The sequence below is a fragment of the Muscardinus avellanarius genome, assembly GCF_963383645.1.
Source record: "Muscardinus avellanarius genome assembly, chromosome: X".
Lineage (NCBI taxonomy): Eukaryota > Metazoa > Chordata > Mammalia > Rodentia > Gliridae > Muscardinus > Muscardinus avellanarius.
The window spans coordinates 55,741,572-55,813,660 of NC_137792.1; positions in this window are offsets into that span (position 1 = coordinate 55,741,572).

Below are 72,089 nucleotides of genomic sequence, written 5' to 3' on the forward strand. Positions count from 1 at the left end.
AGTGTAATTACTGAGAGATAATTTTTAATTCCTAACATGTTAAGATTTTGCTTCTGTTTGAGATACTGTTTATTCTTCTTAGTTGTCTGCTGGATGGAAAATCTTGTTTATTTGGTTCTGGCATGTATTACCTATTTCTACTTTGTAGTTAATCTCCTTGAGTATTTTCTCTAGCTCTTTATTTTATTTTATTTTATTTTATTTTATTTTATTTTATTTTATTTATGGGTCTGGGGATGGAACCCAGTGGCATTTGACCTCCAAGCTACACCCCCTGCCCGATTTTTTATTTTTTATTTTGAAACTTGGCCTCACTGAGTTGCATAGGGCCTTACTAAGTAGCTGAGGCTCTCCGTAAACCACGATCCTCTGGGTCTCAGGATCCTGAATGCTGGGATTTACAAGCATGCGCCACCATGCCCGGCTCTAGCGCTGGTTTTGAAGACATAATTCCTTCAGTTTCTGTTTGTCATGGAAGCCTCTTATTTCCCCATCTAATTTGGTAGATATTTTTTCTGGGTAGGAATTTTTTGGCTGAAAATTGTTTTCTTTCAGAGTTTAGAATATGTTACTCCAAGCCCTCTGGCTTTCATGACTTGGTTTGGGAAGTCTGGAGTGATTCTAATTGGTTTGCCTCTGAATGTCACTTGGCCTTTTGTTTTTGTTGCCTTTAAGATTCTCTCCTTGGCTTCCACATTGGTCATTTTGACAATTATGTTGGATGGGGAACCTCTTCTCTGAGCCTGTCTAAAGGGAGTTCTTAAGTTTCCTGGACCTGTGTATCAACCTTGCTTTATGTTTGGAATTTTTTCTGCTATTACTTCCTTGAAAAGATTATTGATCATTTTAGTTTCACCTTCTTTTTCCTCCTCCATTCCAATTATTGTTAGGTTAGCTGTTTTAAAATGGGCCCATATTTCTTCAATGTCAAATTCCTGCTGTTGGATTTTTTTTCTAAATTATAAACTATGCGTTCATTTTTGGAGTGATCCTCTTCTAGGAGCGTGATTCTATTCTCCATGTGGTCTAATCGATTGTTTATAGTTTGAATTGAGGACTTTACTTCAATTATTGCACCCTTTATTTCTTTTAGACTCTCTACAAATTCTTTTAGAAAGTCCTGTATTATTTCTACAGTTATATTCCTGATTTTATCTTCTGGAGATCTCTGAATTTCTGTGTCATCAGGATCTATTGTGGGGTTGTGGGTGTTCATTGCTCCATTGTTATTCCTCTTTTCCATGATTTCAGAAGTTTGTGCCTTCTCTAGGTTCTACCCTGGGTCACTGCGACTTCACTTAGCATGCTCTGGATCTCGAGTTTGTGGTAATCTCAGTCACCACTACTCCTTTACTAGGTTGTATAGCAAAGTCTCAGACCCAGAGAGTTAATCGAGGCTGCGCAAGACCATGGTGGTGCCAGGCTGGGTGTTTTCTTATGGGGAGCTGCGACTAGATGTGGTATCTTTGCCACTGTTACTCCTTCACTGGTTTGGACTACAAAATCTCAGACCTAGGGAGATTATCAAAGCTGCGCAAGTCCCTGAGGGTGCAGTACTGGGATTTCTCCTCTAGGGGCCACAATTTCACTCATGATTGTGAGTCTGCTATCTGGAGCTGTTGCAGATGCGGTTAACTCCACACCGTCCCTAGCAATATGGCGCCGCTGCCATGCCCTTGGCCGTGAGGCTGGCATATTTCTTTTCTGCTTTTGAGCTCCCTTCTGAGTCCCTGGAGGGCATGCTGAACTTGGCCACTGGGAGTTTTAGACGTTCTTTGCGCTTAAAATACTGCTAAATTTCACCTGAATGATCTGCAGCTGCTCACTTCAGCTCCTTGTTCACCTTTCCTCTCTGGAGCCTGGTGGGTTGTTGCGTGAGCTGATCTGGAGCTGTCGCAGGCACGGTGCACTTGCTGCCACTGCTGGGTATATGGCGCTGCTGCTGCACCCTTGGCCATGAGGCTGGCATATTTTTTTTCTGGTTTTGAGCTCCGTTCTGAGTCCCTTTCTTCTCTGGAGCTTGGTGCTACGAGGGAAGATGGCGCTGGTGTGGCTCTGCTGCTGCAGTTCCGTAAAAAATCTTTTCATGTATCTATTGGCCATTTGTGTTCCTTCTTTTGTGAAGCATCTATTCAGTTCAGTTGCCCATTTCTTGACTGGGTTATTTGTTTTGCTATTGTAGAGTCATTTGAGTACTTTGTACATACTTTTTTTAAACTTTTTATTGGTGTACTGTATTCATGCATCATAGTGGGATACAAACTTTTGTAGACATACATGCACACATCGCCCAGTCAGCCCCCACCTGATCCCCACCCCAATCCCTCCCCATCCCTCCTTCCCATGCTTGGCTTAGTGGTTGACATCTAGCATTATAGCAATTTATCCAAAATTAAAATGATAATCTCACATAACAGTTTCATTTGTCTGATACCAAACTTTTGATCACTTAAAGATAACATTTCAATATTTCTTTTTGCTTTCTTTCCTACCAGAGAATATTTTTTCTCTTTTTTTAGGTGAAACTATCATATATTTATATGTTTATTTTTCAGAAAAAAATCTATCCTAATATGGAATATGTACTCTAGATACCCAAAATGATCTTGAAAAAGAACAAAGCTAGAAGATATATATTTTCTGATTTCAAACCATATAAAGCTACAATAATTGAAACAGTGTAGTACTGTTCTAAAGGCAGATATATAAACCATTGGAGTTAAATAAAAGCCTAGAGTTAAATTCTTCCATATATTGTCAAGTTATTTTTGACAAGGTTTCCACAAACATTTGGTGGGGGAAATAATAATCTTTTAAATAATATTGTTGAAAAATAATAATTACATGAAAAAGAGTAAAATTGGACCCTTACCTAATCCCATATACAAATATTAACTCAAAATAGATAAAAGACCTAAATATAAATCTTAAGTCTATAAACTTTTAGAAGAAAATCTGGGTCATAAAACCTCACAACATTGAAATTGGCAGTGATTTCTTGGATAAGATTTCAATGGCACAGGCAACAGAAGAGTATACAAACTCCCTAAAAAAATATATATATTGTATATCCAAATACAATGTAATTCTTGATATTAGTCCTCAGAGTGGTGGCTTGTAAAGATCTTCTCCAATTCTGTAAGCTTCCTCTTTAGGTTCTTGATGGTTTCCTTTGATGAGAAGAAACTTTTTAGTTTTATGTCATCCCACTTGTTAATTCTTGTTTTAATTTCCTGAGCTTTGGTGGTCTTGTTGAGAAAGTTATTGCCCATGCCTATATGTTGTAGTCTTGAGCCTATCCCCTCCTCTAATAACTTCACAGTCTCTGGTCTAATTTCTAAGTCTTTAATCCATCTCGAGTTGATTACTGTGCATGGCAAGAGGTAAGGATTTAGTTCCATCTTTCTACAAATGGATAGTTCTCAGTCTTAAATGGTTTCAGGATACCAGAAATGAGAATAGATACATGCTAACTGAAACACCACATAGAGATGTATAAGGCAAAAATGTTAAGGGATTTCTTAAAGGGCTTCCCTCTTTCCAGTAGTCAAAATATTTTTGTGTCTATTTTTTCAGTATACAGAGACCTGGGCAGCATAATAATTTAGCCAGATATTCTTTTGAGAGGTGGGAGGTTTGTGGGTGGGAATTATTTACCCTGTTACTGAGGAAAATCAGCATTCTAAAACTCCTCAGGCATTGATTTTCTCCTCAATAAACAAAAACACAGGATTTCTCTGTCTTAGACAATACCAGGCACACATAGTAACAATGTGCCCCATTGATTAACACATTCTTTCTTTAAACAGTACCTGTTCCCTTGAGGCCTGGATCCTGTCTTTCTCTTCCAATTTAAAGGTAGCCACAGTCTTTTATTCATACATATGGGTGATCTATTATAACAGAGAATAGAACCAATCTGTAGCTTTCACTGAAACTAGTTGTACCTGGAGCGCACAAAAAAAGCAGAAGGTTCTTATGGATATTTGATGTTCATTGTGGCAGTCCTGTTTCTTTTGTGTCTACCTCAGCCCTACAGTAGAGCTATATGTGGATAGGAAGAGAAAGAAATGGTCAAAACTAAACCATTTATAAGTTTAATTTCCTCTTAAAGTCTTGTGTGGCCAGGGTGGCTGTGATTCATTATACCCCCAATGACTGATTAAGAGTATATAGGCATATATTAATGTTGTGTATTCATACTTCAAAACAAATTCCCAGCCACTTAGCCAAAAATCCATGTATATGATATATCCAGTTTGGTTTGTATATGGAGAGCTAAGATGGCTATCTGAATGAAATAGCTGGATGCCAACTCAGGTGGTCCATGAGCCTTCTGAAATATTGATATTTGGAGATTTTCTGACATCACAAAACATCTTCCTTTACTCATTAAAACTGCAAGTCCTTTCTGAACCCTAATGGGGCAAAGTTGCTTTGGAAGACAAAGGCACCTGTCAGATTCTGTACTATAGCAATGCTTGGGAAGGAAAACACACCCAGTCTAGGCTTTTATTCACCAGTATGTAAGTTAGACATCCAGAAGGATGATAAATATCTTAGAACAGATATTACCCCCCTATCAAAAGTGTATCAGTTGATCCTAGGTCTAATATTTCTAACAATAAGTGCAAAATGTTGCAAACTAATGATTGTTCCTGGAGAGAAGGGAGTGTCAATGGCACAGAACACATTTCCCCAGAGCACTGTCTCATATTTTCATTCTTTAGACTAGACTTACACTTCATAAATCTGCCAGTCTTTTCGAATAAAATTTCTGTTTTTGTTGGGCAAACCATTTCCAGCACTTTATATAAACTATCTGGCAAGGTAGTAGGAGAAATGTGTAACTGTAGTTAATCAACTTTTGAGAGGTGGGAGGTTTGTGGGTGGGAATTATTTACCCTGTTACTGAGGAAAATCAGCATTCTAAAACTCCTCAGGCGTTGATTTTCTCCTCAATAAACAAAAACACAGGATTTCTCTGTCTTAACTGTGTAAGTTAAGAACCTCAAGTATTCCAATTTTTCTCAATTTCCTCAATTTTATAGAATTAAGACATTCTTTTACATGCATTTCTGTGGTTTGTCAGAAACTTTTCTACTGCTATATGTAATGGTTCTTTAAACATTCAAGTACTGATATTTTCATGTCCCATATACTGCAATAATTGTTTTAAATTTGCTCTTTTAATTTTATTTGTGGTCTTGGTAAAATCAATACATTTATATTATCTATGTAGTCAAAATTAGTAGCCTTTTAAAAATAGTTCTACCTTATTTACGCCTAAAGAATTATGCTATCCTGATTTTATCATTTTACATTATACATGCATAATAAATTATCACACGGTGCCACAAATATATAAAATTAAAATGATACATTTTAAAATGCCTTTTTATTTTACTTAATTTTTATATATTTTTAATTGGTGCACTGTAGTCATACATCTTAATAGAGTTCAAGATGGTAGAGGCATACATACACACTCACTCATTTAGCCTTTCCTCAATTCCCTCCACATTCTCTCCCCCTTTCCCTCTTCTCATGTTTGGCTTAGTGATTGACATTGATATGTTTGTGAATGTACATCATGTACATTAGGGAATCTCTCTCTTCCTCCTCCAATCCCTCTAAGTTAGGTTGCTCATTGGTGGTTTCTCCTTCTTCATCTAGAGTTCCTCTTTTGACCATTTCCTTCCTAGTTTCTGCAAATTAGGGAGAGCATCCAATTTTTTTTAGTTTTTGTGACTGACTAATCTCACTTAGCATAATGTTCTCCAGTTCCATTCATTTCCCTGAAAATAACATAATTGTTTTTCTTTTTTTTTTTTTTTTTTTTTTTTGGCGTGTCTGGAGATGGAACCCAGAGGCATTTGACCTCTGAGCTATACCCCCTGACCTATTTTTTATTCTTTATTTTTGAAACAGGGTCTCACTAAGTTGTGAAGGGCCTCACTAAGTAGCTGAGCCTGTCCACGAACTATGATCCTCTTGGCTCAGCCTCCTGAATGATGGGATTACAAGTGTGTGCCACCACACCTGGCTTATAATTTTGTTTTTTTATGGCTTAGTAAAATTTCATTGTGCACATATCCCATATTTTTGTAATCCATTCATCTGTGATGGGCATCTTGGCTGGTTCCATAGTTTGGCAATTGTGAATTGTGCAGCTATTAACCTAGATACATATGCATTACTTTGGTAGTTTTGTTTCCATTCTTTTGGGTAGATACCCAGAAGTGGTATTGCTGGATCATAAGGTAATTTTATTCTCATTCTTCTGAGAATCCTCTATTCTGTTTTACAAAGTAGTTGCACTAATTTGCAACCCCACCAGAAATGTATTATAGTTTCTACTTCTCCACATCTTCACCAGCATTTGTTGTTGTTAGTGTTTTGAATGATTGTTATTCTAATTGGAGTAAGGTGAAATCTTAGGGTAGTTTTGATTTGCATCTTTCTGATTGCTATGATGCTGAACATTCTTTCATACATTTATTGGCCATTTTAATTTATTCTTTTGAGAGTTGTCTATTTAGTTCACTTGTTATTTGTTTTCTTAACATTGAGTTTCTTGAGTTCTCTGTATATTCTAGTTATTAGTCTTCTAGCTGAGGAATAGTTGGAAAACAATTTCTTCCATTTTGTTGGCTCTCTGTTGAGGTTCTTGGTAGTTTCCTTTACTGTACAGAACCTCTTCAGTTATATGTAATCCTATGTATTGATCCTCTATTTATTTATGTAGTTTTGAAACAGGGTCTCACTGACTTGTGAAGGGCCTTGCTAAGTAGTTGAGGCTGTCTGTGAACAATTCTGTATTGTTGTATTCTGTTATTGGAATGTGGGAGCTCATTGCTTCCTTGTTTTTCCTCTTTCTCATCACTTCAGGTCTCTTAAGTTTATGTCTTTGTTGCTTTTGATAGCTTTCTTTAACTCTGTAGGTGTCAGGTGTTATATACAGTGGCACATTTTGTGGTATTCAATGGTGAAGGTTGAATGAGGAGGAAGGTGCTGAAGTAGTAAGTGCAAGAATAGGGTAAATTACCAGATAGGACTGAGTTGAATGAGTGTTTGAGTGTAGTAAAGTAATGTAAAGGTTAGAGATAGTAAATATACAGGAGGATTCTTATAACCAGTGTAGAGCATTAAGATATAGTCATATGGACTGCTGACAATGTGCCCTCCAGAGATCCCTGGCAATAAAGCCAAGAACCTGAAGTGAAATATGCAGCTGCATCTCATTGGAATTGTAAGTGATCATTTCCTGTCCCACGCTCCACAGTGTTTCTACTGTCCAGACCCAGGGTAAATCCTGTGGCAGCAGTGGCTAAACTCACTGTGTCCTCCAGAGATACAGCGATCCAGAGTGATATTTAACAACATTGTATGTGAAATATCTGTTCCCACGGAAGGTGGCCCAGCAAGTTTGCAAGGATTTGTGTAGCAAGCGATAGGCTCAAAGTGTCTGAGACCTTGCGATCCACCCTGATGAAGGTGGGGGTAGAATCTGCTGTTGGACACAGCAAAGGCCTGGATTAGTAGACAGCCCCAGTACCAATATCCGAGAAAGAGGCCAACAGTCTGGAGGGCACAGTGCCCTAGTAGGGCCTCTGGAGATTGCTGCAGACCACCCAATTTTGGTAACCATGAAGAAGTCAGACCAACCCAGATCTATCTGTGATTAACATAGACTCCTATGTATACACTGGTTCTAGTTCCAGTGGCATCTACCATCTACATCTGCCGGGAGTGGCACATCCATGTAACTGCTTGTGTTACTCAGTACTTAGCCTAAGACTGCCCAGAGAAGCCATGGGACCTGGCGGGCTAGTCTAGTTAGAAACTCCAGAGACAAAGGAAAGGTACTCAAGGTATGGTACCTGCACATGGTCACAGGGGGTCGCTCCAAGACTACATTGGACACCCTCTGCCCCTGCAGGTAGGGAAGTGAAGGGGCAGTGCAAGTATGGAAGTGCAGGTCTGAGCCCGGGGTGGAGAGTGCCAAGGCCCAGGGTCCAAACCAGAGGCTGGAAAAACACATGATCCTGGACTTACATGGAACTCATTAATAGTGACACCTGACACCCTGACCCCTAAACACAAAGCGAGAGGGGTTGTAAACATGCAGAGAGTGGGTTCGATAGCTGAAAATAGGGTACAGAGCAAATAAGAGACATTGGAATATACTCCAAAATCTAGCACAGAGATGGGCCCAACTTTAAACTCATAAATTAGTAGGACTGTTGCTTTTTTTCTTTCTTTTATTTGGGTTTTTGTTTGTTTGTTTGTTTTGTTGTATCACACTGTCACTAGTTCACATTATTTTATTTTATTTTATTTTATTTTTGTCCTTTATTTTTTTCTCTCTTTCTTATTCTTTTTTCTTTTGGTTGTTTTTTTTTCTTTGATGTATAATTGTTAGCATTTGTATCTTGTTTTGTTACTTTATTCATGTTTGCTCCTTCCCCCATTCCTTTTACAAACATTCTCACTCTAGCCTATCTACTCACTTCTCTCAAAATTTTTTCTTACTGTATTTCTTTGAGTAATAGTCAATATATTTCATATATCCATACTTAAATATTCTACTAAATGCAAGAGTCCTACTATCTAACCTTCTCTCATTATCAAACATATACTACATTATTATAATTCAATTCTTACTCAACCTAATTATAACCTCTACCTTACCAGAATCCTGTACCCGTAGTCCCAGCTCCTACCCCAATACCCAACCTTCACCATTGGAAAAAGCACTGCTTACATGCTGACGCCTCAAAAATTCTACCATAAAGATTGGATTAGACATACTACTCAGAAAATATGCGAAGACATAAGAAAAACAAACCTGAGAACCTTGAAATATGAGAACTAGTAACCGTAGAGAAATAACAGAAATCACAGATACTCACCTATAAGAAATTCAAGAAGGAGAATTTTGAATCCTGATCTACAGTATGATGAAAGTCCTCAAAACAAGTGTAGAGGAAATAAAAAAGGAAATGGACACTAAGAAAGAATCAAAAAGAGGTTTGGAATGAAATTAAAAAGAGTCAATAAATAAAATGAAGACAGCAATAGAAAGAAATTTAGGAAGATTAGATGAAATAGAAAATAGAATATTACTATTAGAAGACAATTCATTCAAATTGAAAGCACAGTCAAGAGCATTCAGAAGTCATTATAGCAACAAAACCTAACATCCAACAACTATGGGACAATATAAAATGTCCTAACTTATGGATAAAAGGCATTAAAGAAGGGATAGAGGTACAGACCAAGGACATTCATAATCTTTTCAGAGAAATAATTTCAAAATATTTTCTAAACTTGGAAGGAGACTTGGACTTACACGTTCAAGAGACATACAGAACACAATTAAATCAAGATTAAAGAAGGACCTCTCCAAGCCATGTAATAATCAAAATGACCAACAGAGAGGCAAAGGAAAGAATCTTAAAAGTAGTGAGAATAAAAAAGAGTGGGTGACATATAGAGGGAAAACAATAAAAATCACCACAGACTATACAACCCAAGTCATAAATGTCAGGAGAGGCTGAAATGATGTGATACAGACTCTGGAAGAAAACAACTTTCAACAAAAACTGCTATATCCAGCAAAATTATTATTCAAAATTGATGGATAAACAAAAGTGTTTCAAGATAAGCAGACTCATCAATTCAAAGCCACCACTGGAGAAAATAATTAAAGAAATAAACCATAAAGAAGAAAAAAGAAACAATTTTCAGAACCAGAGAAGAGATGAAGTTGATAAGCAGGGCATCTAAGTAAAGAAGAAATAACATTATACCAAACAGAAGATAGAACACAAAATGATAGAAAACAAAAATAATGTTTAAAATGTTTAAAATGATAAGGAAACAAAGGGCTGAATATCAAAGGGCTTAATTCACCAATCAAAGATATAGACTGGAAATGTGGATTAAAAATCACAATCCAAATATATGCTATTTGCAAGAAACTCACCTTATAGTCAAAGACATTCACAGATTTAAAGTGAAAGTATAGAAAAAGATATATCTTGCTAATGAAGACAAAAAACCGGCAGGGATAGCAATGCTGATATAAAAAAAAAACAGACTTTAAGATAAAACGCATCAGAAGAGAAAAGGCAGGGCACTTCCTTTTATTAAAATGAACAATCCACCAAGAAATATGATAGTAAATGTTTATGCCCCAAATATTGGTACAGCCACACTTGTAAAACAAACCTTCCTGGACATCAGTTCTCAAATAGATCAAAATACCATAATATTGGGAAACACACCACTAGATCAAACTTCAAGGCAAAAGATGAGTAATGATTCTTCAGAATGAAAGAAAACTATGAACCAAATGGACTAATAGAAATATGCAGTATATTTTAGGAACAGCAGAATACATATTCTTCTCAGCTGTCCATGGATCCTTCCCCAAAATAGATCACATCCTGGGCCACAAGCAAGCACCAGCAAATTCAAAAGATGCAATATAATTCCGTGAATCATTTCAGACCAAAATGGAATGAAAATGGAAAAAAAAACCCAGGAAGATCAAAATAAACTATTTAAATACATGGAGATTGAACAATATACTATTGAATGAGGAGTAGGTAAGATCAGAAATAAGGGGAGAAATAAAGACATTCCTGGAATTAAATGAAAATAGAGACACAACATACCAAAGTCTATGGGACACTTTGAAGGCAGTGTTAAGAGGAAAGTTTATAGCACTTAGTGCCCTCATAAGAAGAACAGAGAGTTGCCAAGTAAACAACCTAATGACACATCTCAAGGACCAAGACAAATAGCAACAGTCTAATCCCAAAGCCAGCAGAAGGCAGAAAATAATTAAAATCAGAGCAGAAATAAAGGAAATAGAGAAAAAAATTCAGGGAATAAACAAAACAGAAAACTGGTTCTTTGTTTTTTTTAATTTTTATTGGTGCAATATTCATATATTATATTGGGTTAAAAAACTTGTGTGTACATACATGTACACATCACCGATTTAACCCCTACACAATTCCCACCTCATTCCCTCTCCATCCCTCCTTCCCTTGCTTGGCTTAGTGGTTGACTTTGATATGTTTAAGTATGTTGTGTGTTTTAGAGAATTTCCTTCTTCTCCCCTCCCATCCCCTCATTTAGTTTGTCTTGTTTTCTTCTCTATAGGATTTGCTTTTTCATTTAGAGTTCCTCCTGTGACTAATTTCTCCTTAGTTTTCGCATATTAGGGAAAGCTTCTGATTTCTTATTTTTTGTGACTGACTAACTTCACTTAGCATAATGTCCTCCAGTTACATCTGTTTCCCTGAAAATGATGTAATTGAGTTTTTTTAATGGCAGAGTAAAATTCCATTGTGTACATATCCCACAGTTTTGTAATCAATTCATCTCTTAATGGACATCTTGGCTGATTCCATAGTTTGGCTATAGTGAATTGTGCAGCTATGAACACAGATACACATGCATTAATTTGGTAGTTTGGTTTCCTTTCTTTTGGGAAGATACCAAGAAGTGGTATTGCTGGATCAAATGGTAGATTTGTTCCCATTCTTCTGAGGATTCTCCATACTGTTTTCCAAAGGGTTGTACTAATTTGCAATTCCACCAAAAATATTCTGGGTTCCCAATTCTCCACATTCTCGCCAGCATTTGTTGTTGTTTGTGTTTTGAATGATTGCCATTCTAGGTGAAATCTCAGGGTAGTTTTGATTTGCATCTCTCTGATTGTCAATGATGTTGAGCATTTTTTCATGCATTTATTGGCCATTTGATTTTCTTCTTTCATGAAGTGTCTATTTGGTTTGCTTGCTAATTTTGTTATTGGATGATTTGCTTTTTTAGTGTTGAGTTTCTTGAGTTTTCTGTATATTCTAGATATTAGTCCTCTATCGAAGGGGTTGGTGGAAAAATCTTCTCCCATTGTGTTGGCTCTCAGTTTAGGTTCTTGACAGTTTCTTTTGCTGAACAGAAGCTCTTTAGTTTCATACAAGCCCACATATTGATTCACCTTTTAATTTGTTTTTCCTTTGGGTCTTGTTGAGACAGTGTTTGTCTGTGCCTAAGTGTTGCAGTGTTGGACCTATGCCATCTTCAGGGAGCTTCAAGGTCTCTGGTTTGATTTCTAAGTCTTTGATCCATCTTGAATTGACTCTTGTGCAGGGTGAGGAAGTGGAATTAATTTCCAATTTTCGGTATATGGTTAACCAGTTTCGCCAACACCATTTGTTGAACAGGCTATCTTTTTTCCAGCGTAAGTTTTTGGCCCCTTTGTCAAAAATCAATTGGCTGAAAGTGTGTGGACTTGATTCTGGGTCTTCTATTCTCCTCCATTGCTCTTTGTGATGGGGTGTGTCTATACAGCGCCTAAGAAGATTCGGCCTGAGCGGCCTACGGCCTAAGGCAAAACTTTAAGTAAAGTGATTCAGTAAAAAACGGTCAAGATGGCGCCTGGAGGAAGCTAGGAAGGCGTAGTTTCCCCATTCACTATGGGTGGGGAAACTGAGCGGTTTTTCCCTTTCTACCTTAAAAGGAGCTTCCCGCACACATGAATGACTCATGTAATGGCCTGGGATTGGCTGTAAACTACGTGCTAGTGATCTTTATCCCGGATAGGCTAGGCTAAATTCCCCTCATGGCTTGGTGCTATATAAAGAACTGCTTGGAGAGAAATAAATGAGATCTCGCTTGACTTGACTCCCGGCTCGTGGGTTTGTGTTCGAGTCGTCCGGTACTCATCATCTCGCCAAGCCCCGTCAGCTGTCGGGCAGGATTCCCGTCATCTTTGTATCTGTTTTTTCCCAGTATCATGCTGTTTTTATTACAATGGCTTAAAGTCAGGTATTGTGATTCTTCCTGCATGGTTTTTTGCTGCTGAGAACTACTTTGGTTTTCTTGGCTTTTTGTCATTTCAAATAAATTTAAGGACTGGTTTTTCTATGTCTGTGAGGAATGATCTTGGTAATTTAATGGGCATTGCATTGAATCTGTAGATCACTTTTTGAATCATGACCATTTTAATGATGTTTATTCTGCCAATCCAAGAACATGGCAGATCTTTCCATCTTCTAAGATCTTCTTTGAATCTTTTTTCACTGCTTTATAATTTTCTTTGTAGAGATCTTTTACTTCCTTGGTTAAGTTTATTCCTAAGTACTTATTTTTTGTGGGAGATCCTGAGTGGAAGTGTTTTCTGAAATTCATTTTCAGTGGATTTATGGTTACAGGAAAGCTGCTGATATTTGAATATTGATTTTGTATCTAGACAATTTGCTGAATTTGTTGATCAGTTCTATAAGTCTTTTGGTTGAGTTTGTTGGGTTTTCTTAATGTAGTATCATTTCATTGGCAAATAATGAAAGTTTGAGTTCTTCTTTTCCTGTTTGTACTCTAATTTCCTTTACTTGCCTTATTGTTCTGGCTAGTCTCTAGTACTATGAAGAGAAGTGGTAATAATGGACATCCTTGTCTCGTTCCTGTTTTTAGGGGGAATTCTTGAAAATTTTTCCCATTTAATATGATATTGGCTGTGGGATTAATGTAGATTGCCTTTATGATGTTGAGATATGTTCCTTCTATTCCAATTCTCTGCAGTTGTTTTTTTTATCATAAATGGATGTTGGATTTTATCAAATGCTTTTTCAGCGTCTATTGAAATGATCATGTGATTTCTGTCTTTGATTCTGTTTATATGATGAATTACATGGATTGATTTTTATATTTTGGACCAGCCTTGCATCCCTAGGATGAACCTTACCTGGTCATGGTGTATGTTTTTATGTGGTTTTGAATGTGTGTTGCTAGTATTTTGTTTAATAGTTTTGCATCCAAGTTCATCAGAGATATAGGCCTGTAGTTTTCCTTCCTTTAACTGTCTTTATTTGGTTTGGGTATTAGTGTGATGTTGCCTCCAAATACATAGAATGTATTTGGGAGAGTCCCACTTTTTTCCATTTCACAAAATACTTTGAGGAGTATTGGGGTTAGCTCTTCTATAGAGGTTTTATAGAATTCACTTGGAAAACCATCTGTTCCTGGGCTTTTTCTTGATTGTAAGCTCTTTATTGCTGTTTCAATCTCTTTGGTCGTTATTGGTTTAATTGTTCTATATCTTCTTGAGTTAGTTTAGGAAAGTTGTATTTATCTAGGAAGTTGTCAGTTTCCTCCAGTTTTTCCATTTTGTTGGAGTATAATTTTTCAAAGTAGTTTCTGACAATCCTCTGGATTTGTACACTGTCAGTAGTAATGTCTCCTTTTGAATCTCTTATCTTCATAATTTGAGTTGGTTCTCTCTCTCCTTTTAGTTAGGTTGGCTAGTGGTTTATCTATCTTGTTAATTTTTTGTCAAGAAACCAGCTTTTAGTTTTGTTGATTTTCTGTATTGTTTTTATTCTCTATTTTGTTAATTTCTGCTTTAATTTTAATAATTTTCTGTCTTCTACTGGCTTTCAGGTTTGAATGTTCCTGGTTCTTTGAAAAGATTAATAAGATTACCAAATCCCTGGGCAACTAACGAAAAGAAAAGGAGAATCAACTCAAATTAATAAATTAGAAATGTAAAAAGAGACACCATCACAAACAGTGGGGAAATACAAAGTATTATCAGAAACTATTTTGAAAATTTTGATACCAATAGACTGGAAAACATGGAAGAAATCAAAAAATTTTTAAGCACATATATCCTACCTAAACTTAACCAAGAGGACAAAGCAAACCTAAACTAACTAATATCAAGCAAAGAAATAGAAACAGACATACATTCCTTCAGTTTCAGTCTGTCATGGAAGCTTCTTATTTTTCCATCTAATTTGATAGAAAGTTTTGCTGGGTAGGAAATTTTTGGCTGGAAGTTGTTTTCTTTCAGAGTTTGGAATATGTTACTCCAAGCCCCTTCTGGCTCTCATGACTTGGTTTGGGAAGTCTGGAGTGATTCTAATTGGTTTGCCTCTGAATGTCACTTGGCCCTTTGTTTTTGTTGCCTTTAAGATTCTCTGCTTGGCTTCCACATTGGTCATTTTGACAATTATGTGGCGTGGGGATCCTCTTCTCCGATCCTGTCTAAAGGGAGTTCTATAAGTTTCCTGGACCTTTGTATCAACCTCTTGCTCTATGTTTGAAAAATTTTCTGCTATTACTTCTTTGAAGAGATTGTTAATCCCTTTGGTTTCACTTTCTTTTCCCTCCTCTATTCCAATTATTCTTAGGTTAGCTCTCTTAAAATGGGCCCATATTTCTTCAATATCAGATTCCTGCTGTCGGATATTTTTTTCTAGATTAGAAACTATGAGTTCATTTTTGGATTGCTCATCTTCTAAGAGCGAGATTCTGTTCTCCATGTGTTCTAATCGGTTGTTTGTGCTTTGAATTGAGGCCTTTATTTCATTAATTGCATCCTTTATCTCTTTTTGGCTCTCTCTGAGTTCTTTTCGAAGCACCTCTATTATTTCTACAGTTATTTTCCTGATTTGATCTTCTAGAAATCTCTGATTTTCTGTTTTATCGGGTTCTGATGTTGTGGGGTTGTGGGCATTAATTGTTCCAGTATTATACCTCTTTCCCATGATTTCTGATGCTTGTGCCTTCTCTGGGTTCTTCCCTTGGGTCTTCAAAACCAGCACTAGAGAAAATACTCAGAGATTAACTACAAAGAAGAAATAGGTAACACACACCAGAACCAGAGAAACAAGAGTTTCCATCCAACAGACAACTAAGATTGGTTATCTGTGGAGATTCATTACTTATGTTAATCTTTTACATATCTCTAAATGGTATTGTTTGCCTTTATTGTTGTTAATTTTTAGGATTTCTAGTTGGAATATTAATATACCTTCAGATATAGCAATTGGAAATATTTTATCCCATTCTATTAGTAACTGTTAACTCTGTTTACATTGTCTTTGGATATACATTTTTTTTTTATTTTTTAGGGAGTCTGTATACTCCTCTGTTGCCTGTGCCATTGAAATCATAACCAAGAAATCACTGCCAATTTCAATGTTGTGAGGTTTTATGACCCAGATTTTCTCCTAAAAGTTTATAGTTTATAAAAGTTTATAGATTTATATTTAGGTCTATTATCTATTTTGAGTTAATATTTGCATATGGGATTAGGTAAGGGTCCAATTTTATTCTTTTCCATGTAATTATTATTTTTAACAATATTTAGTTAAAAGATTATCATTTTCACCACCAAATGTTCGTGGAAACCTTGTAAAAAATAACTTGACAATATAGGGAAGAATTTAGCTCTAGGCTTTTATTTAACTCCAATGCTTTATATATCTGCCTTTAGAATAGTACTACACTGTTTCAATTATTGTAGCTTTATATGGTTTGAAATCAGAAAATATATATCTTCTAGCTTTGTTCTTTTTCAACATCGTTTTGGGTACCTAGACTCCATATTCCATATTAGGATAGATTTTTTTCTGAAAAATATATATATAAATATATGATAGTTTCACCTAAAAAATAGAAAAAAATATTCTCTGGTAAGAAAGAAAGCAAAAAGAAATATTGAAATGTTATCTTTAAGTCATCAAAAGCTTGGTATCAGACAAATGAAACTGTTATGTGAGATTATCATTTTTAATTTTAGATAAATTGCCATAATACTAGATGTCAACTACTAAGCCAAGCATGGGAGGGAGGGATAGGGAGAGAATGGGGTGGGGATTGGGTGGGGGCTGACTGGGAAAAGTGTGCATGTGTGTCTACAAAAGTATGTATCCTACTATGATGTATGAATGCAGTGCACCAATAAAAAAAGAAGATAACATATTAGAATCCATAAAAAAAAGAAATAGAAACAGAAATAAAAATTCTGCCATTAAACAAAATCCCTGGCCCTGATGGGTTTCCAGCTTAATTCTACAGAATCTTCAGTGAAGAATTAATCCCACTGCTTCATAACTTGTTCCTGGAAATTGAAAGATATGGAATTCTCCCAAATTCCTTCTATGAGGTCCGTATCATATTAATCCCCAAACCAAATAAAGAAAGGAAAATTTCAGACACATATTCTAGATAAACATAGATGAAAAAATTTTAAACAAAATAATAACTATCAATAGTTATACTATATATTATATATATATATATATATATATATATATATTATATAATAATACCATATCAATAGATTTGTACACCATGATCAAGTCGGTTTCATCCCAGAAAAGCAAGACTGGTTCAACAGACACGAATAAATACACATTATTCACCATATAAATAGAACCGACAAAAAAACCACATGATAAAATCAATAGATGCTGTAAAAGCCATTGAAAAAATCCAATACCCATTCATGTTAAAAATCTTGCCGAAACTTGGAATAGAAAAATGTATTTCAACATCATTATGACAATGTACAATAAATCCAAAGACAACATAATTTAGAATGGGGAAAAACCACAATAATTTCCCCTAAAATCAGGAACAAGACAAGCATTCCCACTATAACCATTCCTTTTTAATATAGTCCTCAAGATTCTTGCCACAGTAATAAGACAAGAAAAGAATATCAAAGGAATTAAAATAGGAAGAGAGGAATTAAAACTATTTTTACTTGCAGATGACATGATCCTTTATCTAGAAGACCCAAAGAACTAAACCAAAAGACTACTGGAGCTTGTTAACCAATTCAGCAAAGTTGCAGGATACAAAACCAATCTGAAAAAATCAGTGGCTTTTATTTATGTCAACAATGAATACACAATGAAAGAAATAAAGAAAATAATTCCATTCACTATAACCTCAATACCAATAAAATACCTAGGAATATACCTAACCAAAGATGTAAAAACCAAAGATGTAAAAGACCTCTACAATGAAAACTATAAAACATTAAAGAAAGAAATTAAAGAATATCTTGGAAGATGGAATGATCTCCCATGCTCATGGATAGGTAGAATAAATATAATCAAAATGGCCATTCTGCCAAAGGTGATCTATAAATTCAATTCAATTCCTATTAAAATACCAACACAAATCTTCATAGACCTAGAAGCAGCAATCATGGATTTTATATGGAGAAAGAAAAGCCCCAAAATAGCCAAAGCAATTCCCAGCAATAAGAACCAGATAGGAATTATCACAATCCCAGGCTTCAAATTATACCAGTGACTGCCGGGCGTGGTGGAGCAAGCTTGTAGTCCTCATACTTGGGAGGCAGAGATAGGAGGATTGCACAGATTCGAAGCCAGCACAGCTGGCTTAAGAGCAGCTGGCTTAAGAGACCCTGTTTCCAAATAAAAAAGTATAAAAAATAGGTCTGTGAGTGTAGTCTGGAGGTAGAAGGGCTTCCAGGAACCCTGGTACCACCATAAAAAAATTATACTTGAGAGGAGTAGTAGTAAAAACAGCATGGTTTTTGTACAACACCAGGCATACAGACCAGTGGAAAAGAATAAAAGATACAGAAACAAACCCAAACATTTATAGTCAATTGATCTTTGACAAAGGTGCCAAATTCATACGCTGGAGAAAAGACAGCCTTTTCAACAAATGGTGCTGGGAGATCTGGCTATCCATTTGTAGAAAGATGGAACTATATCTTTGCCTCTCACCATGCATGGGAATCAACTCGAGATGGATGAAAGACTTAGAAATTAGGCCAGAGACTGTGAAGTTCTTTGAGGAGGGCATAGTCTCAACACTCCAACATATAGGCACAGGCAGTAACTTTCTCAACAGACCTCCAGAGCTCAGGAAATTAAAGCAAAAATTAACATGTGGGATGACATTAAATTAAAAAGTTTCTTCCCATCAAAGGAACCATTAAGAACCTAGAGAAATGGGAGAAGATCTGTACAAGCTACCATTCTGTTAGAAGGCTAATATCCAGAATACACAAAGAGCTCAAAATACTCTACCATAGCAAAACAAATAACCCAATCAAGAAATGGGCAACTGAACTGAATAGATGGTTCACAAAAGAAGAGATACAAATGACCGATAGATACATGAAAAGATATTCAACATCATTGGCCATCAGGGAAATGCAAATCAAAACTATGCTGAGATTCCATCTATTCCCATTCAGAGTGGCAAGCATAAAGAAATCAAGTAAAAACACATGCTAGCGAGGATGTGGGGAAAGAGGAACTCCTTTATACAGTTGGTGGGAATGCAAACTAGTTCAGTCGCTATGGAGATCAGTGTGGAGATTCCTTAGAAAACTGGGAACAGATCCACCATAGGATCCCTCTATACCACTCCTGGGTATTTGTAAAAAGGCATTGAAATCAGACAACTACAGTAAGATATGCATATCCATGTTCATAGCAGCACAATTCATAATAGCCAAAATATGGAACCAACCCAGGTCTCCATCAACAGACAAATGGATTGCAAAATTATGGAAAATACACACATTGGAATTCTACTCAGCTATAAAGATGAAGAAAATCATGTCATTCCAAGAAGATGGAAATACCTGGAGAACATTAAGTGAGATCAGCCAGGCACAGAAAGAGAAGGGACATATGTTTTCTCTAATATGCCCAAATAAGGAAGTTTAGGAATACCAGAGGGACTCCAGATAATGGAGGGGAAAACCTCAGCAAAGCTAGAATGGAAGGATGAGAGAGGAAGAAGGCTGAGGTTGATTAATGGGGGAGCTACATTCAAATATGTTTAAAAGTATGTATGTAGCATGGTTAACCCTGACACTCATTGTTGGGAAGGGGGAAGAGGAAATGGAGGTAGGGAGAGGGCACCAAGCACAGTATCAATGCCTGACATTTTTAATATGTTCCACATAAAAATAAAAAAAATTAAGAAACGAATATGAACTAAGATATAAAATATCCATAAAATGATTGAATTATAATAAAATGTGAATGGTGGTTTTATCTAAAAAATTGGTGCATTGTAATTTTACATATAGATTGTCAGAAAAATACATGTACCAGCTCTTGATCTCATTCCCACTGTGTCTCCTTTCACTCACCCTTCTCCCTCATGCCTTTGAGTTTGGAATTTATAATTTGGTATACTATTTGCAGGAACATGGATTAAACTGAGATTATACTAAGTGTGTATAGCTGGTCTCAAAAAAAAGTAAATGCATGATCTTATATTTCTTGATTTACTACATAGTTCCTAGTATAAAGCTGAGAATATGAAAATAACTGACTACAATTTTCTTTAGAGACTACTGTTTGCCTGTTGCTTACCGACATTAGCTCATTTAATTCTCACAAAAAGCAGATCATGCCCACTTCAGAATCTGCTGTGAGGATTAAAGAAATAATCTTTAAACACTTACCATCATGGGTAGCTATTATGAGACTGATTTGATAAATGAGGAAATGGAGGCCTGAAAATGTTAAAGAGTTTGCATCAAATGGCATTGTTAGGAAGTAGGAATGAGATTCTAGTCCAATTTTATTAGAGCCAATGTTTGTGCTGTCCCTACTGTCCTATGCTAGAGTGAGGTGGGTGAACCCATGTGGAATAAAAACACTCTTTAAAGGCTTTCCACCCCAGGGGCACATTAAGCTATTTGGGTAAGCTCTTTTGGTAATTAATTTGGTACTCTCTTGAATCTGATAAAAATGATTGCAGTCAAGATTTAATTTCCAGCAAAAAGATTAGAGCAAGCAGGATAGAGAAAAAGGGATAGAGAAGAAAAGAGGTAGAGGCCTTCACATAATGTCATGTATCTGCTTTCCAAATTAGTTATTCCAAATTCTTCCATTGGGTGATTTGGTGTGTCTATCTAGGCAGTTTTCCACTACTTGGAATAGGCACAAAGGCTTTTGTTCATCATGAAAGATTTTTCTCATTCCCACCTACAGCAACTGCCAAGAATGAGATCTGTTACAGTCATTCCAAAGAAATATTGCCTTTCTTTGTCCAATGCCACATAATAGAATTCAGCACTGACTTGAGACGTGGCAGAGGTGACAGCCTCCTATGTGGGTCACTGGTACCGTGATTTAAGAAGCAGGCCTAGGCTTCTGTTTAGATCATGATTTTTGCTTATAGTTACTTTTTCTAAAGGCTAGTCCAGAGTGCTGCAGTTACCTTACAAAGGAGTATGTGTGTGTGTGTGTGTTGCAAATGCAAACCTGAAGCCCAGATAGAAGAAGGGATTTGCCCCATGTCACATAGCAAGTTAGTGGCAGAACTGGGCCATGACCCAATCTTTCAACTTAGTTGGGAAAACTGAACTTCATTTAACCTCATTGAGGAATGTAGAAGGATGTGACTAATCATATGTCCTGTCAGAGGAGACTGTAGGATGTGCTGATACAGAATTATAAAGAATGAAATATCAGAGAAAGCCAGATAATTAGGAAAAACAAGATTTCAGAGTAGCTACTGTCAAGGTAACTATTGATGTCAGTTGAATACCTGCTGCTTCTTAAAAAGAAGGTAGCTTTGTAGACACTTGCTAGCTGCCTATCCACTATTGAAAAAATAGTATGCCTACAAACATATTATTTGTTCAACAGTACAATCAGGTAATTCTACATTTACAAATTGGAGTGCGACTTTGTATCATAACTTCTTTTTGGATTTCTTTTCCCCAATACTTACAAGCCAGCTTAATGCACTGCACACAGCCTTTTTACTTTTTGCCTGTTTGCTCTTAAGTATCCAAGATTTTGGGGGGCACTGAAGGAGCAGGTCTGTTGAAAAAACAAATTTAATATATTTCCCCACCCCCTCAATCTTGGGTTTTCCCAGTTCATCCTCTATAAATTGGTAATAATTTTATTGGTTGATTTTGGTGCTTAGAAATCCTTGCTTAATACTGGGTAGTGCCTCTCCCTCATTAATTTAATGTATATTTGGACAAATGACATATAGTCACCAATGAATATTATGATAGCATGAAATATGGCCCCTAAAGGTATCAGGTCTTAATCCCTGAAAACTAAAAATGTCACTTTACTTGAAAATAGAGTCTTTGCCGACAGAAATTCAGGATTTTTGAGATGGGATATTATACTGAATTATTGGTGTGGGCCAGAAATACCATCATATGTAGCCTTCTAAGAAGGAAACAAAGCAAGGTCACACACACACATACATGCACACATACACATACGCAGAGTGAAGATCAGAGAGATTTGAAGATGTTGGTTGTGAGAATTGGAGTGATGGGCCACAAGCCAAAGAATCAAGGAATATGCTATCAGCCATAAGAGGCTGTAAAAGATGAGGAGTGGATGGATTCTCCACCAGAGCTCTGAGATGAAGTATGATTCTTTCTGTACTTTGATTTCAGACAAGTGAAACTGATTTTGGACTCTTGGCCTTTAGAAATGTGACAAGTAATTTTTATTTAATCCACCAAGTTTGTGGTAATTTACAGCAGCCACAGTAAACAATGCATTTTATTACTCATGTAATAAGTAGCAAAAGGTTTCCCCAAAAGAAATGGCTCAGGCTCAAACTGGAGTATGTCAGGAGTGAGGTGGTAGTGGGCAGCTTAGGGACTTAATTGTGGTTTGGGATGGAGTAGGGATGGAGGCTAATATGTATGTGGGAGGGGGGACAGAGGAGGCTAGGATATTCCTGATGTTTTTAACATTGATCAGATTTTAAGTTTTATTATATGTAAATACATATATATATATATGCATTGTAGTCATACATTACAATGGAATACAAGACTTGTGAGGATATACAAGCAAACATTATCCAATTAGCCATTATCCGATCCCCATCCCATTCCCTCCCCCTTCCTCAATCCCATGCTTGATTGTTGATTACCTTTCATACATTTGTTTACATACATAATGAATTTTTAAGAGATTCCATCCTCCCCCATCCCATCCCCTTTGATTGATCACCTTAATTGATCCTCTATAGGGCCCTTTCTTCAACTAGATCTCCTCCTATTACCTATTTCTTCCTAGTTTTTGCATATTAGGGAAAGCATCTATTTTTTTTTTCTGATATTTCTGTGTATGCTGCATTGCAAGTTCTGATTTCACTCTTGAGGGACTCAGCACTGATCTGGCCACCCGGCAGACTCCAATGATGGCCTCCCTAGCTCCAGCACTGGCCTTGCCTCATGGCAGGCCACGATCTAGCCTTGCTGGCCCCAGTGCCAGCCTCACCCCTCAGCAGGCTCCGATACCAGCCTCGCTGTCCCTGGCACTAGCCTGACACCTTGACAGGCTCCGATCCCAGCCTCAAGGGCCCCAGCGCCAGCCTTGCCTCATTCCAGGCTCCAATCTCAGCCTCACTGGCCCCAACACAGGCCTCACCTCTTGCAGGCTCTGATCCTGGCCTCGGAGGCCCCAGCACCTGCCTTGCCTCACAGCAGGCTCCGATCCCAGCCTCGCTGGTTCTGGCTCCAGCCTAACCCCTTGGCAGACTCCCTTCCCAGCCTCGGAGGCCCCAGCCCTGGCCTTGCCTCACAGCAGGCTCCGATCCCGGCCTTGCTGGACCCGGCACCAGCCTAACCTCTTGGCAGGCTCTCTTCCCAGCCTTGGAGGCCCCAGCACCAGCCTTGTCTCACAGCTAGCTCCAATCCTGGCCTAACTGGTTCCAGCACCAGCCTAACCCCTCAGCAGGCTCCAATCCCGGCCTCGGAGGCCCCAGCACAGGCCTAGCCTCATGAAAGGCTCTGATCCTGGCCTCGCTGATTGCGGCACAGGCCTAATCGCTCAGCTGGCTCCAATCCCAGCCTCAGAGGCCCCAGCCCCGGCCCAGCCTCATGGCAGGATCTGATCCCAGCATCGCTGGTTCCAGCACTGGCCTAATCCCGCAGCAGGCTCCAATCCTGGCCTTAGAGGTGCTGGCACCAGCCTGACCCCTCGGCAGACTTTGATCTCAGCCTCGGAGGCCCCAGCACCAGACTTGCCTCATAGCAGGCTCCAATCCTGGCCTCAGTGGCCCTCGCACTGGCCTCACCCCTTGGCAGGCTCTGGTCTTGGCCTAGGAGGCCCCAGAAACAGCCTTGCCTCACGGTAGGCTCCAGTCCTGGCCTCAGTGGCAGTGGCATCGTCCTCACCCCTCGGCAGGCTCCAAACCTGGCCTCAGAGGCCCCAGCATCAGCCTTGCCTAACAGCGGGCCCCAATCCTGACCCGGCTGGGATATTCCTGATTTTAAATTTCCACTGGTGCCAAAGTACAGGGCACCTAGTTTTGACAAACATATTTGGCAAAAGGAAAAGGAGGAGGAATGTGCTTGAAAACTCTCATGGTCAAAAATAAAAATGTAATTAGATGCTTTATTATAATGAACTAATGATCTAACTTATAGAGGTGTTGTATTAAATGTATTAACAATTAAAACATTTACAATAGTGCTCAGTACAAATTTTTTATTATATGTTATTTTTATCATTTAAAAAATCTCTTGTGCTTGGTGTGGAGAAGCACAATTGTAATTCCATTACCAAGGCTGAGACAGGAGAAGTGCAGGTTTGCAGCCATCCTCAACTACGTAGTGAGGCCTTCCATAACTTAGTGATACCTTGTTTCAAAATAAAGAATTAAAACAAAGGGCTGGGTTATAGCTCAGAGATTAAAATGCCCTTGGGTTCAATCCTCAGTATTGCAAAAAAAAAACAAAAAAAAAACCAAACAAACAAAAAACCTTTTGTTTTATTTTCCAGTTTTCCAAGTCAATATTGGAGTGTTTGATAAGTTTGTTTCTAAGCTCCTAAGCTCCTTTCTTTTCTCTATACTTCCTTCTCATGGAGATTTCATCATCTCTTTACCTGTAAATGACCCATACATTTACCTGTGCAGTAGACCTCTCCAAGCTCCAGATCATCTCCAACTCCATATTGACCATCTCTACATGGATCCCTAATAAAGCTTTATGTGTATCCTAATGGAATCCATGGTCTTCCACTATAGTGTTCCTCTCTCCAGTCTACCCCACTTTGTGGATTCATACTACCATATATTTTGTTGTCTAAGCCAGGACCCTAGCCATGGCACTTAATTACTCTCCATTCCAATTATTACTAAGCTCAGCTGATCCTATCCACTCTATTGCTACTGACCACTTTATTTCAGCATCTTAAAATGTACCCTTTATTTCTACACCATTTGATAGAAATTCCATCAAAATCTCACAAGGAGACCTGCAAACCCACTCTGAATCTCTATATCAGTGATTCTACATCTTGGATATACATAAGAAGTACCCTTTTCCCTTTCTGATTATCAGACTCTACCCCAGACAAAGTAGGCCAGAGTAACCAGGCGTGTAGCCCAGGCCTCACTGATTTCTACCAGAAAAATTATCTTAGTAGTTTCAATATATACCCAAGATACAGGGCCACTGTGTCAGACCTCATGTGAGAAGTTGATCCCTGATGCCAGAACAAGTGTTGAGAGAGGAGGTGAACTTTAGAGCTTGCAGCTACCATCTCTTCTGGATCCTTGTTCAAAGAGTAAACACCCCTTCATTTTTTAAAAATTTCTTGAAAATATTTTATTTTATTTTATTTATTTACTTTGTGGTAAAATTACAAAGCACAATATTTACCACCTTAACTATTTCTAAGTGTAAAGTACAGGACTGTGCATATAATGAGTGCAAAAACCTCTGGAACGTTTTTGTCTTGAAAATTCAAACTTTATACCTGTTAAACCTCAGCTCTTGCCAGGTGTGGTGGCACACGCTTGTAATCCCAGCACTTGGGAGGTGGAGACAAGAGGACTGTGCAGGTTTGAAGCCAGTATCACTGGCTTAGGAGACCCCTTTTCCAAATAAAAATATAAAATAGGAAGCCGGCGTGGTGGTGCACACTTGTAAACCCTGCGCTTGGGAGGCGGAGACAGGAGGACTGTGCAGGTTTGACGCCAGTCTCACTGGCTTAGGAGACCCCTTTTCCAAATAAAAATATAAATTAGGAAGCCGAGCGTGGTGGCGCACGCTTGTAATCCCTGCACTTGGGAGGCAGAGACAGGAGGATCGTGCAGGTTCAAAGCCAGCCGTGCTGGCATAAGAGACCCTGTTTCAAAAATATAAAATAGGTCTGGGAGCATAGCCCGGAAGTAGAAGGGCTTCCAGGAACCCCAGTACCACCAAAAAACAAACAAACAAACAAACAAACAAACAAACAAACAAAAAAAAAAAACAACCTCAGCTCTTCCTTTTGCCTCCCTCAGCACCCTGGTAACCATTTGACAACTTTAGATACCTCATATAAGTGGTCATACACAATTTGTCCTTTTTCTGACTAGTTTATTTAACTTAGGATTTTCTAAAAGGATGATTCATCTTGTAGTGTTTGATGGGACTTCCTTTCCTTTTAAGGCTGAATAATATTCCACTGTATTTTATTTTATTTTTTGGTATTGGGGATTGAACTCAGCTGCATTCTACCTCTGAGCTACAACCCCAGGTCTTTTTATTATTTTCTTTTGAAACAGGGTGTTACAAAGTTGCTGAGGGACTTGCTAAGTTGTTGAGGCCTTGTACCTGTAATATACCTGTCTTGGTCTCCCAAGTACTGGGATTATAAGTATGGCCATTCTGTCTAGCATATAATTACATTTCTGTTGATTAATACCTAGGAGTAGATTTGTTTGATGATAGTACGTGGGTATGTTTGACTTTGGTAGATATTGACTACGAATCAGTTGTTCAAAGTAGTTGTAGCACTTTGTACTCCCTTCTCTAGCAGGATATGAGCATTCCAGTTGTGTGTGTGTGTGTGTGTGTGTGTGTGTGTGTGTGTGTATATATATATTATTTTTAATAGTGAATTCTTTATCATAATTATAAAAATGTTCTGTATAAACTCTAACATATATATGGATTATGAGTTATGTCAGAGAAAAGTTTATAAGTGAAGTTCACCACATGACTTCATTGTGTGCTTTAGCACATGTATTTGTGATTGTGATGAACTAAATTGGCAGTGTCCTTCAAACTTCAGTCCATAGAACATATTCTAAGGAGTCCACAAACTTGTTCTTAGGATCTTCATATTTTTGTACTTAAAAATGACCACATATGTAATTTAACCTTTATAATATTCTCATAAGGTAGATGCAATTATTAATCCCATTTTATAGGTGAAGAAACTGAAGGTCAGAAAGGGAAAATGAACAGGGAGTGGTGGCACATGCTTGTAATCCCAGTACTTGGGAGGCTGAGACAGGAGGATTGTGGGTTCTTGGCCAGGTTCAGCTACGTAGTGAGACACTTTTCAACTTAGTGAGAAACTCTTTCAAAATAAAATATAAAAAATAGATCTGCCACCCAAGATTTCCATCAACAGATAAAAGGATTACAAAATTGTGGGATATATACACAATGGAATTTTACTCAGCTATAAAGAAAAAACACAATCACATCATTTACAGGGAAATGGATGGAATTGGAGGACATTATGCTAAGTGAGATTGATCAGTCAGAAAAAAGAAGAAATTGGATGCTTTCCCTAATATGCAAACGCTAGGGAGAAATGGGTAACAGGAGAAACTCTAGATGAAGAAGGAGATACGACAGAGGAATAAATAAAGGATGTAAATAGAGGATGGCAGGTGGAAATAAGAAAAATCTCTAAAGCACATGGTGTACTTAAACAAACATATCAAAGTTAATCACTAAGCCAAACATCTGAAGGAGGGATGGGGAGGGAATGGGATGGGGGTTGGGTATGGCCTAATTGGTTGATGTGTGCATGTATGTCTACACAAGTCTTTTATCCCATTAAGTATAACTACAATGAAGCAATAAAAATTTAAAAACTAGATCTGGGGGTGTACATCAAAGATAGAATGCCTCTAGGTTCAATCCCCAGCACCACAAGAAAAAAAAAGAAGGAAAGAGAAACTAATTTTACAAAAGTTATGTAGCTTGTGAATAGTAGAGTCAGGATTCAAACTCAGGTCTGTCTGATTCCAAAGGACTAGATATTGAGCCACCTTTAATAATTCATATATAATCTAATTCACCCATTTAAAGAGGATAATTCATAGGCTTTTAGTATATTCTGATTTATGCAGCCATCACCTCAATGACTCTTCCAAAACAGAAATCTTCCTATTTATTGCTCAGCCTTAAGACCAAAAATCTTTTCTGTGCCTATAGATATGCTTCTTGTTAAATGCTACAATGTATTATCCTTTATGATTGGCTTCTTTCACTTAGCATAATTTTTTCAAGATTCATTAATTGTGTGGCATATATTAGTGTTATGGTTTGGATCTGGAATGTTCCAAAGGGCTCATGTTTAATGCTTGTTCTGCAATGTAGCAGTGGTCAGAGGTGGGGCTTTGGGGAAATTATTGAATCATTCTCATGATCTGATCTCACCAATGGTTTCATGATTTGGAGCCATTATTGAGAGGTGGTGGATACTGTAAGAAGTGGGACTTAGATTAAGGGAATTGGTTCTTGGAGGGCATGCCCTTGGGGACTATAACTTGTTCCCAGGTCCCTTCTTCCAGTTACACTCTCTGCTTCCCACCCCACTTTGAGGTTAGTAACTTTGCTATGCTATGCCCTTCTGCCACAATTATTGCCTCGCCACAGCTTCAAAATTAATGGAGGCTGCGTTTCATTCATTGAATGAAACTTTGTCTGTAACTGCATTTCTTTCCCTAAGTTCTTTACCCCAGATATTTAGTCTTAGCAATAAAAACATGAACACAACCAGTACTTCATTTCTTCCTAGGACTAAATAATATTCTATTGTATGGATATACAATGTTTATTTATCCATCCTGTAGCATATGGGCAGGTTGGTTTTTTCTACCTTTTGGCTATCATAAATAATTGTGCTATGAACATTCATGTACAAGTTTTTGTAAAGATATTGGTTTTTTTATTTTTTGGTAGTACTGGGGTTCCTAGAAGTCCTTCTACCTCTGGGATACACTCCCAGACCTATTTTATACTTTTTTTAATTTTTGGAAACAGGGTCTCTTAAGCCAGCATGGCTGGCTTCGAACCAGCACGATCCTCCTGTCTCTGCCTCCCAAGCACGGGGATTACAAGAGTGCACCACCATGCCTCGATAGATATTGTTTTTAATATCTCTTTTTTATTGGTGCATTGGATTCATACTTCTTAATGGGATAAAAAATTTGTGTAGATCTACATGCACACATCACCTCGTTAAAACCTACCCCATCTCTATCCCATTCCTTCCTTTTTCCTCCCTTCCATTCTTGGCTTAGTGGTTGACATCATTATGTTTTTTTATGTAAATCATGTCCTTTAGATAGTTTTCCTCTTTCCTCTTCCCATCCCCCCAGTTGGGTTGCCTTGTTTGATCCTCTATAGGATCTCTTTTTTCACCTGGAAATTCTCTTATGACCAATTTCACCTTAGATTCCACATATTAGTGAAAGTATCTGTTTTCTTACTTTTTGTGACTGACTAAACTTGCTTAGCATAATGTCCTCCAGTTTCATCCATTTCCATGAAAATGATATAATTTTGGATTTTATGGCTGAGTAAAATTCCATTGTGTACATATCCCATAGTTTTGTAATTCATTCATCTGTTGATGGACATTTTGGCTGGGTCAATAGTTTGGCAATGGTGAATTCTGCAGCTATGAACATAGATACACATGGATTAGTTTGGTAGTTGATTTGCTTTCTTTTGGATATGTACCCAGAAATGTTATTGCTGGGTCAAGTGGTAAATTAGTTCCCATTCTTCTTAGGATCCTCCATACTGTTTTCCAAAGTGGTTGCACTAATTTCAATCCCACTAACAATGTTCTGGGTTCCTAATTATCCACATCCTCACCAGCTTTTGTTGTTTGTCTTTTGAATGATTGCCACTCTAGTTGGAGTTAGGTGAAATCTCAGGGTAGTTTTGATTTGCATCTCTCTGATTGAAAACAATGTTGAACATCTTTTCATGCATTTATTGGCCATTTTAATTTCCTCTTTTGTGAAGTGTCTATTTAGTTCACTTGCACTTTTGATTGGATTATTTGTTTTTTTAATGTTGAAGTTCTTAAGCTCTTTGCATTTTCTAGATATTAGTCCTTTGTCTGAAGCACAGGTGGCAAAAATCTTCTCCCATTCTGTTGGCTCTCGGTTGAGGATCCTGACAGTTTCCTTTGCTGAACAGAAGCTCTTCAGTTTCATGCAGTCCCATGTACTGATATGCCTTTTAGTTTGTTGTGCCTTTGGGGTTTTGTTGAGAAAGTTTTTATCTGTGCCTATATGTTGCAGTGTTGGACCTATGGCCTCTTCAAGGGGCCTCAAGGTCTCTGGTTTAATTTCCTAGTCTTTGATCCATCTTGAATTGACTCCTGTGCAGGGTGAGAAAGTGGGATTAAGTTCCATTTTTCTGCATATGTTTAACCAGTTTTGCCAACACCATTTGTTGAACAGACTGTCTTTCTTCCAGTGTATGTTTTTGGCCCCTTTGTCAAATATTAATTGGATTTAAGTGTGTGGATTTGTTTCTGAGTCTTCTATCCTGTTCCATTGGTCTATATGTCTGTTTTTGTGCCAATACCATGCTGTTTTTTATTACAGTGGCTTTGTGGTATAGTTTAAAGTCAGGTATTGTGATTCCTCCTGCATGGTTTTTGTTGCTGAGAACTACTTTGGCTATTCTGGGTTTTTTTGTTCTTCCAAATTTAAGGACTGATTTTTCTATTTCTGTAAGGAATATTCTTGGTAACTTAGTGGGTATTGCATTGAATCTGTAGATCACTTTTGGGAGTATGGCCATTTTGATAATACTTATTCTGCCTGTCCATGAACAGGGAAGATCATTCCATCTTCTAAGATCTTCTTTGATTTTTTTTCATTGTTTTATACTTTTATTTGTAGAGTTCTTTCACCTCCTTGGTTACGTTTATTCCTAAGTATTTTATTTTTTTGTGGGTGATCCTGAGTGAACATGTTTTTCTTGCTGGAGCCAGCCAGCAAAAGTACGGGTTCTGAAGAGAGCAGTGAGGATGAAATAATATAACTCTAAGAAATAAATTCCAAATATTATTTACTCCTAACATGGAAAGATCACCAGTCCACTCCCGGGTTGACATCTATACTGGCTGATGTTGGGGTTTAGTCTTTTGTGGTATTTGTACTGGTATTGGGGAGAGGTTTTAAAATTTATTAATGTATCAGTATTGGGAAAGATTTCCAAATTTAAAATGTATCTTCTTTACTAAGAAAGCCAGGGTTAGCTAACAGGAAGAAGAGACTTGTAATTTCCATTTGTAAAGGAAGGAAGTCTGGAGCCAGGAGAAAAAATGTGTTTTTGCATTTCTAAGAACAACTTCACACATTTTGGGGGATAGGACAAAAGGTAAAAGCCTGTGTCTGGAGACAGAGATGCCTCCCCCTCAGGCCATAAATCTGAGCCTGTGTCTGGAGAAAGAGATGTCTTCCCCCTCAGGCCATAAATCCGGCTGGAGAGATAGCAGAAGCAGAGCCGGGGCTGGAGATAAGGGGGTAGCATTATCTCCAAATCAAAGGGACCTGCTGGACTTGGGAGGGATAAAAACACTCAGTAAACTGGAGTTCTTTGGCATTTTCATTCGAATTGCCCCCCTGTGCCTCGCTCAGGGCACAGGGCTGTAACTGTTCCTATATTTCTATCTTTTTAATAAACTTCTTTAAATCTTCAGCAGCTGTCCAAGCGATGAATACTTATTCTTAGCTTACGACAAGAATCCACGGTTTTTCTGTTTGTATGTCTGTGTGGTGGTGGTGGTGGTGGGGATTAATTCTCCCCACACACACACACTACACACATTTCACCCTGCAACAGTATTTATAGTTTTTTGCTTCAGGTTACCCCGGACAAAAAAAAAGTCCAAAGTCTGGGCAGGTCAAACAATACCCTGGTGCAACACAAAAAACACAAACCTAGTCTTAGCTCAGACAGAAGAATAGCATCATTAGTTCTGAGAGAGTATTAATTACTTTGAAACCTCCATGACCCCAAATCTTGTCGACTCTGGATGAAAGGACAGTCAGAAGTATGCTTTTAGAATGATAAGGGGAAGACCTTAATGGCTCCCCACATTTTCTGATTTCTTTTTCAGTGGATTTATGGTTGTTGTACAGAAAACCTTTTGATTTATTGAAATTGATATTGTATTCAGACACTTTGCTAAAATTGTTGATCAGGTCTGTAAGTCTTTTGGTTGAGTATGTTGGATCTTCTAGGTATAGTATCATGTCATCTGCAAATAGTGAAAGTTTGAGTTCTTCTTTTCCTATTTGTACTCCTTTGATTTCCTTTTCTTGTCATATTGCTCTGACTAGAGTCTAAAGTACTAAGTTGAAGAGAAGTGGTGATAATGGACATCCTTGTCTCATTCCTGTTTTTAGGGGTAATTCTTGAAGTTTATTCCCATTTAATATGATGTTAGCTGTGGGCTTATTGTAGATTGCCTTTATGATGTTGAGGTATGTTCCTTCTATTTCAATTCTTTGGAGTGCTTTTATCATAAATGGGTGTTGGATGTTATCAAAGGCTTTTTTAGCATCTAGTGAAAAGATCATGTGATTTTTGTCTTTCGATCTGTTCATATGATATATTACACGGATTGATTTTCATATGTTGAAAGAGCCTTGCATCCCTGGGATGAAGCCTGCCTAATCATCGTGTATGATTTTCTTGATGTGGTTTTGAATGCGTATTGCTAGTATTTTGTTTAGCTGTTTTGTGGCCAAGTTCATAAAAAATATAGGCCTGTAGTTTTCCTTCCTTGAGCTGTCTTTATTTGGTTTTTGTATTAATGTGATGTTAGCTTCATAGAATGTACTTGGGAGAGTCCTGTTTCTCTCTATTTCACAAAATAGATTGAGGAGTATCGGGACCAGGTCTTCTATAAAGGTTTTATAAAATTCAGTTGGGAACCATTTGGGCCTGGTCTTTTCTGTGATGGTAATACCTTTATTGATTTTATTGCTTTTTCATTCTCTTTGATTGCTGTTGGTTGTTTTAAATTTTCTATGTGTTCTTGACTTAGTTTAGGAAGGTTGTATTTATCTAGAAAGTTGTCCATTTCCTCCATATTTTCTATTTTGTTGGACTATAGTTTTTCAAAATAATTTCTGATATTCCTCTGGATTTCTGCACTGTCAGTTGTGATATCTCCATTTTTATCTCTTATCTTCAATATTTGGGTTGATTCTCTCTTTTTATAGTTAAATTGTCTAGTGTTTTATTAATTTTTTCAGGGAACCAGCTTTTGATTTTTTAAATTTTCTGTATTGTTATTTTATTCTCTATTTTTTTTTCGGCTCTGATTTTGACAATTTATTGTCATCTACTGGCTTTGGGTTCAGATTATTACTGTTTTTCAAGGACCTTGAGGTGTGTCATTAAGTTGTTTATTTGATGATTTTCTGTTTTTCTTATGTGGGCACTCAGTGCTATAAATTTTCCTCTTAATACTGCCTTCAAAGTGTCCCAGAAGTTTTGATGTGTTGTATTTCTATTTTAATTTGTTTTTATGAATTTCTTGATTTCACCCCTTATTTCTTCTATGACCCATTCTTCATTTAGAAGTGTGGTGTTCAGTCTCCACATGTTTATGTGGTTTCTCTGAGTCTTCTTATAGTTGATTTCTAGTTTATTCCATTAAGGTCTGAAAAGAGACAGGACATTATGTTACATTTTTTAAAATTTGCTAGTACTCATTTTATGGCCCAGGATGTGATTTATCTTGGAGAAGGTTCTATGAGCTGCTGAGAAAAATGTGAACTCTGCTGTAGATGGGTGAAAAATTCTATGTGTGTCTAACAGATTCATTTGATTAATAGTGTTCTATTAAGTCCAAGATGTCTTTACTGACCTTTTGTCAAGAAGATTGATTTAATGGTGTACAAGGTGTGTTGAAGTCTCCCAGTATTGTTATATTGGGATTTATATGTGACTTAATATCACCCAGAGTTTCTTTTATGAAATTAGCTGTACCTAAGTTTGGAGCATAAATGTAGATTATCTTTATTTCCTCATGCTGGATTTTTCCTTTACCAGTAAAAAATGACTATCTTTGTAACTTCTAATAAGCTTGGGCTTGAAGACTAACTTATCTGAAATCATAGTTACTACTCCTGCCTGTCTTCATGTTCCATTGGCATGGATTACCTTGCTCCAACCCTTTACCTTGAGTTTGTTGCTATCTTTACTTGTAAGGTGTGTTTCTTGCAAGCAGCATATAGATGGATTCTGGTTTTTAATCCATTTTCCACTTTGTGTTTTTAATTGGGGATTTGAGGCAATTTACATTCAGTGTGATTATTAAGAGATGATTTTTAATTTTCAACGTTTCGATTTTACTTCTGTGAATTCACTGCTGCTGCCACCGCCGGTGGCAATATGGCGCCTCTGCCACGCCCTCGGCCATGAGGCTGGCGTATTTTTTCTTCTCTGGTTGTGATTTTCACTCTGAATCCCTGCAGCGTGTGCTGAGCTCAGCCACTGGGAGCTTTAAATGCTGTCTGCGCCGAAAGATCCCGCCTGGCTATTCCGCATTGGCTCACCTCGGCTTGCTGTAGCCGTCCGCTGAGTTCGCCGCTGCTGCCGGCAGTATGGCGCTGCTGCCGCGTCCTCGGGCGCGTGTGTCTCCTCTGTGGCCCTGCGCTCTGTTCTCAGTCCGCTTTCTCTCTGGAGCCTGGTGGTTTTTTTGTTTTTCTGGTGATGGTGTTTTCTGGCTATGAAAGGCGCTCTTTTTGTGGTAATGGAGATTGGTTGTTAGCGGGACTCTTAAGCCCCGCTTTTCTCGGTCGCCATCTTCCCGGAAGTCTCGATTTTACTTCTGTATAAAATAGTGTTTGTTATTCTCTTCCTAATTGTCTGCTGGATGGAAATTCTTGTTTCTCTGGTTCTGGTGTGAATTTCTTGTTTCTACTTTATAGTTTATCTCTTTTAGTATTTTTTCTAGTGCTGTTTTTGAAGACATAAATTCCTTTAGCTTCTGCTTGTCATGGAATAATTTTATTTCCCCATCTAATTTGATATATAATTTTTCTGGAAATTAATTTTGCTGGGTAGGAAATTTTTGGCTGGAAATTGTTTTCTTTCAGAGTTTGTAATATGTTACTCCAAGCCCTTCTGGCTTTCATGACCTGGTTTGGGAAGTCTGGGGTGATTATACTTTGTTTCCCCCTGAATGTCACTTTGTCTTTTGTTTTTGTTGCCTTTAAGATATTCTCCTTGGCTTCTACATTGGTCATCTTGACTATTATGTGGCATGGAGAACCTTTTCTCTGATCTTGTCTAAAAGCGGTTCTATGAGTTTCCTGTACCTATGTATCAATGTCTTGCTCTATGCTTGGAAAGTTTTCTGCTATTAATTCTTTGAAAGATTGTTGATCCCCTTGGTTTCACCTTCTTTTCCCTTCTCTATACCTATTATTCTTAAATTAGATCTTTTAAGATGGGCCCATATTTTTTAATGTCTAATTTCTGCTGTTGAATTGTTTTTTCTATGTTATAAACTATGTGTTCATTTTTGGAGTGATCATATTCTAGGAGCGAGATTCTACTCTCTATATGGTCTAAGCAATTGTTTATATTTTGAATAGATGCCTTTACTTTAGTGATTGCATCCTTTATTTCTTTCAGACTCTCTCTAAATTATTTTAGGAATTCCTGTATCAATTCTACAGTTACATTTCTGCTTTGACCTTCTGGAGAACTCTGCAGTTCTGTGTTATCAGATTCTGTAGTTGTGGATATGTGGGTGCTCATTGCTCCTTTGTTATTCTTCCTTTTCATGGATTCAGACATTTGCCTCTGTTGCTTTTAATGTATTTTTCTCAGTTTCTAGGTGTTAGCTGACAAATACAGTGACAGTTTTTTATTGTATTCAATAGTGAAGGTTAAAGAAGTAGTAAATGGAAAAATAGGGTAAAATCTCAGGTAGAGTTGAATAGAGTGAAAGTATGAGTTTTGTATATATTAGTATATACTAGAGGTTAAAGATAGTAAGGATAAAGTAGTGTTCTAGTAAACAATGTAAATTTTGTGGTATAATTATATGAAGTAGTTTTGGTACAGGACAAAGGGGAGAGCTAAAAAGCAGAAGAAAGATAGTAAAGGGATAGAAGAGAGTTGGTATGTACAGAGGAAAAGGCTTGGGAGAGGTTTTGGGGACAGTTTAAAAATAAGACACAAAACAAAAAAAATGACAAAAACAAGATTACCAACCAGGTATACCCACTCACACACATAAGGGGAAACAAAACAAAAGCAACCTCAACCACGAATTAATGCAGTTCTACAACTAAATTATGATTCAGTACATAGATCTGCAGCAGTCTCTTTCTGTGCATATACCAAGTACAACTGGCATCCTTCCTGCTGTGAGTTTGGATCTCTGAGATTTTTCTCAGTCTATGTAAGTAGCCACTACCATTCCATCTGTGTTATTAAGCACAGTCACCCTCATGATTTTCCCTGGTAAGGGGTCTAGGTCTCTCTCTGCCACCGTTAACATGGGAGGCTCTGTTCTCCACAGTTAGTGTCAGTCAGGTCTGATTTCCCCGCATTCTCCAGAAATGGGAGGTAGTATTATTGAGGATAGCTCTGAGCCTCTAGGGAGTGTGGTACTCTCTGTCAGCACTCTGCCTTTACTGAGTTTGACCACTAGATGTCAGACCCAGGAAGTTTATTGTGGCTGTGCAGGTCCCTAGGCGCACATCACTAGACATTCCCTTTAGGCTGCAGCTTTACTCACACTTCCGATGCTGGCTGGAACTCTGGTGGGCGGGGTGTGCTGGGCTGTCACTGAATTAATGGCATCAGAGAGGAGTGATTAGCTTCTCTTTGCTGCATCAGGTCTTTTCTGGCTAACTTACACCACGTGTATCTGCTGCTTCTCCCTTCAGATCCTTTGTTCTCCTTTTGTCACTGTTGCAGGGTACTGTGCAAGAAGCCTGCACCCTAGTTGGTGCCCACCACTGCAGGCAGGGATTTTTCCCCCCATCTCTGGACCGTCTTCCAATCTTTACTTCTCTATCACTTGTGTTTAAAGATCTTATTCCTCTGTTGCTTGTTTTATCTTGCTTTGTAATGTTCTGTTTGGGGGACAATGAGGATCTACTCAGCAGAATTCATATGTGCTGCTACTCTCGGTCACCATCTTCCCCCTCTGCCTTAATATCTCTTGACTATATAGCCAGGAGTGATATTTGAGTATATTTTATGAAGTAGGGGTCCAGATTCATTCTTTTACATGAGGATATCAGCTTTTCACAATATTATTTGCTGAAATACTCATTCTTTTTCATTGAATTTTCTCAGAAGCCTTGTCAAAATCAATTGCCCATAGATAGGTAGATTAATTCCATGGAACTATATGTCTGTTTTTGTTCCAGCACTATGTTATTATTGGTAAAAGATATGCTTTCAATATGAAAAATAGCAAGCTGATTATCTATCTATCTATCTATCTATCTATCATCATCTATCTATCTATCTCCTGGGGAAGGTTTCCTGACAGTAGCCAAGGAGGAAATGGTTTTTAAAGTGAATACGAGAAATCTGTAACTTGGGCATGGGATCATTGTCACAGAAACTTAAATAGAATCACCTTTCTTTGGGAGGGGTTTTAGGTATGATATCTGAAATATTAGGTAGTGGTAACGAATGATATGAGACAGAATGAAAACAAATTGAAAAGGCTATAGGGAAAGATTTGAAAGAAAACCTGTTTTCCTTCACATGTGTAGATAATGAGAAATAATTTTAGGTAAGTTTGGGAGAGCTCTTTAGGGGAATATTGAGAAAATGTTCACTTTTTTAAACCAAAGTATCTTGGTGTTCCCAGCAACCTTCCTTTGAGGAGGAGCCAGGGGGTGCTTTGTGATGTCTAAGGGACTCCTTAGCTCCTAGTGGCTGGGAGGATTGCCTAGCTGAACAAACAATGCCAAAGGGTGTGGCTCTTCACTGTCCTGATGAGGGGTATTTTATAGGGTGGTCAGAACTCCTAGAGAAGACCACTGGGAGGTTTTGACATGCGTAAAGTTACCAGAAAATCAGAGAATGCCTCCACAGTTATGGAACAATCCACCCCAGGCATGAAAAAATTAACCCTAAGCACAAAGGGAAGGAAGAAGAAGAATCCCTGCCGTCCCAGGTCTAGAAGTGGGACCAGGGTGAGACCACTTTCCCCATGTTCTTCCTCCCCTTCACCCTGAGTATCACTCTTCCAGTTATGTTACTATGTACTTTCCCAGCACAAGCCCTCTTATTAACCCGTACCCCTTCTCATAAAGCCTCACATAAAATTTTTCCCCTTTAAACCTGTGTTCTTCTGTAATAACTCTGTTGCCCTTGCAGGTGAAGAAGATAGAGAAGGGAATAAAAAGACTGCTTCATGAGAGTTCAAGAAAAAAATCCTCTAGTACTAGTACAACAATTCCAAGAAAGGTGAAAAGAGTGAAGAAGGCCAAGAAGTTTCGGCCATTAGCAAACACTGACTAGGATCCAAAGCCACAGCATGTAGGCCAAGCCCAAGAGACTATAAAAAAAAAAAACAGTTCTGTGAAATACAGTGCCATCGTGAAATGTAGATGTGGTAAATAAAACCCAGTCAACACATTTAGAAAAGCCTCTTATTCTAGAAGGTGTGTGTGTGTGTGTGTGTGTGTGTGTGTGTGTGTTTCTGCAAGTGTTTTTTTTTTATTTTGGGGTTGTGAAAATGGAACAAGTTGAAATCCAAGACACAATGCAGGTCTGGAGTTAGCCATGTATTGGGGATAAGTACTGGGAGAGGACCAAGCGCTGAAGATAGATTTCTTTTCCCAACAGTTTACTCCATAGTCATGGAGAAAAAGGACTGTATGTTTCTGTATGCGTGTATGTGTGTGGATGAGATGGTGGTGGAGGGATGATACCAGCGTTTAAAATGTCAAAACACAAATGGGCAGAAATGTCACTGGATGATATGGTCATTTGCTAAAACATAAATGAACATGGAAATCAGCTTGAGGGCACTTTTTTTGTACTGGGAATTGAATTTAGGGAAGTTCTATCTCTGAAGTAGACTCCCAGCTCTATTTTTAAATTTTTGAAACAAAGTCTTGCTAAGTTGGTGAGGGCTTTGCTAAATTTCTGGGGCTGGTTTAAAATCTGCAATCATTCTGTCTCAGTCTCCCAAGTGCTAGGATTACAAGCCTTCACCACCACAACTGGATAGGTCACCTAATTCTTAATGGAGTTTGCTTTCTTCCATACCACACAGCAAGCAACTAAATTCCTTCAAGAAGGATCCAAACCTCGTCCAATAACAAATAAGTTATTGACAGAATTCCAAGGACTAAGTAATGGTTGTTTGATGCCACAGCACCAATCCAGAATAAGCCACTATCTTGTTTAGGCAACTTGGAATAAAAACTCTACCACAATGCTTTTGGAAATCTCTGTCTAATCATTATCTGACCATTAAATTAGAAGAAGAGATATTTTGGAAGCTTTACATGATCAAAAATACTAATTTTATAGGATTAAATCAGATGTCTATAAACAAGTAAACAACTACAATCAGCAATAGAAGCTGCAGTAGCAGCAGCAAAGAGAATCTGATTTTCAGAATTGCTAAATTGTATTGTTTAAATTACTCAGTTTTTAATAAAAATTATAAGACATAAAAGCCAAGAAAGCATCTCCCTTATACAATGATAAAGCAATCAACAGAAACAATCCCCAGAGAAGACCGGAAGTTGGTATTAATATAAGCTAGAATTTCAACAATAAAAAAACAAATAGGAATTTGAATAGATATTTCTCCAAAAAAGACATACAAAGCCTAGTAATCATATGAAAAGGTGCTCAGTATAATTAAGCATCAGATAACTGCAAATCAAAACCATAATTAGATAACATTTCACACCCACTAGAATGGCTTTATTAAAATGGCAAAATAAGTTGTTTTAGTCTGTTTGGGATACTATAACAAAATACTTTCAACTGGATGACTTATAAACAATAGAAAGCTGTTGCTCACATATCTAGAGCGTGAATAAGGGTGATACCTGATTCAGTGACTAGTGGAATTTTGCTCTCAGATGTACAATTGATGTCTTTTTATTGTGTCCCCACATAGTGGAAAGGGCTACCAGGCTTTCTGAATTCTCTATCATGTAAAACTAATCCCATGCATTAAAGTGAAGCCCTCATGATCTAACCACCCTCCAAAGGCCCTACCTTTCAAGGATATCACATTAGATTAAGTTTCAAAATATGAATTTTGGAGGTACATTAGCATTCAGACCCTAGCATACATGTTGGTGACCATATAGAGAAATCAGAACCTTGTGTGTTGGCAAAACTGGTTAACCCTATGCAGAAAAAGTGAAAATAAACCCTAGTTTCTCACCCTGCACAGGAATCAATTCAAGATGGATCAACGACTTGGAAATCAGACCAGAGACCTTGCAGCTTCTTGAAGAGGGCATATATCCAACACTTCAACACATAGGCACAGGTAAAAACTTTCTCAAAAAGACCTCAAGGGCACAAAACAATTAAAGGGAAGATTAATACTTGCGATTGTATAAAATTGAAGAGCTTCTGTAAAGCAAAGGAAACTATCAAGGACTTCGATAGAGAGCCGACAAAGTGGGAGAAAATTTTTACCAACTATTCCTCCAATAGAGGACTAATATCTAGAATATACAGAAACTCAGGAGACTCAACATTAAGAAAACAACCCAATATAAAAAGGGGCAAGTGAACTAAATAGACACCTCACAAAAGAAGAAACTCAAATGGCCAATTAATCCATGAAAAAAATGTTCAACATCATTAGCAATCAGAGAGATGCAAATCACACTCCCCTGAGATATTATCTAATTCCAATAAGAATGGCAATTATTCAAAACACAAACAACAACAAATGCTGGTGAAAATGTGGAGAAGTGGGAACTCTACTACATTGTTGTTTGGATTGCAAATTAGTGCAACCACTTTGGAAAAGAGTATGGAGGATCCTCAGAAGAATGAGGATGAAATTACCATATGAACCAGCAATACTACTACCCAAAAGAATGGAAACCACAATATCAAACTAATGCATTTGTATCTATCTTCTAGCTGCACAATTCACAATTGAAAAACTATGGAACCAGCCAAGATGTCAATCAACAGATTAATAGATTACAAAAATATGGGATATGAATAGAATGAAAATTTACTAAGCCACACAGAAGAACAAGATTATGTTATTTACAGGGAAATGGATGGAACTGGAGAACATTATGCTAAGTGAGTTAAGTCAGTCACAAAAACTAAAAAATTGCCATCTAACCCCAATCAGAATGACAAGCATAAAGAAATCAACTAACAACAAATTCTGCCGAGGATGTGGGGAAAGAGGAACTCCTTTACACTGTTGGTGGAAGTGCAAACTAGTTCAACCACTATGGAGATTGGTGTGGATATTCCTTATAAAACTGGGAATGGATCCACCATAGGATCCAGCTGTGCCACTCCTGGGTATCTTTCCAAAGGGGTTGAAATCAGAGAACTACAGTAACATATATATTCTTATGTTTATAGCAGCACAATTCATAATAGCCAAAATATAGAACAAACCTAGGTCTCCATTCACAGATGAATGGTTTACAAACTTATGGAAAATACACACAATGGAAGACTACTCAGCTATAAAGAAGAAAAAAATCATCATTTGCAAAAAGATGGAAAGACCTGGAGATTATTATGTTGAGATCAGCCAGGCACAGAAAGAGAAGGGACATATATTTTCTCTAATATGCCCAAACTAGGGAGTATTAGATATACCAGTGGAACTCCAGATAGTGGAGGGGAAACTTCAGCAAAGCTAGAATGGAAGTGTAGGAGAGGAAGGAAGGAGGCTGAGGTTGATTAATGGAGGAGCTACATTCAAATATGTGTAAAAATATGAATGTAGCATAGTCAACCTGGATACTCAATGGGAGAGGGGAAGCAGGGGTGGGGAGAGGGCAACAAGCACAATCTGAATGTATACTATTTTCCGTATGATCCATATAAAATAATAAATAAATAAATAAATAAATAAATAAATAAATTGTCACAGACTAATCTCAGTCGGGTCATTATTGTCCGTTCCCGGTCAAATCCTCAGAAAGATGGGGCAAAAGGCAGGTGGAGTTCTGCAGCCTCTTGTCTGCAGCAATTCTTTCTCCTTTAGGGACTGAATTTTCTTTAGGTCCCTAAACGACGATGCTTTGGAAAGAATCTGAGGTGGACAAAGGCTTCTTGAGCCGATGACACTTTATTATGAAAACCCCAAGAAATTTATACCCTTCCCCAGTAAAGTTAAGAGAAAAGGGGGGATGGGTGTCTTTCAGCTGGCTGTTGGCCTTTGAAGAATTAACTCCTGTTTCTCTCCAAGTTCTTGCAGATAAGCAGTTCCAGGTGGCAGCCTCCCAGAATAGTCAAGGCTTGGGAGCTTCTCGGGGAATCTTCTTTAACTTTTCCTGGAACTTTTCCATCTTTTTGGGCTCAGTTCATATAGCAAGTGTGGGGAAATGTGGTGATTCAGGTGGATGTGATGGAGTTTCTTCAGGTGTTGGTACCTTATCTTCTAAGTCTGAAAGCTTAAGCATACTCACAACACAGTTTGGCAGACAAAATACCACAAACAACACCACAAGGTTCTTAGTTCTAATTGTCAGATGTATTTTCTTAACTGCTGAGCACTCTTCTTTAGACAACAAACCTATTAAAAGCCTACTCATCTTTAATAATCCACTTCCCTGTCACAAACCCTCTGCAACCTGCTTTTAACTTTCTAATTCCTTCCTTTCCCAGTTGGGACTTTCTTATGATAAGCTCCTCTTCATGCAAAAATGCTTTTCTTACTCTTACGGTATTTCCTTTTCTTCATACATATATATTTAGAACGTCTGTCCTTTATTTAGTCATATTCATCTTTAACTGTGCGGTCAGTCAACAGTCTTTTTCTTTGGGTCTATTGTATTTGGGCAGCTAAGTTGTTTCTTTAAGGTCACACACACAAGGTTTTTTTCTCTGTCTCTAGGCAGGATTTTAAGGGTAAACAGTTACTTTTGAACTGAGCTACTTTGTCGGAGTTAATGGATAGTGATGAAGGTCGGAGGCCATTTGTGATTGCTGCAGCTGGGGTGCTTATCACAGTACCTGAATTCTGGCCAGTTTCTCATTATTATTGAGCAGAGCCAAGGACGTTTAGACAAATTATTAGAAAGTTTTATTTCCACGGACTCGATTTCATAGTCCTGATCTCACATCACTGGAGCAATTCGTGTAGAAAGTTAAAAGGAATAATAGTGAAGGGTATCTAAAAGTGGGGGGTACTTTGGCCAGAGACGATACCTCCTTCTCGGGGCTTTTTTGCCGAATAACTATGTGGAGTGGGGTCTCAACACATAGATGCCGAGGCAGCAGGATGTCTTGGCATTTCTCCCATTTTTGATTTTAAAATAAAGGCATAGGTTTCACGTTGAATGGTAGAGATAGAACGACAGATTAGGTGAAAGACAATTGGAAATATGAGAAGTATGAAAAATAAAATTGCTCCAATGACTGCAAAGCCAATTATATTATTTGTCCAATTGAAAGGATTAAGTTCTTTTAAACCTGTCAATAAAGAATCAGCCAAAGTTTTAATATTTTCAACATCCAAATGCGCTTTGCTCATGGTGGTAATATCTGCCTCTAATAGTTGCAAATTATGTGTAATATCTGTATCCTTCCAAATACCTAACAGATGATTTCTAGTATTATTCCAATCAAGCGAAGAATTGTATGGCATAGGGGTAACACAAATATACTTAAAACTGGCATGGCAGCGTGTGGAAAATAAGATTTTTATATTCTGTAATTCCTGTCCCAGCCCTAGGATAGCTTGTTCCAGAGCGTCAACTTTTGTTTCTAGTTTCCTGTCAATAATTTTTTGCTGTGCTAATGCTAGAGAGACATTCTTACTTAGATCATTTACATAATTAGCAGTTTGTACATCCTGGACTAAGGCCGCAGTGGCAATTGCTAATGAGGTTAAAATCATGATCAAAGCACTTACAACTAAGATTAGAGCAGTGACAAAACGTTTTGGCCGTAATAAATATTGCAATTCTTTAAGTGTCTGTAAAGCTGGATTTTCAAACCAAGGATCATCCTTTAAATCTACTGGTAACATTACATATTGTGGTCTTTTAAGAATCATAATCACAGAGTATTGTTTATTTAATTTTGATGTCAAACAATTTGTAAATATACAATTTTTGCATGAAATATGATAAGATCTTTCAAATCTATCTATAGCTAAATTTTTTGGTTTAGCAGCTAAAATTCCCATAGGATATCCTATATAAATTCTTATCCCAGTTGGAGTAGACTCTGTTTCCCTAAGTTTGTTTTAAAAGAATCATATTTGAGACTACAGAGAAATTATTGCTAACATTGCTAAAAACACATTTTTTTTTATACTTGATTCATGAGTTTCTTAAGTTGATCCCAGGTGGGGGGGATGTGCCTCCTTTGTAGCTCTTGCCTGTGTAGGGGAAAGTTTGAACTGTTTAAATGTCAGCATCATCCTCCTTTGCTGTCTCATTCTCTTGCTGTCACTCTCACGTGGAAAGGTTTCATGAGCCAGTCTGGAATTCAGATGGGTGATTCTGCATTCTGTGGAAAAAACACACGCACATCCTTCTCCCCGAGGTTATCAGGCCTTTTCCAGGCCCCATGGAGGTCTTTTAAAGCACTTGTGGCTGTTTAGCCAAAGACATTTTCTCCCAATGTCTCTGCATGGGAGTGTGATTTTGATCATTGGTGTTTAAATGATTTAATACGAATAAAGCATGATGTAGAGCCTGATGAGGTGAAAAATAATGATTTTTCTTTTGCCTTAACAATTGATTTTTATATATATATATATATATATATATATAAGGTTTCCTGATTTTTCTTTTGCCTTAACAATTGATTTTTTATATATATATATATAAGGTTTCCTGTCATATGCTCTATTTAGTTTTTAAATTTAGATACATTTAGTTACAGATGTAGACATTTTTTGTTTACTTATGTTTACCCACTAAATTATCTCTTTTAATAACCAATCAGTGGGTTGAGCCATCATTTTTACAAAATAAATTTTTGGAATGACATTATAATTTAAACATCTATTGCCATGTGATAAACCAAGGAATGTTAATCTTTCAGTGACAATTTTAAACTTTCAAATGAACCTTTAGCAATTTATACCATATGAACTAAGGTGTTTTAGTCATTTAACGTTTAACAAAGTTTTTTATTTTAAGAACAAAAAGCTGCTGGAGATTGAGCGTCCAGAATTAATCCAGTATCAAAATAAGCCTTTATTTGTAGGCCAAACAATAAAATCTACATTTCCCAGCCATCAGGCTAGAGTTATAATTTTGCTTTAAACATTGACCTCTGGTCAGACAAAACTGACTCTTAGTCTACTTAATACCAAGTGTTAAAACACAAAAATCTGCACTTAGAAAAGCTATCATATGACTTGTTATAACAGTTTAGGCTAAAGATGAAAATTAAGCTGTATCAGTCTAATATTAAATTTTAAATTATACAAAGGAATTTTAGTTTAAAGCCTCTATACCTTGTAAGACTATATCTCTGTATTAGAAGTTTCCATTTAAATCAAACATAAATAATCTTTTAGTGGTCCAAAACTCTCTAAGGACACATGTGGACAGTAAATGCTCCGAATTTCAAAGTCAGTGTGTATAATAATTTTTGAATGTCCAGACAACAGAGCTGTTTCTATAGTAGGAAATATTGAAACCACATATTTTGAATCTGTATACAAATTAATCTTTTGTTTCCAATGTGTTAAAGCTAATATTACAGCATAAATTTCTGCTTGCTGAGCAGAAAACTCTGCACTATAATGAATTATGGGTGGGTGGTCTGGTGTATAGACCACAGATCTTCCATTTGAAAATCCATCAGTAAATATAATAACAGCCTCATTTAAAGGTTATACAGAAACAGTGTTTGGAAAAATAAATTGTACTTCTCTGGCAAATTTTATTAAAGGGTGTTTTGGTAAATTGAATTTAATTTCTGAAGGCCATACTTAGTCAAATGCTGAAGCAAATGTTTAAGAATTTCTAGAATGAGCCAAGAAAATATCATCCATATAATGAACTATATAAGCATTTGAAAATTTTGTTCTAATTTCTAAAACTGCCTTGTCTACAAATTTTTTGCACAAGGTCGGAGAATTTTACATTTCTCGTGGCAGAACATTTTATTAAAATTATTTCATAGGCTAAACATTATTTAAAAGAGGGAAGAATAAAAACAAATCTTTGACCAACTTTGAAGAAATACAATTTTTTAATTTAATTATAGTAATTTTTTAATCTTGGAGTATAATGCCTTCACGAGTTTAAGAATTTTAGTAACATTTCTTGGATTAATTAACATTTTTTATTATTTATTTATTTAATGTTTAAGGAATTTTTATTAAAGCAAGAATTTTATAATCCAAATTATGTTATTAATTTTATTACTTGGAACAAAACTGATATTTTGAGCTATTTCTCAGTAAAGTTACAAAATTAAAGAAAGAAATGCTTTAAATTTCTGTATTTTGCTTTAAAATCTTTTTTTTCCCCAGGGTCTATAAGACATAGATGCCGAGGCAGCAGGATGTCTTGGCAATAAATAAATAATAGAAAATAAAATATAAAACTGGATGTTATTCCTAATTTGTGAAAACAAAGGAGAAAAAGGATTATAGGAAAAACTCTAGACAAGAAGCCATAGATGAGCAAACAAGGCAGCCTAATTGAGTGGTATGTAAAGGGAGAAGGACATTTCCTAATGTATACGAAGTACATTCATAAACAAATCAATTACTAAGCCAAACATGAGAAGGAGAAGAGGGGAAGGAATGAGGTGGAAACTGGGTAAGGGCTAAATGAGTTATGTTTGCATATATGCTTCTACCATCTTGTACTCCATTAAGATGTATGACTACAATTCAGTAATGAAAATTTTAAAAATAAACAAATAAAGACTATTGCTACATTTTATTCAATATAAAGTATTTTGCTGGTTGCTTAAAATTTTCAAGAGAGGATGAAAGAGAGCAAAGGAGTAATAGATAAATGATAAATATTTTTTGAGGTGGCTAAAATATCCTAAAATTGACTGAGATGATTGTGCATACCTCTGAATACACTAAAAACAATTGAATGGTCCTTTTGAACTGGAGGAATTATATGGTATATTTTGACATGTGAGTTATATCTTAATAAGTCCATTATAAAATCAAAAGAAAATGGTGAGTTTCTGTTGACTTGGCTAGAGTCTAGCAGAGCATTGAAACTGATATGGTAATATTGGACCCTTTTCAGTGAAAAAATAAGTTATTTCCAATAAGAAAAGTGAGTTGCTGTTATCAAAAGAGGTGAGATGCTTAATCTGTCTGGTGAATAATGATTTCACTTTCAATAAAATCTTAACATATTACCATGGACTACTGTATGCTCTATGTGACCTGTTCTCATTCACTTTCTAAATTCATCTCTTCCTGTTAATTTTTCTCCTTTCCCTTTGTTGCTCATACCCTTTTCATCTTCTGTTCTCTCTGCCTAGAATGATTTTTCCCCAGACCTTTGTATGGCTTCATCCTTCTCATCATTAAATTCTCAGAACAAAGGTTATCCTTTGAGAAATACTTTCTCTGACCTTCCACTTGATTTCCATTTTGTCATTTTGTATTCACAGCCATTATCATTATTTGAAAATATTCCTTTTATGCCTATGTGTTTACTACTGCTTTTCTCCTTCCTTCTGATAAAATGTAAAGTGCATGAGAGCAGGAACCATTCTTTTTCTGTTAATCAGGATAACCCAACATCCAACATCTAGCATAGGGCTTAGTATGGACAACTTCAGGAAATGTTTGGTAAATGAATAAGAACTTACAAAGACCCAAATTTATTCCAAATGACTTCCTTTCTACACCAAATATTATCACATATTTTAACATTGAACAAGAAAAAGGAAGATGAGCAGTAAATAGAACACTAGAGAAAGAATAAATAAAAAGTTTGGAGATTTCTGGGTGCTATTGATAGATAAATGGATACACCACTGTAATCCTGGTGTTTGATAGGCTGAGACAGGATGATCACAGGTTTGAGGATAGCTTTAGCAACTTAGGGAGACCCTAAGCAAACTAGAAAGATCATTTCAAAATAAAAATGTCTGGGGCTGTACCTAGAAGGTAGAATGCCCCTTAGTTCAATCCCCATTAAAAAATGCTATGCATTATCTAACAATATCAATCGTAGGATTCCATAAAAAGTAGAAATCAGTGCTGTGAATGTAATCCAGGCAACCATTCCCTTGGGAGGCTGTGGACAAACACGTTTTTTCCCCTCGTTATTTTCATAATCTCAGGTTCAATCCTAATTCTGTCTCTGTCTCTATGATATGGATGCATATGATAGGGAGAAAACTGAGGTCCTGGTAGATGTGTATTTCATTATTTTTGTGTGTGGTACTGGGTATTGAACCCAGGAAATTCTACCTTGCAGCTGCACCTCCAGCTCTATTTTATTTTGAAACAGGATTTTGCTAAGTTTTTGAGGGTGTCATTAAGTTGCAAAAGCTGAATTCAAACCTGCAATACTGCCTCAGCTTCCCAAGCACTTTGAAAAAGAACTTTGGTTTCCATCTCTCTGCTAGAGGCATCTGTTTTGCTTAAGTTTCCTCCATTCCACCACCAAAACAGTTCTAGTGTTCATGGCAATCTTAGAAATAGTTCCGGAAGCATGGCTCAGAGGCTCCAGGCAACCTGAGAAAGGTAACACAAGAAGATGTGTGACAGATAATAGATTGCTGATGCTGATGCTGAGTTGGCTCTGTGTCCTGAGCCAACCCTTAGAGCTGAGGCAATGAGTGTCATATGTCTCACCTTCATGAAGGGAATTGCAGCACATAAGTACATTAATTCCTGGGCAGTCCAGAGGTAAATGCCTCCCTACATTGCACTGACTACTCTGCCAGCTGTCTGCTCATGCATAAATTAACAAAATTGATGTCTACCTTCAAACCTGGCAGCTCATTGTGAAGGTGGGAATATACTGAATTCTCTATGCTGGGACGAACTTCAGACCATATTAACCACTAGTGTAACAAACATTGAGCAGTGTTCTTGGTGCTTACCATCCATTCAAATGGGAATGCAACCAGTAAGAAGGGCCTTGAGCCAGAAGAGGCTCTCCACTGTCCACAGTATGCCTGTATATAGCACTGTTAAACCATAGGCCTATGGGTTAGCATCTCAAGATACAAGTTACAATTTTATTGGAAAATAGAACATAAGAAAATGGAAGTAATTAATAGTCCAATTTTGTGAGGCCCACAATTGAGTTTTTCCCTCCTAAGTGTACCCCCTCATTGCTTCACTGGAAATGGTTTAATCTGTTACATTATTAGCATTAGCTGCCCAATCTGCCCAATTTTTTTCAGGATTGAAAAAGTTTCTGGGGTCTTGGACATTTGTTATCTATCTTTTCCACTGAGGATTTGGCAGGCTTAATGTCACAGTTAGACTCATGCAAGAAAAACTCCTGTGCCTTAGAAGGTCTCGCTTTAAAGAGGAGACAGATAAGTTAAGGAGATGTTCCCACACAGAGCCCCTTGTCCACATCTAGACCTCATAGTGGGTTCCTGGGATAGGAAGAGAAGAGGGATAGGTGTGCAGTTGCTGTTTTCAGAACTTTAAGGGGTCTAAGGATTTTAAATCTAAACCTACATTTGTAGGTATATTTGTTGAGGTAACTGGATAGGACAGGTTACTATCTTGATTTACACAATTTAAATGTTCAATGAAAATTTTAAATATTTAGGTATTGTATGTGGGTCGGCATTTACATGCTTTTCTGGAGCCCTGTTCATTTGTCAGATTTCTCTTGAGAAGCAAAAGTGTGTGTGTGTGTGTGTGTGTGTGTGTGTGTGTGTGTGTGTTTGTGTGTGTGCGTGCGTGATCCAGCTTAATGAATTGGCTCATATGATGATGGAGATTAGTTTGAATATTTAGGTGATTATGGTAGATTTGAGGAAAATAACATTTTTGGGAACCAACTCAGGAAAGAGTTGGTATTGCAGCTTGAATCCAAAGTGAATCTTATGGCTAATTCCTCTCTCTCAGGAAACATTTGTCTTTTCTCTTAAGGCCTCTGACTGATTAGATGAAGCCCACACAAGTCATCTGCTTTATTCAAAGTCTACTTATTTAAATGTTACATTTAAAAAGAATAACTTGATGACAGTATCCAGACTGACATTTGACCAAATAACAGGGAACTATATCCTAATCAAATTGACACATAAAATTATCCATCACATCAGGGGAATGAAAGGAAGCAGCCTAGACAGGTTCACCTGTCACTGCCACCATGTGCTCCTCTGCTTTCAAGGCTTTCTAGGTCTAGATAGAACCATTTTCTAAATTCATCTCCAGCTTCATGTCTGGAAAATGTGCAAGCATCCTGTTTAATATATTTTTTTTTGTTGTTGTTGTTTTGTTTTGGTGGTACTGGGGTTCCTGGAAACCCTTCTACCTCCAGGCTACACTCCCAGACCTATTTTTATTTGGAAACTAGATCTCTTAAGCCAGCGAGGCTGGCTTCAAACCTGCATTATCCTCCTATCTCCGCCTCCTGAACATGGGGATTACAAGCGTGCGCCACCACGCCTGGCCTTAATCTTCTTTATTCTAAGTGAGATTAGTCAGTTATAAAAAGTAAGAAATTGGATGCTTTACCTAATATGCAGAAGCTCGGGAGAAAAATGGGTCATAGGAGGAACTCTAGACGAAGAAGCAGAAACCATAGATGAGCAAATAAAGCAACCTGAGAGGCATGGGAGGGGAGAAGAGGGAAATTCTCTAATGTACATGCTGTACATTCACAAATATATCAAAGTCAATCACTAAGCCAAACATGAGAAGGAGGGAGGGGGAGGGAATTGGGTAGGAACTGGGGAAGGGGTAATTGGGTGACATGTGCATGTATGCCTCTACCATCTTGTACTCCATTAAGAAGCATGATTACAATGCACCAATAAAAATTAAAAAAGAAATCTGAGAGAAAAGTGATAGTCAACCTCAGAAAACATTCTGAAAAAATTTAAAAGGTAGTGATCTCTAGTTTGGCCATTTTTGCTTATGGTAAGGAGGTTCTCATGGCTGTTCTTCTATTCCTTTTTTAGTAATATCTCACTCTGCATAGGATATTTCAGTCTTTTATACTTAAATCAGGTTCTATGCATTTCAGGAGAAACTCAGGACTGTTGACCACTCAGTACACACACATGGAAGGAGTGCAATAGGTCCTTATGACCCAGTATAAAAATAGACTTCAAATCAAGAGATATCAGATAAAATCTCAACTGGGCCAATTATTATGAATGTCTTTGAGGAGCCACTTTACTCTCAGAAAGCTTGGTTTTTGGTCGCTATGAACAAAATATCTAACTGGAGCAACTTAGAGAAGAAAAAGTTTATTGAAAGTCATGGTTTCAGTCCATAGGGCCTCTTTCAAATGGTGGTGGCAGTGGAAGTGTGTGTCAAGAGAGAGAAAGAGAAAGAGAAAGAGAAAGAGAAAGAGAAAGAGAAAGAGAAAGAAAGAGAAAGAGAAAGAGAAAGAGAAAGAGAAAGAGAAAGAGAGGAGGATGTGGAACATATATAATCACCAGGGTCACATTTCCAATGTCAGTTACCTTCTTCATCCATAACCTTCCTGCCTAAATTAGCACCTAATTAATCCATTAAAATTATTAATCCATCAGTGGATTTGCCCACTGATGAGATTACAACCACATGATTCAATTATATCACCTCTGCATATTTTTCCACTGCCAATATATGACCTTTTTCAGGGAACATTTTGTATCCAAACCATAACATAGCTTTAATTTTTTTATGTGTAAAAATTTCCATAATTACACTCACTCCTGAGGCTTATCGTGATGAATTCTGAAGAAAATATATGATAGAACATCTCGGTCACTCCTAATTGTTAAGTCTGAAGCCCTAAGACCCAATAGATGGAGAGACATTAAAGATGCAAAAAACTTGCTGGTTATGGTTGGTGCATGATTGTACTCTCAGTACTTGGGAGGCTAAGACAGGAGGATCAAGCAGGTTTGAAACCAGCCTCAGCTAATGAGTGAAGCTCTCAGCAACTTAGTGAGATGCCATTTCCAAAAGAAAATATAAATTAGGTCTAAGAGTGTAGCATAGAGGAATAAAGCCTCTGGATTCCAGATCCAATAACACACACACACACACACACACACACACACACACACACACACACCTGTATAATCACCATAAACCAACTAGACCCAACCAACATTTATACATGGAATATTTTACAGCATAGACTATGTTATGCAGTAAAATAAATTTCAACAAATACACAATTATTCAAATCATACAAAGTGTGTTTTTGGCAATGCAAATGTTAGAAATTATTAGTATAATAAATATTGGAAATTTCCTAATATTTAGATAATAATTAACCCATATAAAATAACTCATAGCTTAGAGAAAAAAATCACACACCAAGTTATAAAATAAGTTGAGATAAATGAAATAAATACAAAAACCTAGAAAAATGTAGAGGATCAAAGAAGGGTTTAGTGGGAAACTTAGAACACTGAAAGCCCATATTAGAAAAGAAGAAAGAACTCAAATCAGCAACCTAGTTTTCACCTTAAAAAAAGGAAAATACCAGAAGAAAGAAGAAAATAATAGGCAAAATTGAAAATTAATGAGAATAGAGAGAAACAATAACAAAAAATTTAATAAGGCTAAAGCTGTTTTCATTGAAAAGATCAATGATATTGAAAAACCTTTAGGCGGAAATATAAATTAAAGAAGAGAAAAGACTCAAAAAACTAAATTCAGGAAGAGGAAGAGACATTAATATTGACTTTGCAGAAATAGAAATCATGCTAAGTCATATCACAATCAATTATCTCAATAAATTAAACATATTTAAGACAACAAATTATAAGGAATGGGAAAATTTATAGAAAGACACACTATAAAACTGACTCAAGAGGATATAAAATATGAATAGACCTATGTTAAATAAAAAAGATTAAAACAGGAGAGATAGGGAAGATGGGAACTGAGTAAAGCAACATCCATAAGTACTGCTGACACTTGATCTCCATAGCATAAAAAATAATGTCTTACAAAGCCAGAAAATACTATCAATAGAGAAATAAAAGCTATAAATACAAGGGACAGAGATAAAGAAGACTAGAAGAACAACCAAAGAGCAGAAAAGAAACCTGGTTGCCTTTCAGTGGCAGCTGCCACACCAGTGCCATCTTGCCTCACAGATCCAGATTCCAGGGACAAATATTTCCAGTAGCCAAGCCCATCACATCCTCCAGGGATTCAGAGCGGAGCTCAAAACCAGAAAAGAAATACACCAGCCTCACAGATGAGGTTCATTGTGGCGGTGCCATATTGCCAGAAGCGTTGGGAAGTTCACGATGCCTGCAAGATCCTACAGCCCAGCACGCACCACAATCATAAATGAAATAGCAGCCCCTACAGGGAAAATCCCAGTACAGCACTTCCAGGGACACATGCAGCTTTGATAAACTCCCTGGGTCTGAGATCTTGCAGTTCAACTCAGTGGAGGCATAGGGGTGGAAGAAATTACTACACCCTAGTCCCAGTTCCTCAAAGGAAAACACCTAGCCCAGGGCCCTCGGGGTCTTACACAGTCTCAACTAACTCCCTGGGTCTGAGGCTTTATGATACAACCCAAGAAAGGAGTTGTGGTGGCTGAGATTACCACACCCTCCAGAGACCCAGAGCATAATAAGTGATGTCATGGCGATCCAGAGAAGAACCCAGAGAAAGTAGGAGTGGGATTTACTGTTGATCATTTCAGAATCTCAGACAGACTCAGGCTCTGATCAGTAGAAATTGTGGGGGGAGTCTTACACTTAACACTAAACCCAATGAGAAGGGTCTCCAGGAACACCACAAACATCCCTATTGTGGTGAACAGGGAGAAGTCAGACTAGTCCAGCCCTAGCTGTGGAGAACTGAGACTCCTACATTGAGTTTGGTCTCAGAGGCATACACTACCAACAGAGGCAGGGAGAAAACTAGACTTCAAATCTGTGGAAAGTGTGGAGGGTGACCTCCACTTAATATTAAATCCAACCCCATTGATATTGACCATCTGCATAGACTGAGAAGACTCAGAGAACCAGACTCACAGAGGGAAATATGCTGGAGGTACTCGGTATCTATACAGAAAGAGACTGCTGAATAGTCATTTATTTGTAGGGTCGCAAAAATTTGTAGTTGGGATTATTTGGGATTTTTCATTCTTTTTGTTTTTGTGTGTGTGACAGTGTATACCTGACTGTTTTTAAAAATATTTTTTGGAGGGGGGGTTTGTGGGGTTTTCTGTGTTTTATGTTTTGTTTTGTTTTGATTTTATGTATTTTTTGTTTTGCTTTTTTAAGCCCTCTTCCCAAATCCTCTCAAAAATTCTTCCCTTGTACATACTGACTCTCTCCTCTCTATCCCTTTTCTATCTTTTCTTTTTTATCTTTCCCTTGTCTTGTATCAAATCCACTTCATATCACTATACCAGAAACTCTACATTGGTTACTAGTATGCTACTACATTTCTACTATTTCTAATCTCTAGTGTATACTACCTTACCAAACTCATATACTCATACAATTCAACACTATCTGAGACCTTACCATATTCTTCCATTTACTTCTTCACTTCCCTTCTTACTCAACCTTCACTGTTGAATACAACTTGCACTTGAATATACCAGATGACACCTAGAAGCTGAGAGAAATCTACCCAAAGCAAGAGGTACAAACTTCTGAAATAATGGAAAGGAGGAACAACAATGGAGCAATGAGCTCTCACACGCCCACAATAACAGAACCTGACAACAAAGAATGCAGAGATCTCCAGAAGATCAAATCAGGAAAGTAAGCGTAGATATAATATAGGATATTAGAAAAGAATTTAGAGAGTCTAAAAGAAATAAAGGATGCAATAATTGAAGTAAAGGCATCAATTCAAACTATAAACAATTGATTCAAACACATGGCTCCTAGAAAATACTCCAAAAATGAACACATAGTTTATAATTTAGGAAAAACAATTTGACAACATTAATTAAACTTTCTAAAAAATAGATCACATCCTGTGCCACAAAGTAAACACTAACAAATTCAAAAACTGTGACATACTTCCCCGTGTCTTTTCAGACCATAATGAAATAAAATTAGAAATCAACTATAAGAAGATCCAGAGAAACCACATAAATATGTGGAGGCTGAACACCACACTTCTGAATGAAGAATGGTTCATAGACGACGTATGAGATGAAATCAGAAAATTTCTAAAAACAAACAAAATACACAACATATCAAACCCCTGGGAAACTTTGAAGGCAGTGTTAGGAGAAAAATTTATAGCACTGAGTTCTCACACCAGAAAAACAGAAAATAATCAAATAACCTGATAACACACCTCAAACCACTTGAAAAATAGGAACAATCTAACTCCAAAGTCCGTAGAAGACAGGAAATTTTTAAAATCAGAGCAGAAATTAATGAAGTAGAGAATAAAAATACAGAAAATTAACAAAACCCAAAACTGCTTTCTTGAAAAATTTAACAAGATAGACAAACTGCTACCCAACCTAACAAATAAAAAGAGAATCAACCCAAATTATGATGATAAGAGAGGAAAAAGGAGATATTACTAGTGACAGTGTAGTAATCCAGAGGATAATCAGAAACTGCTTTGAAAAGCTATACTCCAACAAAATAGAAAATCTGGAGGAAATTTACAAGTTTCTAGATAAATACAACCTTCCTAAACTGGGTGACGAATATATAAAAAATTTAAACCAACCAACAACAAAGAGATTAAAACAGCAATAAAGAACCTACTATCAAAGAAAAGCCCAGGACCAGATGGTTTCTCAAGTGAATCCTATAAAACCTTTATAGAAGAGCTAATACCAATACTCCTCAATCTATTTCATAAAATAGACAAAAAATGGAACTCTGCAAAATACATTCTATGTATACAAAATGACATTAATACCAAAACCAAATAAAGAAAGTTCAAGGAAGGAGAACTACCGGCCTATATCTTTGATGAATTTGGATGCAAAATTGCTAAACAAAATACTAGCAACATACATTCAATACCACATAAAGAAAATCATACATCATGACCTGGTAGGGTTCATCCCAGGGATGCATGGCTGGTTCAACATATGAAAATCAATCCATGTAATTCCTCATATAAAAAGAACCAAAGACAAAAATCACATGATCATTTCAATAGATGCTGAGAAGGCATTTGATAAAATCCAACATCCATTTATGATAAAAACACTGCAGAGCATTGAAATATAAGGAACATATCTCAACATCATAAAGGCAAACTACAATAAGCCCATTGCCAACATCATATTAAATGGGGAAAAACTTCAAGAATTTCTCCTCAAAACATGAAAAAGACAAGGATATCCATTATTACCACTTTTCTCCCGTGTAGTACTTGAGACCCTAGCCAAAGCAATAAGGCAAGAAAAGGAAATCAAAGGAATACAAGTAGGGAAAGAACAACACAAATGGTCTCTCTTTGCATATGACATGATAGTATATTTAGAAAACCAAACAAACTGAACCAAAAGGCTTATAGAAATGATCAACAGATTCAGCTAAGTGTCTGGATACAAAATCAATCTTAAAAAATCAGAAGCTTTTTTATACAACAACCATAAATCCACTGAAAAAGAAATTTAGAAAACACTTCCACTCAGGATCTTCCACAAAAATATAACTTAGGAATAAACTTAACCAAGGAGGTAAAATATCTCTACAAAGAAAAACATAAAACATTAAAAAATCAAAGAAGATCATCGAAGATGGAAAGATCTGCCATGATCATTGATAGTGAGAATAAATTACATTAAAATGGCCATCCTCCTAAAAGTGATCTATAGATTCAATGCAATGCCCATTAAATTACTAAGATCATTCTTCACAGACAAAGAAAAAGCAGTCCTTAAATTAATTTGGAACAACAAAAAGCCCAGAATAGCCAAAGTTGTTCTCAGTAATAAAAATCATGCAAGAGGAATCACAATACCTGACTTTATATGACAAAGCCATTGTAACAAAAACAGCAAGGTATTGTTTTATGGCACAAAAATAGATACATAGACCAATGGAGCAGAATAGAACACCCGGAAACAAGTCCACACACATACAGCCAATTGACTTTCGACAAAGGGGCCAAAATATACACTGGAAGAAAGATAGCCTGTTCAACAAATGGTGTTGGCAAACTGGTTAACCATATGCAGAAAAGTGGAAATTAATCCCACTTTCTAACCCAGAACAAGAGTGAATTCAAGATGGATCAAAGACTTGGAAATTAGACCAGAGACCTTGAGGCACCTTGAAAAGGGCATAGCTCGAACACTGGAACACACATGCACAGATAAAAACAAAAACAAACAAACAAAAAACTTTCTTAACAAGACTCCAAAGGCATAACAAACTGAAAGGTGATCGATATGTGGGATTGCATGAAACTGAAGAGCTTCTGTACAGCAAAGAAAACTGTCAAGAACCTCAACTGAGAGTCAACAGACTGGGAGAAGATTTTTGCCACTTACACCTCTGATAGAGGACTAATATTTAGAATATACAGAGAACTCAAGAAACTCAACAATGAAAAAAACCACAAATAATCCAAACAAAAAAATGGGCAAGTGAACTAGACACTTCATGAAAGAAGAAATTCAAATGGCCAATAAATGCATGAAAAAATGCTCAACATCATTGGCAATCAGAGAGATGCAAATCAAAACTACCTTGAGATTTCACCTTACCCTAATTACAATGGCAATCATTCAAAACACAGAAAACAACAAATGTTGGCAAGTATGTGGAGAAGTGGGTACTCTAAAGCATTGTTGGTAGGATTGCAAAATAGTACAACCACTTTGGATAACAGTATGAAGAATCCTCAGAAGAGTGGGAACAAATTTACTATTCAATCCAGCAATATCACTTCTGGATATCTATGCAAAAGAAAGGAAACCAAACTACCAAATTAATGCATGTTTATCTAGGTTCATAGCTGCACAATTCACCATAGCCAAACTATGGAACCAGTCAAGATGGATTAAAAGACTGGGATATGTACGCAATGGAGTTTTACTCAGCCATAAAATACCACAATTGCAACATTTACAGGGAAATAGATGGAACTGCAGGATATTATTCTAAGCAAGATTAGTCAGGTACAAAAATAAGAAATCGGATGCTTTCCCTAATATATGAAAACTAAGGTGAATTGGGTCATAGGAGGAACTCCAGGTAAAAAAAAAAGGAGATCCTATAGAGGAGCAGATAAGGCAACCTAATTGTGGGGATGGGACAAGGGAAGAAGGAATCTCTTTAAAGTACATGATGTACTTATTTATATCTCAGTCAACCACTAAGCCAAGCATGGGCGGAAGGGAGGAATGGGGAGAGGGTGGGGTGGGATGTGATATGTGCATTTATGTCTACACAAGTTTTTTCCCCGTTATGATGCATAAATACAATACACCAATAAAATTTTAAAAAATATTTAAACAGTGTTTTTAAATTCCACAAAGAAAGCCCAGACACTGATAGTTTCACCAGTGAATTCACGCTAACATCTAAAGATAAGCATTCTTCTCCCTAAATAGGAGGGAAAACATACCAACTCATTCACCAAACCCAGGTTTAGCATGATAACAAATACATACAAATAAATTATAAGAAAAAAATAAACAACATACCAGTAATCCTCATTATATAGGTGCAAATCCTTAACATGATATTAAAATTAGTCTCACAAAATATAAAACTGCAATTCATCCCAGAAATGCTGGTTAAGCATATGCTAATCAATCAATGTAATATATCACATTAATAGAATGAAGGAAGAATAAAGGACAAAACCCCCTATGATCATCTTAATAGAAGAAAGAACACCATTTTAACACAAACCAACACTTATTCACAATTAAAATTTTAACAAACAAGGATAGAAAAGAACTTGTATGAAAAACCCACAGCTAACATCATGCCTAATGTGAAGAGTAAATTTTTTTCCCACTGCATGTCCAGAAAAAAATTGGAAAAAAGCAAGGATATTTGTCTGTTTTTGCTACTTATATTCAGCATTATTCTGAGAAGCCATTCCAACTGATCAAGAAAAAATGTACAAGGCATCAAGATCAAATAGGAAGAAATGAGATATGCTTATTTGAAGATGACATGATTTTTACGTAGAAAATACTACAAAAATATATATATATATATGCAGAGCTATTAGAACTAATGTGTTCAGCAAGATTAAGAGATGAAAGCTGAGTATAAATATATCAGTTATATTTTATGTTAGCAATGACAATAAAATGCAATTAAATAAACAATTTTATTTATTGTGACATCACAAGCATAAAATCATAGAAATAAATTTAACCAAAGAATTGCATGACTTGTATCATAACCTGGAAGTTACAAAATATTGCTCACAGAAAATAAGGAACAATAAATAAATGGAGAAACATTGCGTGGATTGTTAAGATGACAATTCTTCCCAAATTGGTCTGTAGGTTCAATATAATCCCTATCAAAATCCCAGCACAAATATTCACAGTGTGTATTATTCATATAAGACAAAAGTGGAAACAACTTAAATGCCTCTCAACTAATGAATGAAGAGATAAAATGCAGTGTATCCAAACAATAGAATATTATTCATCCATAAAAAGAAATGAAGTGTCTATACATGTAACAACATGGAAGAATCTTCAAAATATTATTCTAACTAAAGAAGTCAGTCACAGAATACTATTTACTGCATGTTAGTATTTACATTTATATCCAGAATTGGGAAAACTTTCAAGAGAGACAGTAGATTAGTGGTTGCTTAAGTCTTGAGAAAGATCAGGGAAAAATGGATTATATCTCTGAATATCCAGGGCGAATTTCTTTGTGATGAAGAAAAATGTTCTAAACTGTGATTAAAAGCAATGTTCAATTGATTATAGGTATGTGGGTTTGTTTCTTTATCTTCTATTCTATTCCACTGACCTGTATGCCTGTTGTTGTGCCAATACCATGCTATTTTACTACTATTGCTCTGTAGTAAAATTTAAAGTCAGAGATTGTGATGCCTCCTGCATGGTTCTTATTGCTGAAAATTTCTTTGGCTATTCTGGGTCTTTTTATTCTCCATATAAAAATCATGATTGACTTTTCTAGGTCTGTTCAGAATGTCGTTGGTATTTTGATAGGAATTGCATTTAATCTGTAGATCACTTTGGCAGAATGGCCATTTTATGATATTTAATCTGCCTATATGGAGATCACTGTGGAGATTCCTTAGAAAACTGGGAATAGATTCACCATATGATCTGGCTATAACCTTCTGGGTATCTTTCCAAAGGGATTGAAATCAGAGAACTACAGTAACATATGCATACCCATGTTTATAGAAGCACAATTTATAATAGTCAAAATATTGAACCAACCTAGGTCTCCATTAACAGATGAATGGATTGCAAAATTATGGGAAATACACACAGTGGAATTCTATTTAGCAATAAAGAAAAACATCATGTCATTTGGGAGAGGATGGAAAGACCTGGTGAACATCATGTTAAGCAAGATCAGCCAAGCACAGAAAGAGAAGAGACAAATGTTTTCTCAAATATGCCCAAACTTGGAAGCATTGGTGATACCAGAGAAACTCCAGATAATAGAGCGGAAACCTCGGCAAAGGTAGAATGGAAGGGTAGGAGAGGAAGAAGGCTGAGGTTGATTAAAGGAGGAGCTACATTTGAATATTTGTATAAGTATGAATGTAGAATGGTCAACCTGGACACTCATTTTTGGGAGGGGGAAAGGGGAAGTGGGGTAATGAGGGCACCAAGCACTGTCTGAATGTATGTTATGATCCACATCAAAAAGCAATGTGCATTGTGGTGATGGTGCACAAATATAAATTTACTAAAAATCATTGAATTATATATTTAAATGTATGAATTTTATAGTGTGTAAATTATTTATCATTTAAGCTGTTGAACACACACACACACACACACACACACACACACACACACAATTTGCCAGCCACAGAGAAGATGCTCAAAAATTAGAGCTGTTACCACCACTAACACGATTATTATTACTATTATCTATTTTCTTTATTGGAATAATGTCTCAAGATGTGTGTTTTGTTCACTGCTATATTCCCAGAACAGATAACTGTGTCTAGAACATGGCAGGTACTTGTAAGGGTGTGTGGAATGAGTAAATAAATGCCAGAGTGTGTGTGGAATGAATAAATAAATGCCAGAGTGTCTGGTTTCTGGCTATTTCAAGCATAGTTCTTTAGGTTTCATATCTTTTATGACATTCACCAGGGTTTCCAACATACTTTTATTTCTTTTCTTTTTACACAGAATGCTTTATAGTTGTTTATAATAAAAAACCTCCTAGTGAAATATTAATATGCAAGAATGCCTCTCAAATCTGGAGTACTATATTGTCTACATCAATGGAGGACTCAAGACATGTTTTGAGATATGATCTCTGACTTGTTGAGGATGGTGTTATTATGATTACTGACTCAATTATGTCACTATTTAATTAAATATTGTTATTTCTAAGACACTTGAAGGATGCATAGGGATACTATTTAGTAGAGTACTTAATGTTAGAATTGTCCTTGAAAGAGGGAGCCAAAGGGTTCTCTGTATCTCTATTATTCATTTGTCAAAGGCTCACAGTTTCCCATACTTTCTTATATACTTGTCTTCTGTTTGCCTAAAGGGTATCCTTAAAGGATAACTACAGAGTTATTAAAGATGGTTGTCTTGAGAGCAGAGACACATTTGGGGAGTGGTTGAACACATGATTCAGTGTAAGAAGACCTCAGTATGAATCTACTTCTGCAAATTATTCATTGATGCAGTATCAAATTCATGCTTCAAGTGGCTTGGTGGTGCAGCACCAAAAATATGAAGGGTAATCCTTAGAGAAAGGCATTGCACCAAAGTCCCAGGTCTTCTCTCTGACTATTTTATACTTTTTTTTGAACATTGTTCCTGATGAAGTTATGAGATAACACATTCCCAGATCAATGGTAATCTAATTGTGCTCTCTTTAAAACACATTAAGAGGAAAAATGCAAATTGTAGAATAATTAATAACTAAATTGAATTCATCAAGAATTTCTTAGTGGGAAGGTGGTTGGCAAAATTTTACCAAATTTTTTCTTTCCCTCTAAAAGTATACCTGAGTGGAACTGAGGTAACTTAATCTGAATCCATCTAAAAGTTTTCCTTCCTTCATATTATTGCCATTTAGATGGCTAACATTTCCTCCCAAATATTGGTAATTAATTAGCATGTAGAAACTATTTACAAATATGTATGAACTGTGTTTCCTTGAATTAAATAGGTGACAATTTATTTCTGTGCCTTCATTCTTTTTGTGCCTCTAGAAATATCATTTCCTAAAATAAAGCAAGAAAATGATAATTCAGTGAGCAAATAAAATATTCTTCAGTAGTTCTTTAGCATTAGTGTAGGAGGAAATACTCGATTTCCTAGTAGCTGAGTTTGTGCGAGGTATCATCATAATCCCAAGAATTAAAGGCATCTGGCCAATATATAAATAGAGCAAAGTTGGCCCCAAACACACTGTGTTATTAAGAGCAAATAATCCTTTTTGAGTGAGTTTACAACTACAGAAACATTAGGTGTCCATGGTTTCTTTAGATACCAAGGTAAATGGGATGTGCTGGATAATGTCTTAGCCACATTGATATCAGTAATGCCAAGAACATTGTTTTCTATTCAACATCATATCAACCATCTTTCTATGCAATGCTGCCTATTTTGGCAAACAGGTGGCCTGGAAGTTGTCTGGATTTGTCTGTTTTAGTTCCTGATCTTTAAGCCAAATTCCTTTTTTATGTATAAAGATAGCACTTTGAAGAGGAGGAGTGCAATACAAGGGTCAACTTGATTATTATTTAGTTTGTGGCATCTCCACCGAGCTTTCTTTTTCTCTGGCAGCATACAGATGATATTCCATTTCATACTTTTTTTGTGGTACTGGGGTTTCTAGAAGCCCTTATATCTCCAGGCTACACTCCCAGACCTATTTTATATTTTTTATTTGGAAACAGGGTTTCTTAAGCCAGCAAGGCTGGCTCCGAACCAGCGCGATCCTCCTGTCTCCACCTCCCAAGCATGGGGATGACAAGCGTGCGCCACCACGCCCGGCTATTTCATACTTTTGATATCATGCCTGTCATTATAAAAGGCATGGGAACGAGACAAATTCAGACTGTCACAGACCTATGGTTTTTCCAATAACTTCTTTTACATTCCAAGACCCATCTCCAAGAGAGATTGACACCTGGAGCAGAGATCTTTGGAGATAGCAAGGTGGTAGACTTTTGTGCATTCTCACCTGAGCTTTGTGGGACAGGATGGCTCATGGGAAGAGCCCAGGGAAGGCTAATTTGTTTCTCAGCAAAATGGTAAACAGAAGACTCTGTCCTTAGTGTTATTTTACTTCTCTCTATGCTTTCCATTGTCCAGACTCCTGGCTTTGTATCTTAGCAGAGAAAAGCTTCACATTTGCCATAAAGTAGTGACATGAAGGACATAAGAAATCTGCCTTGTGAAGATCTTAGGAAATTTGAAGTCAAGGTTATTTTGGTTATGACAGAAACCTTCCTTCCTAGTTTATGCATGCAATATAATTTATTTCCCAGATACTGGTGTGGTGCCCAGAATGTATGGAAGAGCTATAGGAAATAAAGGCAGCTCAGGAGACTTCAATGATTGAAATTGGTTACTTAATAAAGCATTTTTTAATGTATGGTTATATGCTAGTATGGGCTAGCTCATTCTCTCTCTCTCTCTTCTCTCTCTCTCTCTCTCTCTCTCTCTCTCTCTCTCTCTCTCTCTCACACACACACACACACATACATACATACACACAAAAAATCAAACCTATCTGCTCATGTATTAATGCCTTTAAACATGCCTATTACATTGCAGGCAGCCTCTGCAACTTATTGAGACACTGTTTCAAAATACAAAAATAATAAAATAGGGTGAGTAGTATAGTATAGCTTATAGGTAGAAAGCCCCTGGGTTCCATCCCCAGTAACACACACACACACACACACACACACACACACACACACACACGACTACTGAAGATTATCTTTCTTTGGGAGAATATGGTTTTTGGAATCCTAAGATTTACCAAATCCCAGCATGACATCCTCAGAGAAAAGAGGAGTAATCTTTGTTCAATTGTTAGCAATTAAATAAAATTGAAAGCAATTCAGATTTGCATATAATCCTGGGGTTTAAGTTGTCCACAATTTGGTATATATGACATGTAGCTTATGGAAATACAGCCAACATCATAGCCACATTGATACAGGCAGACTTTCTGAAGAAAGGCTGTGGTGAACCAATGTACCCTTTATTTTTCTTTTTAATAAAACAGTGGTGATTGAGTATTCTACCAGCATCAGCCCCTCAATACTTGGACAGTTTCTTTCAGCCAGTGAGCTATTGTAGGAATTGGATGTTCTCTATTTTGCCACAGTAGGAAGCAATATAAACACTCTTTACTGGTGAAAGTATTTTTTTGTTTTGTTTTTTCTTCTCTTTGGAAAATCTCCACTGCTGCAAAATTTGGATATTTGAAGCTTTTGCATGCATCACAAACACCATCTGTTATAATCTGAGACTCACATACTGCACATAATAATATAAGCCAGTTTTTGCAGCTGTATGTGGTGGGAAAAATGATGGAACCACAATTCTTTTTTCTAGGACTTACATGGTAAATAGGGCATTTGTGGTTTTTCTGAGCTTTTGTGCTTGCCAATTTATTACCTTTTTTTGCTTCTATTCTGGCATTACTTACTTGATCAGAAAACTTGCCTTGAAGAAAACAGTAGCTGCGGGATGCACATTCAACAGAAGGTCCAACCTAAGACTACTTCAAGGAGCATGAAGAGAAATTCTTGGCTGGGAATTTAGGTATAGGTACAAAAGATGTCTCTCTGTCTTCTCTGGCTTTCTCTTCTCTCTCATATCATCAGGATGTTTGGAGGGGATCCAGAGGGCAACCAGGCTGACATATACTTTATTCTTCAGTTTGCCATAATAACTTCTTAGCATTTTTATTTTATTATTGATTTTACATACATTTATTGGTGTATTGTAATTATACAATCATACAATTATACATCATAGCAAGGTTCAAAGTCATACAAACAAACGTGTACACAAGTCTTGGTGTGTTTTTCCTCAAGTTAAACCCCACCACCCACCTCTCCTATACATAATAGTGATATTGATAGGGATACCTTCATACTTGGGCATAGAATACTTTTGTTTCTTTCATTACATTTCAGTTCTATCCTCCTTTCCTCTATCCCCTGCCTCTATTCTACTGCCACTTTCCTCAATTATCTATGATCCCTTTTGTTTCTTATTTTCTCTCTGTTTTTTCACACATTAAACATTTAACTTTTTTCTTTCTGAGACTGGTTGGTTGCACTTAGAATAATATTCACTATTGTTTTACATGCACTTGACCATTGAAGCCTTTCAAGATTCAGGGAAACTTATTACATACTACTACTTGGAAGAATTTTTGTTTAAATCTGAATATTTCACAAAAAAATCTTGTGTTCAAGACTTGGTATCAATCTGGTAGTACTGTTGGGAGGTGTTAGAAACATTAGTATATGGGACTTAGAAAAAAATAGGTCACTGGTGCCATGTCCTTGAACAGTATACCTTATCCCCAAAGTCAGACTCTCCTCTCTGTCTATACTTCTCCCTCCCTCCTTTCCTTCCTCCGAAATTCCTAGCTTTCATGAGGTGAGCAGCTGTTCTGTCTGTCACATACTCTACTTCATGTTGTTCTGCCTCACCAAAGAACCTTAGCAATTCAGCCAAACAGCTATGGACTGAAACCAATCATTTCATGTCCAGAAATTTCACTTTTGAAATATATACTAAGAAAAATAAGTCAGATTATTTATTTGCACATTGCAGAGTTGCTAACATGAAAAAATTAGAAGTAATCCAATAGCTAATATTGAGAGATTGTATAACTAAAAATGGTAGCAATAGTAAATAATAAGACCAGCTAAAGTACACTAGGAGATACTGCTTGCATCATGTAAAATAATTGCAGCATGTGGCATTATCTCATTAAGACTCAAAACAAGACTGGTGATGGATGCTCTGCTATTGTCAGAAGATTGAAGTTCAGAGATCAAATCACCTGTGCAAGAGCCAGTAAACACATTAGTTCCATTTGATCCTAAAGCTCATGCTCTTGACTAGCTATGGAACAGTTTTTTTTTTATCACACATTTTATGTGACTCTGGACATGATGATTATATAATACCAAGGTGAAAAAGCAGGGTGTGCAAAACTATATGTGCTTTAATTACAACATTGTAAATCTAATAGCTCTTATTTATAACCAAAAAGGGGAAAATAAATTATTTTAGTCTTTTGGAATGCTGTTAATAAAATAATGTATACTGGGAAGTATATATGCAACCCAATTTTATTGCTCACAGTTCCTTAGGTGGGGAGACAGAAATCAAGGTGCTGGCACACTCACTGCCAATTGAGTGTTCTATTTCTCATAAATGGCATCTTCTCATTCTGTCTTCACATGTTGGAAGTAACAAACATGCTCTCTTGGGCTTCTTTTATAAGGGCACCAATGTCATTTTTGAGGGCTGTGGCCCTCATGACCTAATCACATTAGAAAATTACCTTCTTATAGCACTGCATTGAGATTTAATTTTCAACATATGAATTTTTTTTTTGGCGGGGACACAAACAAACATCAGCCAAACTAGTTCTACACTAATGTTAATATTGGTCATTTCAGAATGGAAACTCAATTTTAATTTTGTATACTACTCTGCATTTCCAATTTTTCTACAATTAGCATGTCTTAATCTCATAATAAAGTCTGTGAAAGAAATTATCATTGACTATGAGAATATATAGGGAAACCCTCTTCATCTTTTCCCACCAAAAGAGACTTCAGTTTATTTGCCTTTGCCCTGTAGTCCAGGAGATTCATTTATGTATATTGAACATGAAAAAAGGAGGTAAATTAGGGAAGTATCTCAACTCATTGCCTTCAAGGCCTTTCAGGAGGAAGATAACATTTTTCATAACATTTTATAAAACTTTAGTGGCAAAGAATACCATAGTGGCACATATCATATTGGAAAATATTATTTTTCTCTTTGCTTTGCCTTTATTCTCTTTTCTCCAATTAGCCAGTTTAAAATTTTGAGAGCTTAGTTGAAGTTCTATGATAGTTTAGATTTAGCAGAGTAAATCGCATGACTTTAGACCTCTCTGGAAAAGATTAGTGGCAGAAAGCCCTTTTTCTTTCATCTCTTAAATAATTTATGGACAAAAATGAAAACCAGGTGTACAATTTGTGGGGCTCTTTGAAGGTTTTTAGACACCTAATACCCATTTCAAAGCTTTTAGCACTCACTATGTAGGTTGCAATTATCTTCATTTGCTGTGAATCCTAAATAAGTGGATATATAGCTAGTCATAATTCAAGTGACCATGTTTACATTAATTATTCATATTTTATATTCATTTCTGTATTAATTTTTGTGATTTTTGTGGTACTGGGGGTGGAACCCAGGGGCTTTCTACCTCCACACTACACTCCCAGACCTATTTTATACTTTATTTGGAAACAGGATCTCACTAAGTTGCTGAGAGCCTCAACAAGTAACTGAGGCTGGGTTTGAACCTGTGTGATACTCCTGTCTCAGACTCTCAAGTGCTGAGATTGCAAGCATGTGCCACCATGCCCGGCTAATTTTTATGGTTTTAAAAAAATTGTATTGGTGCATTGTAGTCATAAATCTTAATGGGGAACAGGATGGTGGAGGCATACATGCACACATCACTCAATTAGCCTTTCTCCAATTCCTGCCCCATTACCTCCCCCTCCTTTCTTCTCCTGCTTGGCTTAGTAATTGATATTGATGTGTTTGTTAATGTACATTATGTATACTAGAAAATTTTCCTCTCCCCCCTTTACATGCCCTCAGTTAGGTAGCCTTATTTGCCTATTTATAGTATCTTCTTCTTCTAGAGTTTCTCCTATGACCCATTTTCTCCCCAGCTTCTGAATATTAGAGAGAGCATCCAATTTTTTAATTTATTGTGACTAACTAATCTCACTTAGCAAAATGTCCAGTTCCATCGCATTTCAGTGTAATTGATGTAAATGTGTTTTCTTTATGGGTGAACAAAATTCCATTGTCAGATATTTTTTCTGTCAGATATTTTTTCTAAATTAGAAACTATGTGTTCATTTTTGGAGTGATCATCTTCTAAGAGTGAGATTCTATTCTCCATGTGGTCTAAGCGGTTGTTTGTACTTTGAATTGAGGCTTTTACTTCATTAATTGCATCCTTTATCTCTTTTTGGCTTTCTTTGAATTCTTTTTGAAACACCTCTATTATTTCTACATTTATTTTCCTGATTTGATCTTCTAGAAATCTTTGAATTTCTGTATTATCGGGTTCTGATTTTGTGGGGTTGTGGGCATTCATTGCTCCATTGTTATTCTTCTTTCCCATGATTTTGGAAGTTTGTGCTTTCTCTGGGATTTTCCCTTGGGTCACTACGACTTCACTTAAGGTGCTGTGGACCTCGAGTCTATGGTATCTCAGTCCCCACTACTCCTCTACTAGGTTGTATCACAGAGTCTCAGACCCAGGGAATCAATCGAGGCTGCTTTAGACCATGGGGGGTGCCAGGTTGGGTGTTCTCCTATGGTGTGATATCTCTGCCACTGCCACTCCCCAACTGGGCCAAGTCCCTGGGAGTGCAGTACTGGGATTTCTCCTTTAGGGGCCCCAATTTGACTCACTGTTGAGTGCGCAGATGGAGCTGTCGTGGACTGGTGAATTCGCTGCTGCTGCCGCCGGTGGCAATATGGCGCCGCTGGCACGCCCTCGGCTGTGAGGCTGGCATATTTCTTCTCTGGTATTGAGCTCTGCTCTGAGTCCCTGCAGGGTGTGCTGAGCCCAGGCACTGGGAGCTTTAGATGCTCCCTGCGCTGAAAAATCTGCCAAATTCCGCCCAGCTGTTCCTCAGCAGCTCACCTCGGCTCACTGTCAGCCGTTCCTCTCTGGAGCCCGATGGGCTGTTGAGTGCATTGGTTTGTAGCCGTCCTGTGAACTCACCGCTGCTGCTGGCAGTAAGGCGCTGCTGCTGCATCCTCGGCCATTAGGCCGGCATATCTCCTCTCTGATTTCTGAGCTCCCTTCTGAGTCCCCCTCCTCTCTGGGGCCTGGTGCTGCAAGGACTTTCGGAAAATTTATTTATTCATTTTTTTGCGCATACATATGATATATAAAAATACTTTTCTGAGCTTTTAAACATAGCTGAATCTAATGCATATAAGAAACTAAACTAAATGTTATATTCATCCTAACCCTAATTGTTATCCTATTTCTAAACATATGTGGAACTCTTACAATAAACTGAAATGGAATATAATTGCACATATATATGACATGGAAAACACTTTTCTGAGCTTTTAAACATAGCTAAAGCTAACTCATATAAGAAACTAAACTAAATGTTATATTCACCCTAATGCTAACTGCAATCCTAGTTCTAACCATATGGGAAAATCTTACAATACACTGAAATTGAACATAATTGCACATATATATGATATGAGAAACCCTTTTCCATGCTTTTAAACATAGCTGAAACAAACACATATAAGAAACTAAACTAAATGTTATATTCATCCTAATGCTAACTGTACCCCTAAGTCTAAACATATGTGAAACTCTTACAATACACTGAAACTGAACATAATTGCACATATATGTGATATATAAAACACTTTTCTGAGCTTTTAAACATAGCTGAAACTCACACATATAAGAAACTAAACTAAATTTTTTATTTGTCCTAACGCTAACTGTAATCCTAAGTCTAAACGTATGTGAAACTCTTACAATACACTGAAATTGAACATGATTTCACATATACATGATATGTAAAAAACTTTTCCAAGCTTCTGAACATAGCTGAAACTAATGCATATAAGAAGCTAAACTAAATGTTATATTTGTCCTAATGCTAACTGTACTCCTAAGTCTAAACGTATGTGAAACTCTTACAACACACTGAAAATGAACATAATTACACATATATATGATATGGAAAACACTTTTCCGAGCTTTTAAACATAGCAGAAACTAACGCATATAAGAAACTAAACTAAATGTTATATTCGTACTAACGCTAACTGTAATCCTAATTCTAAACGTATATGAAACTCTTACAATACACTGAAATTGAACATAATTGCACATATATATGATATGTAAAACACTTTTATGAGCTTTTAAACATAGCTGAAACTAACACATATAGGAAACTAAACTAAATGTTATATTTCCCCTAACACTAAATGTAATTCTAATTCTAAACCAATGTGAAACTCTTACAATACACTGAAATTGAACATAATTGCACATATATGATATGAAAACACTTTTCCAAGCCTTTAAATACAGCTAAAGCTATCGCATATAAGAAATTAAACTAAATGTTATACTAGTCCTAACACTAACTTTAATCCTAATTCTACTTATGGACTTCCTCTCTTCTCTGGTTCTGAAGTCTGCTTCTTTTTTCTTCTTTATGCTTTATTTCTTTAAGAATTTTCTCTAGTGTTGGCTTTGAATTCATGAATTTTTAAAAATTCTGTTTATCCTGAAATAGTTTTATTTCCCCATTGATACTGAATAGTAGTTTTTCTGGATAGAGTAGTTTTGGTTGGTAGTTATTTCTTCCAGGGTCTCCTAGCATTCCTGACCTGGGTTGTATAGTCTGGGGTGATTCTTATTGTTTTGCTTCTATATGTCACCTGTCTTTTTGTTCTCACTGCTTTTACGATTCCTTCCTTGGCCTCTGTGTTGTTCATTTTGGCTATTATGTGGCGTGGGGAGGTCCTTCTTTGGTCCTGTCTCAATGGTGTTCTGTATGCCTCCTGGACATGAAGGTCCAAGTCTCTTTCCATGTTTGAAAAATTCTCTGAAATTATTTCTTTGAAAAGATTACGGATGTCCTTGGTCTGTCCCTCTATTCCTTCTTCAATGCCTATTATCCGTAAGTTAGGAAACTTCATATTATCCCATATTTGCTGGATGTTTAGGTTTTATTGCTGTAAAAATTTCTGTATATCGCTGACCGTGTTTTCGGTTTTGGATGTACTGTCTTCTAACATTGAAATTCTGTTTTCGATTTCATCTAATCTTCCAGAATTTCTTTCTATTGCTATCTTCATTTCACTTATTGACTCTTTCATTTCATTCCAGACCTCTTTCTGATTCTTTCTTAGTGTTTTCAACTCATCTTTTATCTCCTCTAGACTTGTTTTAAATCCTTTCATCATATTGTAAATCAGGATTCAAAACTCCCCTTCTTGCATTTCTTGTAGGTCAGTATTCGTGACTTCTGTCGTTTCTCCACTATCCCTGGTTCTCATAATTTCAATGTTCTCAGGCCTGTTCTTCTGTTATCTTCCCATTGATTGTGGGTATTGTGTATAGACCAGTCTTAGTAGTGGGGATTTAGAGGTGTTAACAGGTAAGCAGTACTTTTTTGAGTGGTGAGGTTTGGGTGATGGTGGAGTAGCAGGGGTCAGAAGTCAGGAACTACTAACACCAAAATTTTGTTTCTCTGCTTCACAAAGTGACAATAAACAGTAGCCAATGCCAACAGTTGTTGAGTGCACTGTCACGGACTCGGTGAACTCGCTGATGCCACTGAAGGCAATATGGAGCCGCTGCCACACCCTAGGCAATATGGCGCCGCTGTCACTCCCTCAGCCGTGAGGCTGGCGTATTTCTTTTCTGGTTTTGAGTTCCAATCTGAGTCCCTGAAGGTAGTGCTGAGCCTCGTTCTCGGGAGATTTAGACG